The 71,502-nt window shown below is 37.7% G+C and overlaps 5 protein-coding genes across 7 annotated transcripts; 3 read left to right on the top strand and 2 right to left on the bottom strand.

Annotated features, from left to right (window-relative positions):
* Window positions 1-26,236: 26,236 nt before the first annotated feature.
* On the top strand, window positions 26,237-32,485 carry LOC104213436 (protein RETICULATA-RELATED 1, chloroplastic-like). The gene is made up of 8 exons (XM_009762936.2): window positions 26,237-26,869; window positions 27,938-28,102; window positions 28,209-28,301; window positions 28,379-28,494; window positions 29,707-29,805; window positions 30,027-30,332; window positions 30,444-30,608; window positions 31,706-32,485. The coding sequence occupies exons 1-8, from the start codon at window positions 26,483-26,485 to the stop codon at window positions 31,992-31,994; spliced, it is 1,620 nt and encodes a 539-aa protein (XP_009761238.1). The 5' UTR covers window positions 26,237-26,482; the 3' UTR covers window positions 31,995-32,485.
* A 6,964-nt stretch (window positions 32,486-39,449) lies between these two features.
* Window positions 39,450-40,560, top strand: LOC104213435 (uncharacterized). Its single transcript, XM_009762935.2, has one exon. The coding sequence runs from the start codon at window positions 39,573-39,575 to the stop codon at window positions 40,398-40,400; it is 828 nt and encodes a 275-aa protein (XP_009761237.1). The 5' UTR covers window positions 39,450-39,572; the 3' UTR covers window positions 40,401-40,560.
* Window positions 40,561-42,894: 2,334 nt separating this feature from the next.
* On the top strand, window positions 42,895-44,830 carry LOC104213434 (pathogenesis-related thaumatin-like protein 3.5). The gene is made up of 3 exons (XM_009762934.2): window positions 42,895-43,071; window positions 43,438-44,098; window positions 44,522-44,830. The coding sequence occupies exons 1-3, from the start codon at window positions 43,005-43,007 to the stop codon at window positions 44,658-44,660; spliced, it is 867 nt and encodes a 288-aa protein (XP_009761236.1). The 5' UTR covers window positions 42,895-43,004; the 3' UTR covers window positions 44,661-44,830.
* Window positions 44,831-44,902: 72 nt separating this feature from the next.
* On the bottom strand, window positions 44,903-61,543 carry LOC104213433 (uncharacterized). Of its 3 annotated transcripts, XM_009762931.2 has the most exons (11): window positions 61,256-61,543; window positions 60,399-60,621; window positions 56,853-57,000; window positions 55,110-55,217; window positions 53,533-53,696; window positions 52,658-52,823; window positions 52,277-52,413; window positions 48,621-49,308; window positions 47,798-47,910; window positions 46,781-47,036; window positions 44,903-45,439 (listed from the first exon to the last, which is right to left on the bottom strand). In XM_009762931.2, the coding sequence occupies exons 1-11, from the start codon at window positions 61,443-61,445 to the stop codon at window positions 45,149-45,151; spliced, it is 2,484 nt and encodes an 827-aa protein (XP_009761233.1). In that variant the 5' UTR covers window positions 61,446-61,543; the 3' UTR covers window positions 44,903-45,148. The 3 variants fall into 3 exon arrangements, with proteins under 3 accessions (XP_009761233.1, XP_009761234.1, XP_009761235.1); XM_009762932.2 differs by lacking the exon at window positions 61,256-61,543 and having other exon boundaries at window positions 56,853-57,008; window positions 60,399-60,525; XM_009762933.2 differs by lacking the exons at window positions 44,903-45,439; window positions 46,781-47,036 and adding an exon at window positions 47,232-47,402.
* Window positions 61,544-63,306: 1,763 nt separating this feature from the next.
* Window positions 63,307-69,278, bottom strand: LOC104213432 (uncharacterized). Its single transcript, XM_009762930.2, has 7 exons — window positions 68,350-69,278; window positions 66,219-66,362; window positions 65,463-65,535; window positions 65,252-65,357; window positions 65,062-65,158; window positions 63,966-64,061; window positions 63,307-63,875 (listed from the first exon to the last, which is right to left on the bottom strand). The coding sequence occupies exons 1-7, from the start codon at window positions 69,016-69,018 to the stop codon at window positions 63,720-63,722; spliced, it is 1,341 nt and encodes a 446-aa protein (XP_009761232.1). The 5' UTR covers window positions 69,019-69,278; the 3' UTR covers window positions 63,307-63,719.
* Window positions 69,279-71,502: the final 2,224 nt, after the last annotated feature.

Genomic DNA, 71,502 nt, shown 5'->3' with positions numbered 1-71,502 from the left:
TACACCATTAGCTGTGAGTATTGCTCCGGTACCAGGCCATGATACGGAGAAATGCTGGCATTTGAAAAATGCAATACAAGAACTGATTGATACTAATAAAATCGAGGTTCAAACCCTCGAAGCTCCCAATATCAATAGAAATCCAATGCCAGCCCATCAAGAGGCCAATATGATAGAAATCATACAAGCTGATGGGGAGACAAAGAAGCCGTCACAAACTGTCATAATGATCAAGTCTCATGAAGCCAAGCCAGATAAACAGTTAACAGAGGAGAAGCCGGTACCTAAAGAGAGTAGAAATGGTGACGAACCATCTGTGGTAGACGAGAAGGGGTCTTCAAGCAAGGTTGCCACAAAGCAAGAAAGGTTGAAAGTGATAGTATTAGGGGTTGCCAGTAAACCCATTATAGTCGTGAAGGGAGCCCATATAGATCGGGTTATTATCACACCTGTAACCCAGCTGCCAGTGATCAACAACAAAGCCATCCCATGGAACTATGAACGGGTGACTGTAATGTACAAGGGAAAAGAAGTCAAGGAAGAAGTGTGTGAGGTGCAAGGCTTGACTCGTTCGGGAAGATGTTTTACGCCCGAAGAGTTAAGAAAAACTAAAAATAATCCAACACCAATAAAGAGAGCTGTGACGGAAGAAGAGGCGGAAGAGTTTTTAAGAAAAATGAAACTCCATGATTATTCTGTTGTGGATCAATTGAAGAAGACGCCCGCTCAAATTTCATTGTTGTCATTACTGATCCATTCAGAGGAGCACCGTCTGGCTTTGATGAAAATCCTGAATGAGGCTCATGTTCCTGAAAAAATCTCTGTAAATCATTTGGGAAGAATAGCCAACAGAATCTTTGAGGCAAACAGAATTACATTTTCTGATGATGAATTGCCTATGGAAGGTACCGAGCACAACAGAGCTCTTTACCTCATCGTGAAATGTGAAAACTCCGTAGTAACCCAGGTATTGGTTGACAATGGGTCAAGTGCAAACATCTGCCCTCTCTCCACTTTAAGCAAATTGAAAATCAAAGAAGAGAGGATCCAGAAAAATAGTATTTGCATACGGGGGTTTGACGGTGGAAGCAGAGATTCATGTGGCGACATAGTGTTGGAACTGACAATAGGGCCAGTTGAATTCACAATGGAGTTTCAAGTACTGGACATAACTGTTTCTTATAATTTGTTGTTGGGTCGACCATGGATCCATGCTGCTAAAGCAGTCCCGTCAACACTACACCAGGCGGTCAAGTTTGAATGGGATCATCAAGAAATAGTTGTGCATGGAGAAGAAAGTTTAAATGCTCACAGCAGTGCCATTGTACCGGTCGAGGGAACAGAAAATGACCAGGGACCATGGGTATACCAAGTGGCCGACACTGTGTCGGTAGAGAAAATTCCAGAGGGAAAGTACCTTCCGAATCCAAAAATATCCTCTGCATCAGTCATGGTAGCCTATAAAATGTTAAAAAATGGTTTTATACCCGGCAAAGGTCTAGGCTCATCGTTGCAAGGAATTACACAACCAGTATCTCTCCCCGAGAACTGGGGAACATTTGGTTTAGGGTTCATACCCACTGTCAATGACGTGATAAAGTCTAGAAAGTTGAAACACAAGGCATGGGTTCTTCCAAAACCAGTCCCACATCTATCAAAGTCTTTTGTCAAGACCGGTGCTAAAAATCGCCCGATAACAACAATTCCTAAATCCCTGGTCAATCCTGAGGAGGAATTAATTGAAAGATTCGAGAAATTGTTTGACGATGTGAATATGGTGGAAAGCGGGGAAGGTTGTAGCAACGCAGAAGTTCAATTCGTTGGGCCAGAAACAAAGCTTAATAATTGGAAAGCCACTCCTCTCCCCATTCGAAAGGAGTCTTGGTAGTTTATTTTGATTTTCTTTCAGTTTGTTTGGGTTACTTCAGGGTTGTAATCCCAAAGCTTATCTTACAGTTTGTTTGAAGTGTGCAAAACCTTGTTATCTTTCATCATCCAATAAAAAGCAGTTTCCTTTTTATTATCATTCCTGATAGTTTTCTTTTCTTTTTCTTCTTTCCTGTACAGTTCTTTTTACGCTGGCTCTAGTGATATGGCATGCATGAGGAATCCTCAGCCCAGTCTTAAAAATTAATCTGGTTCCGAAGTAATAATTCAAGAAATATATTGTGATTATGAATCAGAATATGATGAAGATGAGGTTTTTGAAGAGATTAGTAAAGAGTTAATTCACTTTGAGGAAAAAATTAAACCTAACTTGAGTGATACCGAGGACATCAATATAGGGGACACAAGTAATGTTAGGGAAACTAAAATAAGTGTCCATCTCGAACCAAAGATCCGAGAAGAGTTAATTAAAGCACTCATAGAATTCAAAGATGTTTTTGCATGGTCATATGACGACATGTCGGGCCTGAGCACCGATTTAGTGGTTCACAAATTGCCCACCGATCCAACGGTGCCTCCTGTCAAGCAGAGACTGAGAAAATTCAAGCCTGATATGAGTGTGAGAATTAAAGAAGAAATCACCAAACAGTTGGAAGCAAAGGTCATTCGAGTCACTCGATATCCTGTTTGGTTAGCTAATATCGTTCCTGTACCAAAGAAAGACGGCAAAATTAGAGTATGCGTCGACTACCGCAATCTCAACAAAGCAAGTCCGAAGGATAATTTCCCATTACCCAATATCCATATTTTGATCGATAATTGTGCCAAGCATGATATAGGATCTTTCGTGGATTGTTATGCCGGGTATCATCAAATTCTGATGGATGAGGAAGATGCAGAAAAGACAACATTCATCACACCATGTGGAACTTATTGCTACCGGGTAATGCCATTTGGTTTGAAGAACGCCGGAGCAACCTACATGAGAGCGATGACCACAGTGTTTCATGATATGATACACAAGGAGATTGAGGTATACGTGGACAATGTGATCATAAAATCAAAACATCAAGCCGACCACGTTGGGGATTTGAGGAAATTCTTCTTAAGACTTCGCAGGTACAACCTCAAGCTTAACCCTGCCAAATGCGCATTTGGAGTTCCATCTGGAAAGTTGCTGGGATTCATAGTCAGTCGGCGAGGCATCGAGCTAGACCCATCAAAAATCAAAGCCATCCAAGAATTGCCACCTCCAAGGAACAAAACTGAAGTAATGAGTTTGCTGGGAAGGTTAAATTACATCAGCAGGTTTATTGCTCAGCTCACAACAACCTGTGAGCCAATTTTCAAATTGTTGAAAAAGGATGCTGCGGTCAAATGGACCGATGAGTGTCAAGAAGCGTTCGATAAGATAAAAGGGTACTTGTCGAACCCACCCGTGTTGGTCCCGCCAGAGCCAGGAAGACCTTTGATTCTTTACTTGACGGTCTTGGAAAATTCATTTGGTTGTGTATTGGGACAACATGACCTCACTGGCAGAAAAGAACAGGCCATCTACTACCTTAGCAAGAAGTTCACAGCTTATGAGGTTAAGTATACTCATCTGGAAAAGACATGTGGCGCCCTAACATGGGTAGCTCAGAAGTTGAAACACTATTTGTCGTCCTACACTACTTACCTCATTTCTCGGCTGGATCCGTTGAAATATATTTTTCAAAAGCCTATGCCAATGGGAAGACTTGCAAAGTGGCAGATATTGCTCACAGAATTTGACATCATCTATGTGACTCGAACTGCAATGAAAGCCCAAGCATTGGCTGATCATTTAGCCGAAAACCCGGTCGATGAGGAATACGAGCCGTTGAAAACCTATTTTCCCGATGAAAAAATAATGCATATCGATGAGATGGAGCAAATTGAAAAACCTGGCTGGAAACTTTTCTTTGATGGGGCCGCTAACATGAAAGGAATCGGGATAGGAGCTGTAATCATTTCTGAAACAGGGCATCACTATCCTGTTACGGCTCAACTGCGATTTTATTGCACCAATAATATGGCTGAATATGAAGCTTGTATTATGGGTTTAAGGCTAGCCGCAGACATGGGTATCCAAGAAATCTTAGTCATGGGAGATTCGGATCTTCTGGTACATCAAATTCAAGGAGAATGGGAAACCCGAGACTTAAAGCTCATACCATACCGACAATGTCTACATGATCTTTGTCAGCGGTTTCAATCAGTGGAATTCCGGCATATCCCAAGGATCCATAATGAGGTCGCCGATGCATTGGCTACTTTAGCATCAATGTTGCACCATCCAGACAAAGCTTATGTGGATCCACTACATATTCGAGTCCACGATCAGCACGCTTATTGCAATGTGGTTGAAGAAGAATTTGATGGTGAACCATGGTTCCACGACATCAAAGAGTATATCAGGATGGGGATATATCCCGCACAAGCCACAGGAGATCAAAAGAGGACCATTAGGCGATTGGCAAATGGATTCTTCTTAAGCGGAGGAGTTTTGTATAAAAGAACACCAGATCTTGGATTATTAAGATGCATAGATGCCAGACAAGCTACAGCTGTCATGTCTGAAGTACATTCTGGAGTTTGCGGACCCCACATGAGTGGATATGTGTTGGCAAAGAAAATCCTCCGAGCTGGTTACTATTGGCTTACCATGGAGCGAGATTGTATCAGTTTTGTGCGCAAGTGTCATCAATGCCAGATACACGGAGATTTGATTCATTCTCCACCATCCGAGTTGCACACAATGTCGGCACCATGGCCCTTCGTTGCCTGGGGCATGGATGTGATTGGACCAATTGAGCCGGCAGCATCCAATGGGCACAGGTTCATTCTGGTAGCTATTGATTATTTTACCAAATGGGTTGAGGCCAAGACATTCAAATCAGTGACCAAGAAAGCTGTGGTCGATTTTGTCCACTCAAATATCATATGTCGATTCGGAATCCCAAAGGTGATCATCACAGATAACGGTGCTAATCTTAACAGCAACTTAATGAAGGAAGTATGTCAACAGTTTAAGATTACACATCGCAACTCTACCCCATATCGGCCCAAGGCGAATGGAGCAGTCGAGGCAGCCAACAAAAACATAAAGAAGATACTTCGGAAAATGGTAGAAGGTTCAAGACAATGGCACGAAAAACTACCATTTGCGTTATTGGGATATCGCACTACTGTTCGCACTTCAGTAGGAGCAACTCCTTATTTGTTGGTATATGGCACTGAAGCAGTAATTCCTGCAGAAGTTGAGATTCCTTCCCTTCGGATCATCGCCGAAGCAAAGATTGATGATGATGAATGGGTCAAAACCCGTCTGGAACAGTTAAACTTGATTGATGAAAAACGATTGGCCGCAGTATGTCATGGTCAATTATATCAAAGAAGAATAGAAAGAGCATACAACAAAAAGGTGCGTCCACGGAAGTTTGAAGTGGGTCAGCATGTGCTGAAACGTATTCTTCCACATCAGGTTGAGGCAAAAGGCAAATTTGCCCCGAATTGGCAAGGACCATTCATTGTGACCAGAGTATTATCGAATGGTGCACTATGCTTAACAGATATTGAAGGCAAATGCATAGATATGGCGATCAATTCTGACGCGGTAAAAAGATATTATGCATAACTTTTGAATGTTTGTATTTAGCATTATTTCGAAGATTGGAATGACAAAGGCAATTTGTTCTGCTATCCAAACACTATACCCTTTGCTTCCCCTTTTAAGCCATATTTGTTTCTTTCCTACCCTCTCTTGGAATCAATGAAAATCAAATATGAAATAACAATAATAAAAAAATAAATAAGTGTATATAAAAAAAATCACTATCATTTAGTAAACTACGTTTGACCTGATTCCTCAAAGAAGGATACGTAGGCGCCTCACGGCTCGGTCATAGGGTGCACAATATGCATAATGTGCACAAAAGAAGCATCAATAGACCCCAATCAAGAAAACTGGGGCAGGAGTTGTATTGGAAATAAGAAAAAGATTCCAAGAGTTGTAATTTTAAACCCATACCAAAACTGTTTAGTTTTTTATACTTTTCCATTTCCCACCACATACCAAAAAGACCTTTCGACCAATCTTAGAAAAATGCTTAGTCAAGCAAATGAAGATGGTTCATAACACTCTGGTACAAACAAGAAAAGAAAGTAAAAATGAGAGAGTCTTATAGGTGAAAACCCACACGGGCACCATAAGGCGACGGAAGTTAAGAGCAAGTAAAATGAGAGAGTCTTATTGGTGAAAACCTTCGTAGGCACCATAAGGCGAAAAGGAAGTAAGAAATGAACAAATGAGGAAGGTTTATCGGTAAAAACTGTTTGAGATATTGCAAGTCCAACGGGTCTGTAAAATGAAAAATGAAGTTGGATTACGGAAATTTTGGGGAAAACAAAAATGAGACAATTGAAAGGAGATTGATTAAAAGACTGGGTTGATTAATCCAAATTGCATATCATGATCAATGGCGCCAGTGACTCCAATCAGTTAAGTCCTTTATTCCTTCGTCAATGATCATCCAAATTTGGATTTTTTTTCTTTTCATTCTATAATTGTCGAAATCAACGTGTTTCGTCACTAATAATCTTACTTTTCTAAAGCTTTGAGATAAGTTTTATTCCAAACAAATAAGAAGGAATGTCAAGGTATACTACCAAGATTCAAGATTACATGATGCAAAAAACGGCCATGAAAGGCGGGAGATAAAAATAATAAGATATTGGTGTAAGAAAAGTGAAATCAAAAGTGGATCAGCAATGTCAGGAGGGACATATGATTACAGTTAAAAGGGTTTGAAGGAAAACATACAGAGGGGAATCCTATAGTCAAGGATCAATTACAAAGACAAAATAGTCTTTTTCAACCATTCAAAGGCAATAAAAGGAGACGAAGAGAAGCCCCACCATCGGCAAGAATACCCCAGTTAACCACCCTGCTTTAAACTAACGAAGTTTTCTTTGATTTAAAACAGGGGCAAAAAAAAACATTTGTGTCAGGCGTCCACCTGGAGAATGAGGACAAAAAATTGAAGAAGTCAGGCGTCCACCTGGAGAATAAGGATGAAGAAGTTAAGAAGAAATCAGGCGTCCACCTGGAGAATGAGGATGAGAATTGAAGAAGTCAGGCGTCCACCTGGAGAATGAGGATGAGAATTAAAGAAGTCAGGCGTCCACCTGGAGAATGAGGATAAGAATTGAAGAAATCAGGCGTCCACCTGGAGAATGAGGATGAGAAAAGAAGAAGTCAGGCGTCCACCTGGAGAACGAGGATGAAGAATTAAAAGAAGTCAGGCGTCCACCTGGAGAATGAGGATGAGAATTAAAGAAATCAGGCGTCCACCTGGAGAATGAGGATGAAGAATTAAAGAAGAAATCAGGCGTCCACCTGGAGAATAAGGATGAGAAGTGAAGAAATCAGGCGTCCACCTGGAGAATGAGGATGAAGAATTAAAGAAGAAATCAGGCGTCCACCTGGAGAATAAGGATGAGAAGTGAAGAAATCAGGCGTCCACCTGGAGAATGAGGATGAGAATTAAAGAAAATCAGGCGTCCACCTGGAGAACGAGGATAAAGAATTAAAGAAGTCAGGCGTCCACCTGGAGAATGAGGATGAGAATTGAAGAAATCAGGCGTCCACCTGGAAAATGAGGATGAGAATTAAAGAAATCAGGCGTCCACCTGGAGAATGAGGATGAGAATTGAAGAAATCAGGCGTCCACATGGAGAACGAGGATGAAGAATTAAAGAAGTCAGGCGTCCACCTGGAGAATGAGGATGAAGAATTGAAGAAGTTAGTCGTCCACCTGGAGAATGGGGATGAGAATTGAAGAAATCAGGCGTCCACCTGGAAAATGAGGATGAGAATTAAAGAAATCAGGCGTCCACCTGGAGAATGAGGATGAGAATTGAAGAAATCAGGCGTCCACCTTGAGAACGAGGATGAAGAATTAAAGAAGTAAGGCGTCCACCTGGAGAATGAGGATGAAGAATTAAAGAAATCAGGCGTCCACCTGGAGAATGAGGATAAGAATTAAAGAAATCAGGCGTCCACATGGAGAATGAGGATGAGAAAAGAAGAAGTCAGGCGTCCACCTGGAGAATGAGGACAAAGAGTTGAAGAAGTCAGGCGTCCACTTGGAGAATGAGGATGAGAATTAAAGAAATCAGGCGTCCACCTGGAGAAAGAGGATGAAGAATTAAAGAAGAAATCAGGCGTCCACCTGGAGAATAAGGATGAGAAGTGAAGAAATCAGGCGTCCACCTGGAAAATGAGGATGAAGAATTAAAGAAGAAATCAGGCGTCCACCTGGAGAATAAGGATGAGAAGTGAAGAAATCAGGCGTCCACCTGGAGAATGAGGATGAGAATTAAAGAAAATCAGGCGTCCACCTGGAGAACGAGGATGAAGAATTAAAGAATTCAGGCGTCCACCTCGAGAATGAGGATGAGAATTGAAGAAATCAGGCGTTCATTTGGAGAATGAGGATGAGAATTAAAGAAATCAGGCGTCCACCTGGAGAATGAGGATGAGAATTGAAGAAATCAGGCGTCCACCTGGAGAACGAGGATGAAGAATTAAAGAAGTCAGGCGTCCACCTGGAGAATGAGGATGAAGAATTGAAGAAGTCAGGCGTCCACCTGGAGAATGAGGATGAGAATTGAAGAAATCAGGCGTCCACTTGGAAAATGAGGATGAGAATTAAAGAAATCAGACGTCCACCTGGAGAATGAAGATGAGAATTGAAGAAATCAGGCGTCCACCTGGAGAACGAGGATGAAGAATTAAAGAAGTCAGGCGTCCACCTAGAGAATGAGGATGAAGAATTGAAGAAGTCAGGCGTCCACCTGGAGAATGAGGACAAAGAATTGAGGAAATCAGGCGTCCACCTGGAGAATGAGGACAAAGAATTGAAGAAGTCAGGCGTCCACCTGGAGAATGAGGACAAAGAAAAGAAGCAGTCAGGCGCCCACCTGGAGAACAAGGGAATACAATTAAAGCAGACAGAAGTCAGGCACCCACCTGGAGAACAAGGGAATACAATTGAAGTATTGAAGTCAAAAGCCCGCTCATATGAAAAAGGAGCACACTTAGAATCAATAAAGCAGAGTGATCCAACAAAGTCCCCAGCAGGAAACGACAAGAGTCCCAAACAGATGAAGAAAATACGGGACACAATGAAAAGGAATACGGAATAAGCCAAATGCCCAAGAGTCACCAAGATATCAAGACAACAAGAAACGCAAGGGCATGATCTAGATAAGATTTTATAATTCATGTACCATAGTCTAGTTTAGCTTTTTGTATTACCTTTGAAGTAAGGTGTAATAAGGAGGTCAGCAAGCAGTAAAAACAGCACGAAGCAGCAGTAACATCACAGTCCCACGGTAGTCCTAGCTACCCAAAACTTCCCGAACTACATTGACCTGATTCCTTTATAGCCAAGGATATGTAGGAAACCTTTGAAGCAGAGGTTCGGTCAAATCTTTCAAAAATGCTTCCCACGGAGTATTTGAACGGGCAAAAAAGCGCTCGTATCCGCTCACTTTATCTTTGCATGAAAACTCTTCGAGTTTCCACGCAAAGAGGGGCAGCTGTGAGCACGTGATTTTTTGCCTCACGAAAATTACTCCAAAATAAATCAAAAATAAAATAAATTTCTTTTAGTGTGCAATTTTTGAATTTGCGTGGTGTTAAATATTTGTGTTATGTCCGTAAATATTTACGTTGTCATAATAAAATGAAAATAAAAATAAAAATATATGTTTCATGTATATCTAGGATTTAATTATGCATTTAATAATTGATTCAAAACAAAATCACAAAAAATATGCATTTTTATTTTTATTTTTCGTCATATTAATTGTGTCATTGTTTGATTAATGTTTTATCTACGTGTTAATGGTTATTAAAAGGTAATTAGTATTATTGTAATGATAATTTTGTTTTTATAATTTTGATTAGGATTTTATTAATTAAGAATAAAATTTAGGAAATGAAAAATAGGTTGAAAACATAAAATATATCGGACCTGGATTAAAATCCAGGCCCAAACCAAGTTACCCCCCCCCCCTTAGCCCAAACCAAACGACCCCAGGTCCAGTCCGTCTCAAAGATACCCCAAACGACGCCGTTTTGGGAAACTTTGATGAAGGCCGTTGATTTCAAATTGATCAACTGTCCGAAAGCATTACTTTCCACCCGACCCGTTTCCCGTCATAGACCGATCCAGTCTTAAAGGAAATGAAACGATGTCGTTTCATTTCAATAAGCAATCCCAGCCGTAAATTTCATTTGATCTAACGGCCAAGATCCACTGATTACCCTAGTATATAAACTCAAAAAATGCCACCCCACACCCCAGGCAAGACCCCCCCTCTCCTTTATTCTTCCCTGAGTCTCCAAAGATCGGAACTCAAGCCATCGCCCTCACGGCGGCGAACGGTGACCATACCTCCCCATTTTCACACCCCGAACTCACCTCAACTTCCCGATCCTAGATCCTTGAACCTTATCCTCCAAATATCAGCCAACGTCTTCGAATCTCCGATCGAAGATGCAGTCCAAAACCTAGTTCATCTAATAGCCACCAAACACACACCTTTCAACCTCCAGACCTCTCTCACCACTAGAGCCTTATGAGTTTCCTTCGAATCAGCCTGGAACCCCTCAAATATCGAATCAAAATCAAGAACCCTAGCGCCGCCATGAAATGCCCTGGTGGTGGCGCCATTCTAATCAGTACCAAACTAACGCCAAATGACCTCTAAGCCTCCCTCACCTTTGAGTCATCCTTAGTTTCCATCGAATCTACCCAAATCTGAGAAAAGTGAAACACTGAAATACCAACTCGTGGGATTTTTCCGAGTTAATTGAAGGTTTGAGGTCTAAGAGAATTTAATCGAGGTATTCTCAATTGAGAATACCTCGAATAAAGTCTGTTCAACCTCAAAAAGATCCGAATTCAAAGTTAAGCTTTTGTCCGTATAGATTTGAAGATTCAAAGGTATTCTTCTGATTTCTTTTGTATCCTATGTATAAATTATTGCCTGTTTCAGTAGCTTGTTTAATTTTTCACATCTGTTTAGTTAATTCTGTGATTCTGCCTTGTACTCGATTAGTTGATCAAAATTATATCATTGTTTCTGTTGATTATGAGTGTTTATAATATGTGTAATCGACTAGATTAAATTCGTCGATTAGTTGTTTTGTGAATTCTTATTGCCACTAATATTGATTGACACAGCATGTTCATCTACTTGAAGACTGATTGTTTGTCAATTATGGTAATTAGTCGGTCGATTAATGAGTGGTGTCAATTAATCAGTTTCTGTAAAATCCTTGAGTCTGGCAATAATCCTAAAGTTATTTGATTTGCTTGCTTTCATTATTTGCTGATCAATGTCAACTACAATCATCTGATTAAGTTTCATTGATTAGTCTGTCTGTATAAACTGAATCATTTTCAACATTCTATCTGGTTTTAATTTTTGATTGTTAATTACCCTATTAAACTTTGTAAAAACAATTCTGACATAGTATCCAATGTTTTTCTTTTATCTGTGTTAATCCTAGGATTGGTTATAGCTGCTTAAACAGATTTTAAAATCTGTATAGTTAGATTCTGAATTTAAGGCAGTAATAACAGTAGAAAACAGTAGGTCAGGGACATTTCTGGGGTAAAACAGTGAAGGTAATCTGATAATAATAGTGAGCTGAAAGTGGAATGTTAGTGGCTATAGTTTAAGATAATAATGGGGAACAAAGGGTAATGGGGCTGCTTAAAATCAGGATAAGATCACTTAAAGTATTAAAAGCAGTTTTTAATGGAACTTTCTGATTTTTTAAAAAGAGAAAAGGGTCCAGGCAACACTTAAAAAAGATGGGGCAGACCTGTATAAAAGAGGGGGATTGGGACTGACTTGGAAAGAGCTTTCAGACAGAAAGAAAGAAAAAAATCTGATATGGAGGACAGATTTTAAAACTGAAGAAAGGAAAAATCATAAGAAAAAATAAGGAGAGATTAGGAGAAAGGTCAGATTTTGAATACAGAGATTTTAAGAAAAAATACACCTAGAGTGAGATAAAAAGAAAGAGAGTCAAGCAGAAAATCAGAAATGATTTTCTGAAGAGGAAGAAGAAACAGAAAAGAAGCCAAAAGAGAACATTCACACACACACACACAATCTGACACAGATACAACAGCAGAAACAGAAAAAAATCAGAAACAGGAATTTGAAACAGAAAAGAAACTGAAATCTGAAATATTGTCCTTTCATTGAATCTGTTCGGATTTTTTTGATTCCATAGTTCAGTTAAAATCTGAAGTTTCTTTAAAAATACTGTTACTGTGCATCTGGGTTCCTCGGGTCTTATTATTGCTCAAATCTGTGGAAGTACTGATATTCTACCGGTATTTTGTTACTGCTGCAACTGCTGAAATTTACTTCTTCTACCTTCATTTCCAGGTACTTATCTCTTAAATTTTTTGTTGGAAAGAGATTCAGCATGACAAATCAATGAAGCTTGAATTGCAATTCTATTTTTATTTTGTCTAAGTTCATTATTTTAAAGTTCAGTCTTGTTTCGTGTTTGGTTAATATAGTAGTATGTTTGACATGATAATTAGTAGTTGATCATTCTCTTTTAAAACTCATATAAGTGTTGTAATAGTATTATCTATACCAGAATTTCTCATTAGTATAGTTATATTTGAGTCGTCAAAACAGGAAATATGGCATAAAAATGGGCCATTGATTACATCCTGTAATACCTTTAGCTAAATGTAAAGTAGAATGGAAGTATTAAGAAGTTACATTATTAGTATATCTTGTAAAAAATATGATTTTGTTTAGATTGATATAAGTTATTATATGACATGATGACAGGTATATTTATAATTATATGAGTAAGGTAAGTTGGTATAGCTCGTTATGATGTTAAGAATATTATGAATGTTTAGGCGCACAACTATGTTGCATGTAATACAATCTTATTGAATCAATTCGAATAATAACTCCTTTCTCAGCAATTTGATTATTTATCGTTATAAATAAATTAACTAAGCAATTATAATTTTGGATTAAAAACAAGCATGTGATAATGAGATGATATGTATAAGCACAAATTGCAACACTTTATATCAATGGTAAGTAGAAATAAAACTTGCACTAAATAAAAAATAATGAAAATTCGGTAAAAATATTTCTTCCCTTTATAAATCATTTTTAATTTCATATGCAATTCATTCTTTGGTAAATACATATGTTGTATTTGCTAAAAATAGCGTTAATCATATTTTATTCTTTTCTTTGAACTTGAATAGTCTGGATGAATATAATTTATATGCGAAAATTATAATCGACGGTCAACATTTAATAAATTGTGAATTCTTTTAAAAGAATTTAAAGGCATCCCTTAAATGTGAATTTCTCAGGAATTTCATATAAAATGTGTAGATATAATAAACAATTCGTGGAAAACCCATAATACCATTAAGAACATTTGGTGTAATTAGGGATACGTTCGCGTAACCTGATTATATGGATAAAAGCAATTCAAATTATGCGTTCGCGCAACTTCGAGTGAACATTTTAATAAAAGGGATTTCTTCGAGGATGTAAAATAATTTCATATAACCCGGGATGCGCAGTTCACTGTTTAAATATAAGGGTGGTGACGTTCTTAATTCTATTTTAAATCATGAACATATGAATTTGTAATAAAGGATATAATATGATCAATTATATTGTGTACACGTACGCGTGACATGATCCCCGTAATTATGAAAGGTATATAATACGAATATACGTACGCGTAATTCGTTTATATAATTGTAAACAATAAGTAAAAGCGGTAGTAAAATCATGTAACAAAAACGTATTTAATAAAATCAAGATAATTAAGCCAATAATAAAAACAGTTGAGCGACCGTGCTAGAACCATGGAATTCGGAAATGCCTAACACCTTCTTCCGGATTAACAAAATTCCTTACTCAGGATTTCTGGTTCGCAGAATAATAAACAGAGTCATATTATCCTCGATTCAGGGATTAAAACCGGTGACTTGGGATGCCTTAAAATTCCCAGGTGGCGACTCTGAAATAATTAAATAAATCCCGTTTCGACTGTCCTTCAATTGGAGAAAACTCCCCACGCGTCCCGCGGGCGCGGTAAAAAGGAGGTGCGACAGTTTAAACTACATCAGCAGGTTTATTGCTCAACTCACAACAACTTGTGAGCCCATCTTTAAGTTGCTAAAGAAGGATGTTGTGGTCAAAACGACTGATGAGTGCTAGGAGACATTTGATAAGATCAAGGGGTACTTGTCAAACCCACCTGTGTTGGTCCCACCGGAACCCGGGAGACCATTAATTCTCTATTTGATAGTCCTGGATAATTCATTTGGTTGTGTGTTGGGTCAACATGACATCACTGGCAGGAAGGAGCAAGCCATCTATTATCTCAACAAGAAGTTCACATCCTATGAGGTTAAGTATACTCCCCTTGAAAGGACATGTTGCGCCCTAACTTGGGTGGCACAAAAGTTAAAGCATTATCTGTCGTCCTACACTACGTACCTCATTTCTTGCCTAGATCCTATAAAGTATATCTTTTATAAGACTATGCCCACATGAAGACTTGCCAAGTGGCAGATTTTTCTCACAGAGTTTGACATTATCTATGTGACTCCAACCGCGATGAAGGACCAAACATTGGCCGATCATTTGGCCGAGAACCCGGTGGATGAAGAGTATGATCCATTGAGGACTTATTTTCCTGATGAAGAGGTGATGCATATTGATGAGGTGGAGCGGGATGAAAAGCCATGTTGGAAACTTTTCTTTGATGGAGCCGCTAATATGAAAGGTGTCGGAATAGGGGTTGTGCTCATTTCTGAAACAGGGTATCACTACCTTGTTACGGGCCAACTTCATTTCTATTGTACTAACAACATGGCTGAGTACGAGGCATGCATTCTAGGTTTGAGGTTAGCTGTAGATATGGGAGTCCATGAAGTCTTGGTCTTGGGAGATTCGGATCTGTTGGTGCACCAGATTCAGGGAGAATGAGAGACTCGGGATTTAAAGATCATACCGTATCGACAATGTTTGCATGATCTTTTTCAACGATTCAGATCAGTAGAATTCAAGCATATTCCTAGGATCCATAATGAGGTTGTTGATGTCTTGACTACCTTGGCGTCAATGTTACACCATCCAGATAAGGCTTATGTTGACCCTCTGCATATTAAAGTTCGTGATCAACATGCTTACTGTAATGTGGTTGAGGAGGAACTTAATGGTAAACTGTGGTTCCATGATATTTGGGAATACATCAAGATGGGGGTGTATCTGGTACAGGCCATAGGTGATCAAAAGAGAACAGTTCGACGTTTGGCTAGTGGATTTTTCTTTGGGGGGGGGAATTTTGTATAAGAGAACTCTAGATCTTGGACTGCTAAGGTGCATAGATGCTAAACAAGCCACGACTATCATGACCGAAGTGCATTCTGGAGTTTGCGGACCGCATATGAGTGGGTATGTTTTGGCAAAGAAAATTCTTCGAGTAGGGTATTATTGCCTCACTATGGAACGAGATTGTATCAGCTTTGTGCGCAAGTGTCATCAATGTCAGGTACACGGTGATTTGATTCATTCTCCACTGTCTGAGTTACATACAATGTCTACACCTTGGCCTTTTGTTGTTTTGGGCATGGATATCATTGAACCAATTGAACCAACGGCGTCAAATGGACACAGATTTATTCTGGTGGCTATCGACTATTTCACTAAGTGGGTTGAAGTTATGACTTTCAAATCAGTTACCAAGAAGGCAGTGGCCGATTTTGTTCATTCAAACATATTTGCCGGTTCGGAATCCTCAAGGTAATCATCACGGACAATGGTGCTAATCTTAACAAGCATTTGATGAAAGAAGTATGCCAACAGTTCAAGATTATACATCGATATTCCACTCTGTATCTCCCTAAGGCAAATGGAGTTGTTGAGGCAGCCAACAAAAACATAAAAAAGATACTTCGAAAGATGGGGCAAGGTTCTAGGCAGTGGCATGAAAAATTGCCTTTTGCTTTGCTGGGTTACCGCACTACTATTCGCACTTCAGTAGGTGCAACTCCTTATTTGTTGGTATACGGGACTGAAGCAGTTATACCCACGGAAGTTGAGATTACATCCCTTCGGATTGTTGCTGAAGCTGAAATTGATGACGATGAGTGGGTCAAAACCCATTTGGAGCAGTTAAGTCTGATTGACGAGAAAAGACTGGCGTCAGTGTGTCATGGCCAATTATACCAAAAGAGAATGTCAAGAGCATAAAACAAGAAGGTGCATCCTCGGAAATTTAAAGTGGGTCAGAAAGTATTGAAATGCATCCTTCCACATCAAGTTGAAGCTAAAGGCAAGTTTGCCCCAAATTGGCATGGGTCGTTCATTGTAACAAGAGTGTTGTCCAATGGTGCTTTGTATTTAACGGATATAGAAGGCAAATATGTAGCTATGGCTATCAATTCTGATGCGGTCAAAAGATATTATGTATGATTTCTTTGGTTTGTCTAAATTATGTTATTTGTACTTGGCATGTTTTGAAGATTGGAATGATGGAGGCATTTTATTCTGTTATCTAAATACCTTATCCTTTGTTACCCCTTTTGAGTCTTATTTATTTTCTTTCATACCCCTCTTTTAGAATCAGAGGCAGAGTTTAGAAATACAGATACAGAAAATACAAATAAAAGAGAAAAGAGGAAAAAGAGAAGAGAAAACGAGAAAGAGAAAAATGAAAAGGAAGAAAAGAAAAAAAGAGAGAAAAAGCAAAGTAACAAAAACAAAGCAACTCATGTCTTACGTTCGACCTGATTCCTTTTAAGGATATGTAGGCAACCTCACGGTTCGGTCCCATCAAAATAAAAATTCAAAATTCCCCAAGCAAAGAAATTGGGGCAGAGTTGTGGTATTTCAAAAGATCTGATTCCAAAAGTTGTAATTCTGAACCCTTTTAAGCTGTTTTGAGACTTTATGATATCTTTCTTTCTAACTCTATCCAAAAGCCTACATTTGCCGGTCCAAAGAAAGACCTTCCGATCAATCGTTGAGAATGTCAAGTCAAGCAAGATAGAGGTACGATTCATATCAAGGGAAACACTCTGTTCTACACAAGGGAAAATGAATAAATGGGAGAGTCTTATGGGTGAAAAACCCTCACGGGTACCGTAGGGCGATGAAAATCTAAGAGAAAACTAAAATGAGAAAGTCTTATTGGTGAAAACCCTTACGGGCACCGTAAGGCGACCGTGAGTTGAGAGATGAACAAATGAGAAAGGTTTGTTGGTGAAAACCCGTCAGGGCACTACAAGCCGAATGAGGCTCGTGACTTTGGAGAGATTGGATTATGGAAAAATCCCGGTTTCGAAGTATGAAGACGGGGCGCAAAATAAAATTTGATTAGGTGAACGGTTTGGGCTGATTAGTCCGAAGTACATATCATGATCATTGGAGCCAGTTTCTTCACCCAAATAAGTCTCTTTTTCACTCTTCCTCAAATAGTTATCTTGTTTCAAATTTTTTTCTTTATTCCTAATTCTCAAATTCACTTCGTTTCATTTTCTTTTGGGTCTACTTCTCTAAATTTTTCTCAATGTTAGCCTTGTCAAGCAAGCAAGCAAGGATTTCAAAGCTTATTATCAACTTTCAATTGCACAAAGCAAAGTGCGGCCAAAGCAAAACAAAATAGCATGATTCAAAATGAAAAATAAGGTGCTAGTGGGAGTTTCAAGTAGTCAATTGGTTTCGTGAATTTTGAGGAAATATAGAGTTTCAAATTGGGAGGACAGAAATGTAAAACAGCAAGATGAGTGTGAGGCACTCGGGTCATTCAGGGTTCTATGGTTGAGGTTCAACCAGAAGTTCAAACAATTCTTTGCTAGCCCAAGGCGGCCGATCAGAACAAAAACATGGCAGTGGAAAGGCCACCTTCAGCAAGAATGTCGCAAACTAACCACCACATTTTCAAACTGATAAGATTTTCTTTGATTGAAACAAGGCCAGAAAATATCGTTTGTTCCAGAGGAACCCTCAGTGAGGAAAGTAGGTACCAGACAGGTTCGACCGTAAATTCTCAGGACCCTCATGGATAATGGGATTTAATTTAAAGTTCTCAGGACCCTCCTAGAGAATGAGATTTAATTTAAAGTTTTCAGGACCCTCCTAGATAATGGGATGTAGTTTTAAGTTGTCAGGACCCTCCTGGATAATGAGATTTAAAATCAAAGTTTTTAGGACCCTCCTGGATAATAGGATATAGTTTTAAGTTGTCAGGACCCTCCTGGATAATGAGATTTAATTTCGATGTTTTCAGGACCCTCATGAATAATGGGATATAGTTTTAAGTTGTCAGGACCCTCCTAGATAATGGGATTTAATTTCGAGTTCTCGGGACCCTCCTGAATAATGGGATTTAATTTAAAGTTTCAAGACCCTCCTGGATAATGGGATTTAATTTAAAGTTCTTAGGACCCTCATGGAGAATGGGATTTAATTTAAAGTTTTCAGGACTCTCCTGGATAATGGGATGTAGTTTTAAGTTGTTAGGACTCTCCTGGATAATAGTATTTAATTTCGATATTTTCAGAACACTCCTGAATAATGGGATGTAGTTTTAAGTTGTCAGGACCCTCCTGGACAATGAGATTTAATTTCGAGTTCTCAGGGCCCTCCTGGATAATGGGATTTAATTTCAAGTTTTCAGGACCCTCCTGGATATTGGAATTTAATTTCAAGTTTTCAGGACCCTCCTGGAAATGGGCTGTAGTTTTAAGTTGTCAGGACCCTCCTGGATAATGTAATTTAATGTAAAGTTTTCAGGATCATCCTAGATAATGGAATTTAATTTCAAGTTCTCAGGACACTCCTGGATAATGAGATTTAAGTTCAAGTTGCCAGGGCCCTCCTGGATAATGTGATTTAATTTCAAGTCCTCGGGACCCTTCTGGATAATGAGGTTTAGTTTTAAGTATTTAAGACATTCATAGATAATGAGATTTAATCTTCAGGGCCCTCATGGATAATGGGATTTAGCTTTTAAATTCTTGTAGATCTTTCTGATAACATGATTCGGTTAACACTCACAAATGTTCCTAATATCAAACTGGGGCACAAAAGTTTCTTTTGTTTTGGTTGTTTTATTGCAATGTCAGGCGCCCACCTAGATAACAAAGGAATACATTTCAAGTTTTTGTGTCTGGCGCCCACCTGGATAACAAGGGAAACATTTCAAGTTTTGGCATCAGGCGCCCACCTGGATAACAAGGGAATACATTTCAAGTTTTTGTATCAGCCGCCCACCTGGATAACAAGGGAATACATTTCAGGTTTTAGCATCAGGCGTCCACCTGGATAACAAGGGAATACATTTCAAGTTTTAGCATCAGGCGCCCACCTGGATAACAATGGAATACATTTCAAGTTTTTGCATCAGGAGCCCACCTGGATAACAATGGAATACATTTCAAGTTTTAGCATCAAGCACCAACCTGGATAACAAGGGAATACATTTCAAGTTTTTGCATCAGGCGCCCACCTAGATAATAAGGGAATTCATTTTCAATTTTGGCATCAGGCACCCACCTGGAAAACAAGGGAATACATTTCAAGTTTTCGCATCAGGCGCCCACCTGGATAACAAGGGAATACATTTCAAGTTTTTGCATCAGACGCCCACCGGGAAAACAAGGGAATACATTTCAGGTTTTGGCATCACGCGCCCACCTGGATAATAAGGGAATACATTTCAAATTTTGCATCAGGCGCCCACCTGGAAAACAAGGGAATACATTTCGAGTTTTGGCATCAGGCGCCCACTTGGATAACAAGGGAGTACATTTCAAGTTTTTGCATCAGGCGCCCACCTGGATAACAAGGGAATACATTTCAAGTTTTTGCATCATGCGCCCACCTAGATAACAAGGGAATACATTTCAAGTTTTAGCATCAGACGCCCACCTGTTGTGATACGTTATTTCCAAATCCGGGGGTACATTTATGTGATCCGGCCATAACAACTAATAATGTTAATAATTATAACATGTTGTAAACCGTGGGTGTAGTTCCCGTGACACTATTCGCAATGTGTACTAAACAAATAAGTGTACGACAATCGTAACTTATTTCATAATAATTCCATAATTAATTAAAAGCGGTCAAAGGTTAAAAATGCACAATATGTATAAAATATGTAATTAACTAGATAATTAAGCCACTAATAATAGTTGAGCGACCATGCTAAAATCACAGAACCCGAGAATGCCTAACACCTTCTCCCGGATTAACAGAATTCCTTACCCGAATTTTTGTGTTTCGCGGACTATAAAACAGAGTCAAACTTCTTCGATTTGGGATTTTAAATCGATGACTTGGGACACCATAAATTATCCCAAGTGGAGACTGAATTTGAAATAAATAATCCTGTTTCGGTTATTGTCACTTTAATTGGAAAAATTCCCCTATACCGCTTGGGAGAAAAAGGAGGTGTGACAGCCACTTCAGCGTCGGCTCGATACGAAGATATAATTGCCTCAACATCAGATTTGGCCTTGGCTAGCTCAATAGTGGACTCAATTTTGAGCTCCTCAATTTTGCGGCCTCGAGCCACCAGGCTCTCCTCCTTCGCACTTCGAAGCTGGCGGTTGAGTGAAGCCAGCTGCTCCCAAAGACTTTCTTTCTCGGAGGCAAGAATGTCCATGCATTGCCTCCATCCCAGGGTCTCAGCCTCCTTCATCTTGAGCTCTTCTCGAAGCTGCAACACCAGCTCCCCCTTTCGTTGAAACAGCAAAGCAGAAGTGTTAGAAGACCGATAGAGCAAGTCCATAATAAAATTTAAGATGAAATATTACCTATTCGGTAAGCTCGGTTCGTTGTTGGCATGCCTTTGCCAATTCGGCTCGAAGATCGCTGATTTCCTCCTTTTTCTTGGCATAAAGGGTTTTAAGACTGTCCATCTCTACCGAGATCTTCTTAAGCTCAACCATACATCGAGCAAGATCATCTCGAGATTTAGAAAATGCCCTTTTATGAAGCACCACAACCTTCATAAAAAGGGGAAAAAGTTAGACTAAGAACGGCAAAGCGCATGTGTAATTCTAAAGGGCAGAAAACTCACTTGTTTGGAGAGTCGACAAGCCTCATCAAAGATGAAAGAAACATCTGGGTCGGGGACATCTTCAATCTCTGCGAGGCATTCTCAAAAAATATCATGCCCTTCGTGGCTTGCCCCCATTTCAGAAGATCTCATGTTCTGAGCATCTCGGATTTGCCCCTCGGAGAACTCGATACCAGGCGGTGAGTCATCCACATTAATTACCCCAAGTGATTCACTCGGGTCATTCTTTTCTGTTTGAAGGTGCTCGGGGTCGGGCCCCTCGGCCTTGCCCTCCAAATAGCTTCCTAGGCAAGGTGCCTTTTTGTTGCCCGATGGCTCGAGGAATTTGTTTGAACACCCCTCGGAGATCTCTTCGGCTCTAGAATAAACCACATCAACCGTCACCGGTTCGACAAACTTCGAAGCACCGGTGTTTCCTCTTTTACGAACAACCAACAAGCAGTCATCATCATCTTCTTCCTCCTGATCCTGAAGGCGTTGGGCCATTTCCGGAGATAAGGCCACCGTATCAGCCTTGGATTTCTGAGCTGCGCCTTTCTTGGGCTTCGAGGGATTTACAGGTGACCCCCTTTTTCTTTTCTTTTCTTTAGGAGGCTTCGGGATCTCTTCTTCACCAGCCGGGGTCGGCCGCATAACAATTGCGTCTCCGAGACCTGCATAAAAATGAATTAAGTATTCCACTAAAGAAGTACAAGTGAGCAAACAAGAAAACTCACTATGATTTTTAGCCTCCTATTGGCCCTTGGCCAAATCTCGCCAGCAACGCTCCGAATACGAGTAAGCGGAAGCCAGTTTTCGGACACAACCTTCAAGGTCCGGGACTGCACCAGGGAACCAAGCAGTAGTTGCGCCATCAGAAAGGGGATAGACCAAGGAAAAGGATAAAGCCGAGAAAAATAAGAGAAAGCAGGGTATAAACCTACTATGTACTTACGTTTCATGTTCTACTCCTCAGGGAACGACATCCAATCAGCATGAATCAGGTCAGAGGTCCTGAATTGGACAAACCGGCTCATCTACCCTCGGTCTTTTTCCTTATCAATATTGGAGAAGAGAGACTTCAAGGATCGGCATTGCAGTTTTATCAAGCCACCACGATAAAGTCGAGGATTGTACAATCTGATTAGATGGTCGAGGGTGAAAGGCATCCCCTCGACCTAACTCGAAAAGAACTTGATCAAGTAAATGATTCACCAGAATAAAGGGTAGATCTTGCCAAGCGTCACTCGGTATTGTTGGCAAAAGTCAAGAATAACTGGATCTATGGGACCCTGAGCTGGAATTGCAGGGCCCAGCGTGAATAGGTAGGTATACACACTTAAGTACCCCACTTTATATGTAGTGATATCCTCATCGGGGGAAGGGATCACTACTTCTTTGTTCTCCCACTTGCAGTCCTCATTTACTTGCACGAGCTCGTCCTTGGTTATCAAACAAACATATCGAGACATGGGCTCGCATCGGCTTGGTGTCGATACAGGTTTCTCGATCTTGAAATTGGATGTTATTTCACACGGCGGGGGAATGCACTCCTCAATACGAGAGGACACTACCAGTTTATTCTTGGTCGGTTGAGAAGATAAAAAAGCATTTTCTTTTTAGGGAACCAATTTAGAGGTCTTAGCAATTATAATGTGGAAATTCAAGAAAATGGAGAATGTTGATAATGAAGTAAGAGCTAATAGAAGAGAAGGGAGAATTCAGAGAAATTGAAAGAGCTAATGAGACTTTGAGAACAATATGAGAATAAAGTTTGCAAGATTGCGAAGTTTATCTATTTATAGAGGTCATTTAAGCATATTGAGGAAGCCAAAAGACTGTCAGTCCCCTCCAATTAATGACTTTGGGAACCGCACGAAAAGCAACCTTTCAGTCACTTCAGCTGCTGACGTCACAAGATTAGCATCAGGATCGAGGCGTCGAAGATTAATTCATTTTTTATCGATCTATTTCGAGTTTGAGCAAAGTGTCCACTCAACTACTAAGACAAAGGCTACCCGAGTTTGAGAAAATTCTCACCCGGGGACTATAAAAAAGTCTAAGGGCTAACTTTATTTCGAGTTCGATCAAGTGCTTGCTCGACTACTAAGCTCAAGGGATACCCGAGTTTGAGAAAATTCTCACTCGGTGATTATCTACGAAGCCTAGGGGCTAACTTTATTTCAAAGCCGAGACCTTGCTCTCGCTCAAATCGGACTCAGGAGTCTCAATGTCCCGAGCTCACATCAAATCAATTTAAGCTTAGCTCGAGGATTAATAAGAACCTTAAGGGGTATTATATTGATTAATTAAAAATCTAAGGGTTTATTATGTCCTGAGTCCGGTATTTGGACTAGTCACTGAAAGTTATACAATCAGATTTTCCACAAGTAAAGACGAAGTGGAAATCAACACGAGCGAAAAAGGAGAAAAAAAGATCCTTTTATATTTACAAGAGTTGGTTACAAAATATAACTACAACATCTACGAAGGGTACTTACACAGGAACAAAGAAGCAAAAAAAAGAAAGGCCAAGAACCTAATCTACTTTTAAGGCCACGTCCTCGAGAGCGTCATCTTCGAGAACCTCCTTCCCGGGGACCCCATTTTGATCTTTGGGAATGTTTGTGTGCCTGAAGAAATTTAGGACAGAAGACCCTCGATAAATGTAACTATATTTCTAGCAGCATGGATTGAGCGTTTTGTTGAAATTTTGGGCCATAATCTGTTAAAAAGAGCGGCAAGAGAAAAAGATCAGAAGGGAAGACAAGAAGATGTAGCTTTACCTTCTATCACAAGAAAAAACAAAAAAGGTTGCAAGATGCACGAGCAACAATCTAAGAATATTCATCATTGAGACGTTGTACCGGTGTAGGATGCAAAAGTTAGTAGATGATAGTGCCACTTCACTCCATGAAAGGAAAAGGGAATGAAGTACCACACCAGGTTGAAGTTAAGAGAGATGAGCGGCAGGGTGAATTTCGCATATTTTCTGATGCGGGAAGGATTCTGCGCTCTTCTCTTGTGGTTTCGAAGCGAAGCTTTGAAAAGGGGAGCCTTGGCGTAACTGGTAAAGTTGCTGCCATGTGACCAGGAGGTCGCAGGTTCAAACCATGGAAATAGATGATTAAAGAAGAAAGTAAAGAAGGGAAAAGATCAAAGTGGATGAAGATGAAATAAGTATAGTTCTTTGTTCAACAGAGTAGCCTCCTATTGATAGAAAGGCGACGACATATCGGCAGTGCAAGTGGCCGACCAGTGCTGGGGCACATGTGATATTTTGGGGAAGCGTGCTAACATGACATTTTCGATCACTTCAAGCGCTTACGTCACGAACATGATGTCATCATAAGAAGTTCAGGAAAATCGAGGTCCAAATCGTTTCTTATCATCTTATTCTAAGAAACGCGGGGACTATCTGTATACGGTCAAAATTATATGCCTCCAATTTATAGGCTCGGGGGGGTCCATCCTAGGCCCGAGTCTGGGCGAGGTCGAGTTTGAAACTGACGGACCAGACTCGAGCTCGAAGACAGAGTGCAATGCCCGGAGATAGGAGTTCGAGGAATACCGAGGCTAAGTGTGCCTGATCCCGAAATAATATCGTTATGGGTTTGTAATAGAATGAACTAGATTCCTGCTACGTCCCCAAGATCATGACGCGAATCCCGGAATAAGATTGTACGATTCTATACTAGGCGGTTAGACAGTTGTACCAAGAATATTCCATACTGTAAATAGAAATATACCTTATTTAGGGATTCCCTATTATATAAAGGGGACCTCAATCATTTGTAACATCATCTTATTGCTGAGCAAACAATATACTCTCTACTTTTTCGCCGATTGTTCATCAACATTGTCCTTTAGCTCTACTGTTCTTACTTTATTCTTATTACTTAATTGTTCTTATTATTCCAAGCCTACCTCGAGGTAGGGCTGTTTATCGAGCATATTGGGCGGTTATTTACTCTCAATGGTTTGACTTATCGGTTATCGGCTTTAAAATATATTAATCCGCTAGCCATCCGATAAGATATCGAGCGGATTGGTATCAGTTTAGCTCTTATCAGGCGGTTATCGGACGGTTTACCGACCTAATTCAAACTATATTCAATGAATTACTAGAAAATATGCACCTAATATCTAAATGTTCTCTTGACCAAACCCATTTCATTTCTTTAATTCTCTACCAAGACTCATCATGTAATTAGTAAAAATAATAACTGTATAGGGCATTATTATTATTTCTTCCCTCTAGTAATTGATTAAGTTGCCAATAAAAAAAACAATTTAAGTTGTTTACCTGATATTGACCAAGAAGGGCTTTCGGATGGTTGTGTTGGATCAGATACTGACGAAAACAATTCCAATTTGAATACAGTGCCTATATAATCTGTGACTGGACTTAATTCTCCACAAAATAGGAAAAAGACAATAAAAAAAATAAAAGAATTGAAAAAAAAGTCCGTTCTTTTTTGTTTCAAATAATACCAACTCAAAATTAAGAAAAAAGATAGAAGAATTAAGGATACGTGGTTCGGTTTATCCGTAATATGGGTAAAAATAAATTATATATATAAACGGATTAACGGATTATCCGTTAAAAAAATTGAATAATCCGCCCCCAAACCGATAAGCCGTTAATGAAAAAATTTCAATCTGTTCCCTGTCCGTTAAACCGTTAACCCGATACCAATAAGCCATTAAGTTTTGATTTCGGTTCGGTTTTGAACACCCTTACCTCGAGGTCATGGAGCTCGAGGTCATTGCTGCTGAGTAATGTTGGTTTTCGAGTAATTAAGCCGTTAATGTTGCTTAGAAGTCAATCTATTTTTTTTTTTTAGCTTATCGCTCGCCAATTTTGCTTTTCTCTATTTTTTTTTTTTACAGTGTGCCATATTTTAGTAAAATTTTACAAATAACATCTATATCAAAATTCAAGAAATGATGGAATCATTGTTCATCATATACATCAATTTAATATATAAATCATGTTAAATTAGGACTTATTTATTATTTTTATAGTACTTTTATTGAATAAAGAAAATCCTGGCCATCCATCCCCTTAGCCTACCTCCCCTTAGCACACCAACCACATAAAAAAAAGAAAAAGGCAAGTAACTTTAAATAAGTTGATTTAGCATTTGGGGTTTAAGAGGAAAAGCAAAGGGTGAAGGCGGAGGAGTTAATCATACGCAGTGGATTGGGTTTGTCGCGTAGTCGGCTAATTTTCTCCCCTTCATCTTCAAAACCTCACCCTTTCGTTTCTCTCTGCCCCTTAACGACTGCAGTCTGCCTCTGCTCTGCTCTGCTCTGCTCAGAGAGTTCCATTCCTCTATGAAGAAAAATTTTCCATAAATTTTCTTCCTATCCAAACAAGAAAAAGTTTGAAAAAAAGAGAAGAAAATGTCTCATTCAGTATTCCAAACAGCACAAATCATGCCTATCAATACCCAAATCATCCCTTCCTCTAAACCCCACTTATCTTCAAAACCCTTATTGCCCCCTTTACTCTGCCGCCCTTCTGTTTTTGCCGGCAAAGTTCGTAAAACCAACGGTGTTATCGTCAAGGCTACGGCGTCCCCGGCGGTCGATGGCGACCCTATTGCCGCCTTGGAACGCTGCTTTCAAGCTTCTCCTTCTATCGATTCTCCTGCGTCTTCGTCGTCGTCTTCTTCGGTTATGTACGCTCCGGTAATGAAGGGAGGAAAATACGGTGCGTTTGGTGCGACTACGTTGGAAAAATCGAAGCTTGATTTGACCCAGCAGAAGCAGACCAGGTCTAGCCCTGAGGTTTGTTGCGTTTTTACCCTTAATTTTCCGTTTTTTTCTTCCAAATTTGTAGCTCCAGCTGATTGGTAAAGTGGGAGGTAGAAATAATATAGTGATAGTTGAAAAGGCTCTGCCTAAAATAAGATTTTTAATGTTAGAGTCAGTGAGGTTCTTTTTAAGCTGAAATTAATGTCAAAAGCTTAAATGCTTGGAATTTAGCAAGTTCTAGTGTTTTGGACATTTCCCAACTAGCTTGGATTTTGAGGCTTTGTTGATTGATAAATCGATCAATTGATTGATATAGCTTTGTCTTAGGCTCGTCATTTGTCATTTTATATTATTCTCATAACAACAGAAGGCTCTTTCTATCATTAAGGCATGTTTACCCAAATTAAGTTGATATTCAAGATTTGACTGGCTGACACTCAGCCATAGAAATGGAGCGTGAAATTCTCTTGTATTACCACTGTTATTTTCATACTTAAGTCGTAATTTAGTATATTGCTAACAAAGGTTGAAGGAGGTGTAGAGACACTGCTATGTGTATAGAATGAATAGTGTATAGATGTTTCTGTTCTCCCCACGTGTTATGCTGGAGACTGGGAATGAAGAGTTTTTCTTGGTGCGATTTCGATTGCCATTCGCAATTGATTGACAAAGGTCTGGCCAACTCTGACAAATAGCAAAATAAAATGCAAAGTTTGTTAAAATTGACTGCCTAAAATGGTAATGTGTCCAAGAATAAATAATTCTGAATTTGCTTACTAGATTCGAGATGTGTCGTATGCCTTTACCAAAGGCATCTTGCTGCTATTATTTTCTGTTTTAAGCATCTTTTCTTTTCAATGAAATGGAAAAGTGAAAAAAACAAGAGAAGATATAGCATTCTTCTTGAATGCACTTCTTAGCTGGGTGTAGATGGTGTGGAGTGTCGCTTCTGCTGCTATATAACATATAGCATTCTAATCCAACTATGTTGAGAACGATGCAGTCTCTCTCTCATGATCTTAAGCTTCATTGTTAGCCTTGTGCTACTATTTAATAAACACTTGATTGAGCAAATTTGCTAATAACTTGGCCACATCACAGCTTTCAACTGGCGGAGGAGGTGGAAATATGGGAAAGAATCTAAATCATGGTGGGGGTGATGGCGGTGACGATGGTGGTGATGATGATGATTACTTCGATGATTTTGATGATGGTGATGAGGGAGATGATGGTGGACTCTTTAGGAGGCGAATGATACTGCAGGAGGTAAGAGGCCTCTGCAAGTGGAAACTGTTTCTACTTAATTCTGGGTTTATTCTACAGGGTTTATTCTACAGTATCATGTCACTCATAATTTTTCCATGTTGCCCAGTTGTTTGATCGTAAATTTGTTGATGCCGTGCTGAACGAGTGGCAGAAGACAATGATGGATTTACCAGCTGGACTTCGGCAAGCCTACGAAATGGTAAATTACTCTACTGAGTTGTTTTATTTGGTTGTGTTATTTCTATGTCTAACTTTAGTTTCTGCTTGTTCATCCAGGGATTAGTCAGCTCTGCCCAAATGGTGAAATTTCTTGCTATCAATGCTAGGCCCACCATCGAGAGATCTATTTCTCGGTTACTTCCTCCAGGATTATCCAGGGCATTCATTGGCAGGTAATATATCATTATTACAGTACTCAAAACACCCCAGGGCAATTACTTGGACAAAAGCCTGTCTGCTAGATACATAGTATGTAATGACATGTCAGTAATATCATTGCTGATCAGAGTAGTTATTTTGTCTGTTTAAATTAAGATCATCTCAAATATCTTGCATCTTCAAGTACGTTTCTTAAGTGGGGATCTTAGATTCTTAGTAGCTCAGTTGGTTAGTTATCCGAAATTTCACCTTGTTGGTAAGGGTTCGATTCCCCACTTTGTAATCCCCTCCCCTACCCCTACCCCCTATGTATAATAATAACTTTTTTAAAAGTACGTTTCTTACCATTGCTGCCATTACTTCAAAGCCTTATGATGTTGTTAGCTTCACAAGCTGTTTCATGAAGGTCAATTCCTTTTCACTAACTGGCCGCTAAATGAACGAGATATGAAGACTCTCTGAATGTACTTAGAAGAATTAATGAAATGAATCAAATGGAGGGGTGAAAAAGATATCAACCCAATACCATTTCCTGGGCACTCAGCTGCCAGGGTTTGCCAGGCTTGTTCGAGATCGTGAAAGATCTTTGAATGAAGCAGAACTTTTTTTATGTCCGAGAAATCCGTCTGTGGCCGGCCTTTAGAACCATCTGCAGCCTACGAAACTCGGGCATAATGGGCCCGCCTCTCTACCCAGCTCCACTTAAATACCAGGCTTAGTTTGCATGGCGCAGAACTCGAACCTGTGACCTAAATCACAAGTTCCTCACCCTTTTCCACGCATTCAATGAAAGAGCTGCTACTGCAGTAGTGAACCAAAATGTGGTTTTATTATGGGATTTCTATTATGACATGTGATGAGCTGGCAGGATTGTGTTTGATCTGCTGATGAAGGAGCAGCAGTCTTGTTTTTTCTTTCAAAAACTTGAAAGGAAATTGATAGCACCAATTTTGGACGAAGATCAAATCAAACCAGCAAAACCTATAAGATATAAAACTCTGCAGGATGGAAGTTGCTCTGCCTATATCAGTCCCCAAACTTTAATGCTTTCTAAATCCATGGAGCAGTTTGACACCTTAGGCTATGTCATCTAAGTTTTTCAGATTTTAAATGTTGCCTAATATTTTGCGGTCTAAACCATGTCTTGAGTATTCAAGTTTTTACCACATATTGAAGCCGGTATTTCCAGTTTCCTTATTTTTTTCTGGATTGTCTTTCTGTGACAGGAAGATCGCAGATCCGGCATTTGTATACAAGCTGCTTCTGGAGCAGGCAACTACAATTGGTTGCTCAGTGTGGTGGGAGATCAAAAACCGTAAGGAAAGGTACTTTGTTTTTTTACCTTTTCTTTTAATATTCTATTGGTTAAATTTTTTTATTTGGGGGCCGGGGTGGGTTTTGGGGGAGGGGGGGGGGGGTCTTTGACAGCTTTCTTCAAGCCACCCCACCTTGGGCAATCTTACCTGGTTCAGAAATGTTAAAAGCTAATAAAACTCACTACAAGAGGATTGACTTAGTGCACATGTTTTGTTTTACTCTGATCTAGGATTAAACAGGAGTGGGATCTTGCACTTCTTAACGTTCTAACTGTAACGGCTTGCAATGCTGCTGTTGTTTGGACACTTGCTCCTTGTCATTCCTATGGGAATACATTCCGCTTCGATTTGCAGAACACATTACAGAAGCTTCCGAACAATATCTTTGAAAAAAGTTATCCTTTAAGAGAATTTGACTTGCAGAAGAGAATTCATTCTTTTTTCTATAAGGCAGCAGAGTTGTGTATGGTTGGACTCAGTGCAGGAGCAGTGCAAGGGGGTCTATCAAATCTTCTTGCCAGTAAAAAAGAGGGAAGGTAAGCATTTTTTGGCATATGGGTCATTTAATTTCTCCATTTAAGTTTCATTCATGTAAGGGAAATGTATAAGTATGTCATTGCTGATGGCTTCTTTCTTCCATTCACCAGGTTATCAGTTAGTATCCCATCTGTGAGCAGTAATGCACTTGGTTATGGGGCCTTCCTTGGTGTTTATGCAAACCTGCGTTACCAGCTGTTGAATGGATTTGACAGAGCTGTAATTAGTTACTTTGATGTTATTGGGGTGGCTCTCTTCTTCAGCACTGCCATGAGGTATTTAGCTGGGAAAATAGATGATATCATTACATTTTGCAAACCGCAGTTTTATCACAGTCAATTTCATGTTTTGGTAGTTTACTCGGAAAATTAGTTTTTCCCTTTTCTATTTCCTTCCTTTTCTAATATTGATACAAAAGATGATTGCCCCCAGTGTTTTGGAGAGCGTTAAGCGCAAAAAAGAGACGAGGCCTCTCTTCACAGAAGCGCAAAGCGAAGCGCGCTTTTTTTTGTTGTGAAGCGCAATTTAACACATAAAAAAAAAAAAAATAGGCATAGATAAATGGCATAAAGAGCACTTTTAATAACAGAAAACAGAGCATAACAGAAGAAAAAGAAGTCGTATCATGATAACATAAGAAACTTTTAATAACAGAAGAAAAAGAAGTCGTTTAGGGCAAAAAATGAGCGCTTAAAAAGTGAAAAAATTGAAAGAAGACCAGAAGAGAAGAAGAATAACAGAAGAAGAAGAAGAAACTTACCGAGATCTGGAGATGAAGTCGTCGCTGGAGTTCGCTGGGCTGGAGAAGAAGACCTTCGTATGTTTTGGTAACAGATGCCTTCTGCTCGTATGTTTATTTGCCCAAAATTTTTAAAAAAGCCCTAGCTGATGCCTTCTGCTCGCTTAAGCGAGCTTTTTCTCGCTTTTTCTAACTCGTCGCTTCTCGCTTAAGCGAGAAAAGCGCTCGCTTTTCTAATGTGAGTCGCCTTTTTACCAGAAAAGCGCTACCACTGTGCCTCGCCTCGCTTCATCGCTTAAAGCGAGAAGCAAGCGCTTTTAATAACACTGATTGCCCCTGTGAGTAAAAAGTTGGTTGTGGTCCTTTTCGGCTATAATTTGCCCTTCTGTCAGGTCTATAGTATTTTCTGAGTTCTTCAGATGCAGTACTTGATGACTGCAGTTTTAAGAGCAATTTCTGTTTCTGTAAAAGAAAGATTACCATCTGTATCCCAAGACTAGATGAAATTATATGCAATATCTTGGATTAGAGGTCATGATATATTTGTGTGTATATCGTTGATCTTGTAATAGTATTGGTGTTTACTTGATTTGATCTTTTCCAGCACTATAATATTTTTGTATTGTTATGCAGAGCCTTGAATGTTCAAGTAGGAGAGACATCAAGGCTAGCTTGGCTTGGTGTGGAGGTGGATCCATTGGCTCATTCAGATGATGTATTGAAGGCGTACAGTCGGCCTACTGAAGGTCTCGAGCAGTCATCATCAAAGTGGTTCATATCCAAGAATGCCATTGTTTCCGGGCTCGGGCTTCTTGGTATCAAACAGGGTCAGAGTAACTCAACGACTGAGGGTGAAACACCAGCAGCTCCCAAGGCTCGGAGAAAAAGAGTAGTCAAGAAAAAGGTAGCAAGCCGAGCCTAGGTGGTTGATATAGTAGGCCATCAGCTGCTCACTTTTTGCAAACCTGAGTCTTGGATGAGGATTTTTGGTCTAAAGAAGCTGAGATGCAAGTTCAGTTATGACCGTTACAGCTGGAAGTGATTCAACTGTTCCAGGATACTGGGAAAGCTGCATCTCAGTTGTTTCCTCATTCCTTTCTAGATTTTTATAACAAGATTTAAGATTGAAGTTTGCAAATCTTTTCAATGGCTAGGTTGTAGGTATATTGCTGATCAATCATTTTTTTCAGATGCTTATAGTTTCATGGCTACACCTTATCTACTTTCTTTTTCTCGCTGGTAGTGTCATGCACTAGAGCTCTATTATGAGTACGTTTACTTGCTAGGCAGGGATTGAGAAAACTTAGGCCTTTTTCATTTCTTTTTTGTTATGTTTTTCCTATTCGAATCCAACCAAGATGTACAAACTTCCACAGAAGGATTGACAGCTTATAATCTTTTCTGCCGTAGTTATTCTGTTCTGTTTGATATTTCTATTAATGTAAGCCTACTTGTGTCGTCCCTTTTAAGTGTAATATCTAAATCAAACTACGATTTAGAGTGCTAGTGAAACATCAAATTTAAGTTAGTTTGAATATCTCCAAAAAATAAAGATGCGTGATAATTATTGTTGCTTCCAAACGAACATGCAAGTATACGTGGTCGACAATGATTATAAGTCCAGATATCGTACATACATGGACTTGTGATTAACTATCAACTAAATCAAACCAAACAATTAATCTATTCAAGCGATGGATTTGTGATTAACTATCAACTAAATCAAGCCAAACAATTAATCTATTCAAGTGAATCTTAATGTATGAATATTTAACTAAAATTAATCTAGAGTAATAAATTAAGAAATTAAAGAAAATAAGTTGGCGAATTATAGAGATAAATTCAATGCGAGTGAATATTCTGGAGCTATGGGTTAGCTAACAATCCCGTTGAGTTTTCCACTTAAATTGTCTAATTAATTTATCTCGTTTATTGGTTGACAGGGTTAATATTGCTCGTAGCCTTCTCCCGAAGTACAACTCGCCTATTCAAGCTAACATAATGCCTATATTCCTATGGAATTAGGATTAACAAGAACACATTTATAATTTCCGTATAATAACCAAGCAAGGCGATTAGGTATATTCCTATCCTAACCGCAGATCTGCCACCTCTCAGAGTTAAGATCGTGCTCTACTCAATCTTATATGCAATCTAGAATTCTCTCTCCCGAGTTCAATCCTAGATTCGTAGATAGTATTTAATTGGTGATCAAACAATCAAATAATGAAGCACAAGATTGAATAAATAAACCAATATGATAAAATAACAAGAACAATTCAAGCTTCAAACTACAACGTTCATGTAGCACCCAAAACTCTAGAACTAATAAACTATGAGATTAAAGGAAGAGAAGAGAAGAAAAACTAGTTAGAAGCCTCCTCCAAGCGTTGTGTGTATTCCTCCACGTGAATTCTCCTTCAAAGTATGTTAGATCTCTCCAAAGTGGCGTCTCCCCCTTCAAAAATATGTTTAGTCTTGCTTTTATACGTGTTAGGTAGGTCTAGGGCCGAAATAACCTTGTCCCGAGCAAAGTTGGACAAATTTCACATCACTGGCGCCCTGGCTAGAGCCAGGCACCCTCCACGGTGCTGCCTCTTTTTTGGTTACTGTTTTTGGCGCCACATGTAGGGCTAGGCGCCACCTGTGGCGCTGAAATGTCCCATTTTTCCTGTTTTTGTCCGTTTTGGCTCTAATTTCGCACATTCTGCCCCCCATTGCTCTTGGATCATCCCTACACATAAAAACACATCAAATTAACATAAATTAACACATTTCACATCCTAAATCCACGAAACAAAAGTAAGATATGAGAAGATATACATACAAATATATATACTTTAAGCGAAACATCAACACCCCACACTTAGACTCTTGCTCGTCCTCGAGCAATGGGACTATCAAATAACCCCCCAACTATGTACAAATCTCAATTATAGAGGAGTACTTTAACTTTTAACCACACACTATACCCTTGACTATGATCAATACCGGCACACGAGCATGAACATACAAAATTTCACATTCTTCCCGTTTAAGCATGCCTAAGTATAATATTTCAATTCAATCAGTTCCAACAACCTATTTGTCACCACCCAACCTCAAAAGCCGACTTGTAACCACTAAGCACCCTCAACTCATGCACTCACCCAACAAGAACGTTTACAACATCACCAATTATTCATGAGATCATGTGCCCTTACCAACAAACGAAAGAGTGAATATATACTAGTCCACACATTCAAATGTGCTTTTGAATATAAATTAAGGACATCACACAGTTGAACAAAATTCGCTCACTCTCACAAAGAATTCATATGCATCCCGTGGTCGTACCATAAGCTTGCTCGTAGTATATATCTCTATTAATTTAAGCTAGCCAAATCTAAGATCAATTAAGACTTTAAGGTTGTAATTTAGGCTAAGGGACATGTATGATACATTTAGAAATAGTGATTAAACCTCCTAAGCACTTTAATACACTACATTCACAATCCAAGCATATATTATTCTCAACCAATTCACTTGCCACAAACCATATGCACATAGCCCTTACTTTCATTAAGCATTTCTATACTCCGACTAGCACAAATTATTAAGAATTGGAGGTGTGTACTTTTTTACATACCTTAACTATCATTTTTTCTTTTTTTTTCTTCTCTTTTTTTCCTCACACACTCCATACATTAAAGTTCATCGGCTAGTGACTTCTGATTTCAACTTTTAGTGCACCAACGAGCCTTCCCATGATTCCACTCAGAAACTACTCCCCAATCTCTAACCTTACTTCTTTTAGCGACTACGTGCCTTAGGAGGTAAAGGTTCATTCAATATCAAATTAAGAATAAAATAAGGGTATGACTTGTAATGTGGTTGCCAAAGAAAATGTCTATAGGCTCAAAGGGGCTGGCAACAAAAAAATTTTGTTTTCTTATGTGACAAGCACATCTATGATCAAGTAAGAAAATGCCTACGTCATCTCCTAGATTAGCACAACTTACAATTTCGCTTCGATTAACACACGGGGCAAGTTCTAGACTACACAGGATAGCACAGAAAATCACAAATCCTCACACACACGTTGCACATGACTCAATCAAGATGCTTTTGTTCAACTCTCAAGTCAAGCAAGCACACATAATTGAGGAATTTAAGCAATATTGCACTATGTGGCATACGAGTCAAACAACTAAGAAAAATGCGTCACAAAATAGGCTATTTACTTTACTTAGGCTTCACAATTCAAACCAAATATACGGGAAAATAGAATGTATATCATAGCCTAATGTGCCCACATCAACCATGTCAATGAGTATCTCAGAGCAACTCAGTTTCTTCCTAAACTACTCCTAAAAAAAGTAAAGTACCCGGTTCGAGCTACACCCTTGAAAAAGAACTGTCGCCCAAAGAAAAACCAATGGATACTACCTAACTATCCTAAAAAAATCTTTTTGATGTTTTTAATCGAACTTTATCCCTCAAAAAAATTGTCCAAAAGATCCATTATCGGAAAAAGTCCAAATTTTCTGATTTTTCATTTTTTTAAAACAAAAACTACTACACTAAAAATGAGTACTACAACTAAGCTAAGATAGCACAGAAAATCACACAGACAATCCCCTCACCCCACATTAAAATTGTGCAATGTCCTCAATGCACACTGAAAAATAACAAGAGGGTAAAAAAGATTCCCTGGTAGGCCAAAGGCTGAAGAATTAGCAGCTCATGGGATACTCAGACTTCTCCCAGGTATGATCTCTTGTGCGGGTACCTCACACTTAGTTTCAACCACCTGCTCGCTTTTGCACATACCTATTGGCTCTGACTCCATGCTCGTACTCCTACAAAATACAAAAGCAACACTACAAATAATAACACAATAAAAAAATAAGCAAGAGTAAAAAAGAAAAAGAAATTTGGGTTGTCTCCCAACAAGCGCTTGATTTAACGTCGCGGCACGACACCATCACTTTCACCGCTTTTCCTTCTACTTTGAAGATATGAATTGCGTCCTCAATTTTGCATCAATTTTTCTATCACGTTCCTGGGGCGATGGTGTAAAAATGAAGGAACCAAGCAATAAATATCGTTTCTTGCACTTCTTGGCCTTTAAGTGAGGAATGTCGTTTTGCCTTCTTGGTATGACAAATTTCAGAATATAAACGCTTTGTTCCTCATCCATTAACTCCTCTATATGATCGACTGAATCAATTCCCATGTCACCAACCAAACACAATGTTGAAAAGTGTGTAGAATGAGGTCCAATACGCTTCAACTCCAAAATTGCATTATTTTTGACATCCTCAATTTTGCAGTCTTAGTCAACCTTAGCATCATTAGTAATATTTTGGTCGAATAGTTGAAGTTCCTCTTTCCGCTCCTCAAGCTTGCCAATATCCACAAAAATTAATTGTAGAGCATCAGACGCCTCAACCTTTTTATTCAATTGATCATACATGTCATGGATATCTAAGCCAAATTAATCTATCTCTTGCCTGAGCTCAGTTTTTTCGTCTATCAGTTGTTCTGTCATATTTGAAAGACCATCACGGAGAAACTTGTGATATTTTATCAGTTGAGCTTGTTCCTCTAGCCAAAATTGACTCACTATATCTGTTTCTTCTAAATTATCTTCTGGTGGGAACTCGCTCTCTTCAGCCACTTCCTCCGCCTCGACCTTCATTCTCATGATTGCTGCACTAATTCTTTGTATAGCCTTTCGATTTTCATCTTGTTGTTCGGCTACTTGCCTCATCATCATGTCCCGTTGCTCAGCTACTTGCATCATCATGTCCATAATACGAGTCATGCTTTCCATAGCCTCCATTTCATTGCTCCTATCAAACTCATAAACATTATAAGAAACATTATAATAAGAACTCTGAGAAGGATAAGCAGAATTAGGACAACCATCCCAATGTCCACCTTGACAACCACACACATTACAAAAATTTCACACATTAGATTGAGATGCACAATTTTGCCACAAGTGTGGTCCTCCACAATATGGACAAGGATCACCATAATAAGAATAACCAATATTCGACCAATTATCATTCCAAGATGCCATGTCAACAAAGATAATAAAATATTAAACTAAGTTTAAAATAAAAATTAAAAACTTGAATAGGCAAAAAGTAAAAATCCAATCTAGTTGAATAGTTAATTTCTAAATCCCCGGCAACGACGCCAAAAACTTGTTGCTTCTAAACAGATATGCAAGTATACGTGATCGACAAGTAATATAGGATTGTAAGTCCTGATATCGTACCCACATGGACTTATGATTAACTATAAACTAAATCAAACCAAATAATTAATCTATTCAAGCGAATCTTAACGTATGAATATTTAACTAAAATTTATATAGAGTAATAAATTAAGAGATTAAAGAAAACAAGTTGGCGAATTATAGAGACGAATTCAATGCGAGTGAATATTCTAGAGCTATGGGTTAGCTAATAATCCCGTTGAGTTTTTAACTTAAATTGTCTAATTAATTTATCTCGTTTATTGGTTGACAAGGTTAATATTGCTCGTAGCCTTCTCCCGAAGTACAACTCGCCTATTCAAGCTAACCTAACGCCTATATTCCTATGGAATTAGGATTAACAAGAACACATTTATAATTCCCGTATAATAACCAAGCAAGGCGATTAGGTATATTCCTATCCTAACCGCAAATCTCCCCCCCAAAGTTAAGATCTTGCTCTACTCAATCTTATATGCAATCTAGAATTCTCTCTCCCGAGTTCAATCCTAGATTCGTAGATAGTATTCAATTGGTGATCAAGCAATCAAATAATTAAACACAAGATTGAATAAATAAATCAATATGATAAAATAACAAGAACAACTCAAGCTTCAAACTACAACGTTCATGTAGCACCCAAAACTCTAGAACTAATAAACTATGAGATTAAAGGAAGAGAAGAGAAGAAAAACTAGTTAGAAGACTCTTCCAAGCGTGGTGTGTGTTCCTCCACGTGAATTCTCCTTCAAAGTATGTTAGATCTCTCCAAAGTGGCGTCTTCCCCTTCAAAAATATGTTTAGTCTTGCTTTTATACGTGTTGGGTAGGTCTAGGGCCGAAATAACCTTGTCCCGGGCAAAGTTGGACAAATTTCACGTCATTGGCGCCCTGGCTAGCGCCAGGCGCCCTCCGCGGCGCTGCCCCTTTTTTGGTTACTGTTTTTGGCGCCACAGGTAGGGCTAGGTGCCACCTGTGGCGCTGAAATGTCCCATTTTTCTTGTTTTTGTCCGTTTTGGCTCTAATTTCGCACATTCTGCCTCCGATTGCTCCCGGATCATTCCTACACATAAAAACACATCAAATTAACGTAAATTAACACATTTCACATCCTAATCCATGAAACAAAAATAAAATATGAGAAGATATACATACAAATATATATACTTTAAGCGAAAAATCAACTATGAAGAGTGCAATACATAATTGGCTTGCAAAAAGTTTACCATTCTTCCCAACATTACCCCTTTCTCCTTAAGCAGATGAGAAAAAAGTAAGACAGGGATGAGCAAAAATGAAACGAACTAAACTAATATATTTAAGTTTGAAAAAAAAAAAACTAATACATTGAAGACGAACACACTGACGAGCTACAGTAAGTAAATGCTAGTAATTATTTATTTATTGTTCATTGCTTTGTTATAAACGTGTACTTCACCTATCTCATTTTATGTGGGAAATTTTCGTTTTTAGTTTGTTCAAAAAAGAGTTACTATCTTTTTTATATTTAACTATCTTTTCCTATATTTAATTTTAAAATTAAAATTTTAATGCTATTCTTAAAAAAAAGTATAGCTCTACAAATATTTATAATTTATATGAAATTACAAGTTTCAAAAATATTTTTTCTAGAAAACTTGATCTTCACTGAAAAACCACCACATAAATGGGATAGAGGTAGTAATAAGTGGGCGTTTGGACATAAGAATTGTAAAATTTCAAAATAGGGTGAATTTTTTTAAGTGAAAATAGTATTTGAAATTTAGAGTTGTGTTTGGATATGAATATAATTTTGGGTTGTTTTTGAAGTTTTGTGAGTAAAAATTTTAAAAAACAGCTTTTTGGAGTTTTTTAAAATGCATCTTTAAGTGAAAATTGAAAAGTGTACGAAGAAATGCTGATTTCGAAAAAGAATGAAAATTTTTTGGGAAAAAAGATAAAACTTTTTATGTCCAATCTGGCTCTAAGTTTCTCCCTAGTAAAAAAGTGAGTGGTGGGATGGTTCAATTGTTTTAAATTTTAGGTACCATTATTGGCAAAAATAGAAAAAAGAAAAAAGAAACCATGTCCATTTGTTTGAAGAGATGACGTGTCGATTTAGATGCCTCACAATCCCCTATCGAAAAGAACACAAGTTGCTGACTTGCCGGATATGGGGATCAATTCTGTAGTATTATCATCTCAGCTTGGAAATAAATAACGTAACCTCATAGCTTCACCGCCTCCATTTTCACCGGCGATCGGCGGCGAAATGGAAGCTCTCTACTCCACTATTCACTATTGGCTAGTTACTCATCCGATTATCACCAACTTCCAATGGAAACAAGGTTCCACATTCGGTGCATCGCCACTTTTCCTCACACTCGCAGTCCTCGCTTACCTCACTCTCACTTTCTCTTTCGACCATTTCCCTCTTCTCCCTCCACTCTCCCCCACCGCCCTCCGCCTCATCTCCGCCGTCCACAACCTTATCCTCTGCCTTCTCTCCCTTATCATGGCCGTTGGATGCTCCCTCTCAGCCGTCCACCAAATGCCAAAAAATGACTGGACTTGGGTCATCTGCTTCCCAGCCAATCACACTCTTCCACGTGGACCTGTCTTTTTCTGGGCTTACATTTTTTACTTCTCCAAGATTCTTGAATTTGTGGACACCCTTTTGATCATTCTAAGTGGGTCTCGAACTAGACGGCTGTCGTTCCTCCACGTGTACCATCATGCGGTGGTGGTTGTCATGTGTTATTTGTGGCTTTCTTCTTCGCAGACTCTGTTTCCTGTGGCGCTTGTTACAAATACTTCAGTTCATGTGCTAATGTACGCTTATTATTTTCTGTGTACCTTAGGAGTACGGCCATGGTGGAAGAGATTGGTCACTGACTTTCAAATTATCCAGTTTGTGTTCAGCTTCTTGATTTCGGGTTTGATGTTGTTCTATCACTTTACCGGGTCGGGTTGTTCCGGGATCCAAGGATGGTGCTTCAATGCAGTTTTCAATGCTTCCTTGTTGGCACTCTTCCTTGATTTTCATTCTAAGAATTATGCCAAGAAGAGGAAAGCTCTCGACAAGAATAAGCTGTCATGATTTTTGGTGGAGGGAGTTGTTCTAGAAGATAGTTTCAAAGCGTACATGAACTTATTTTTTTTGGTGTGTTCCGAAAAAAATGTCTCATTTCTAAATTTGTAAACAATTTAGCTTAAATTTTCAATTTTATCTCTAATGAAAACTTTTATAACAATACAAATACTATGACTCTTTTTTGACTTGTTTAGTACCACAAATTCAAAAAGTTTCATTTTTTCTTAAATTTCGCGTCCAGTTAAACATGTTCACGTAAATTAGAACGAAAGTAGTAGTTATTAGCCGTAGAATTAATTGAGTTAAAGTGCAAGTTGATCACGGACACCGCAATTACTAAAGAAAAAAAAGAATAATAATTAAGCTGTCATGATTCGATGGGAACTTAACTTTCATCTTAATTAATTTTGACATGAGCTCGACTTTAGCTCTGCCCTATTTGTAAAAGGTTATTACTCATTTCAGAATAGCTGAATTTGCATTTTGCATGTTACGTTTTCCATTTAAGAATGAATGGGAAGAATTGTCATTGCTATAGTTGCAGTACTGCTCGTTCCCTGTTTCGCTAAATTAAAGAACGAATAATTGGCTGTGCATAATTCATTTCTTATAATCTCTTTGTTTGCTGAACATGTAAAATTCTTTTGTAGACATCTTTTCTACTATATATTGCTTATCTAGATGCAATGTTTCAGTATTCAAAAATAAAGAAAACAACAACAACAAACTCAGTGTAATTTTACAAGTGGGGGGTCTGAGGAAGGTAGAATGTACGCACACTTTACCCCTGCCTTTAAAAGACATAGAGGTTGTTTCTGGTAGATCATCAGCTCAAAAATAAAGAAAAAGACACGAATATAAATAACTGGAGAGCGACATTATCCTTCTCTACGTGGGATTGGGGTTAATGAAAACGAAATAATTAAAAGCTAAGTATTATCTAGCTACCGAGCCGTGCGGGCAATAACGGAGACATTTTTCAGCAAAGGATGTCACCTAATCGCAAAATGTAAAAGAACATCATTTAGTATGTGTAAATAATATTTTATTAAAAAAATCAAATATATATACCACACCAGCACCGCTTGGAAATAATACAAAGTAAATATTAATTTGATATAAAAAAAGTCCTAATTAAAACCACAATAGTACTTAAAGTTAAATTGAAACAATAGGCGAGTTATGTTCTAAATCCCATATGAATTTAGTACTGACACGAGGAGAAGATAAATGAAGTATACATAGTAGCTTAATCGGAAGCATTCATTCCGTGATCCTAAAAAATCCCATGAACTCCTAAGTCTCAATAAGTTGGGAGGCCAAATGTTTGGAGTAGGGGTGACAACTAGACGGGTTGGGTCGGATATGAGACGGATAAAAAATAGCCAGATTTACAACTGGTCGTTTAAAAATAGTCCAGTTTCAAAAGTAATCGAAATTTAGCCACTTTTCATGTAAAGAAAAATCTGAGCGAAAACAATGTTCAAAACCCGAAAAATACGTCAGTATATTATACTGGAGTTCCAGCATAAGTATGCTTGAACTCCAGCATATTATACTGGAGTTCCAGGATAAGTATGCTGGAACTCCCGCATAATATGATGGAGTTCCAGCATAAGTACACTAGAACTCCAGCATAATATACTGGAGTTCCAGCAAGTATAATATACTGGAGTTTGGAGCACCGGTGCTCTAGTCTCCAGTATATTATACTGGAGTCAGCAAAGTATACCGGTCCAGTATAATATGTTGAAGTTCATACACAGGTGCACCGAACTCCAGTATATTATGCTGGACCGGTCTCTGTTGCAGCAAGATAGTGGCTATTTTTCATTGACTTCGTAAACGCTGGCTATTTTTGAATGACCAGTCCGAAAACTGGTTATACCGTGCTATTTTTACAATAAAAACGGATAAATTATCCGATCCGACCCATATTTAATACAAATAAAAAACGGGTTAACCGACGGATAGTATGTGTAACTATATTATCCATGGCTTCTTGAATATGATCACTTTGGGAGAATTCCTAGCCTCCCAAACTTGAGGAACCCCTAATTCGAGGCTTTACAAATGTAAAGTTAAACCCATTAATTATCCATTTTCAAAATGGATAATATGGTTCTTATCTATATTTGACCCGTTTTTAAAAAGTTCATTATCCAACCCATTTTTAGTGAATAATATGGGTAATTAATTGTTTGTTTTAACCATTTTGTCACCGCTAGTTTGGAGTAACAAAATTAAACAGGCAATTAGTGTGACTCCTAAAAGATATCCCACAGTACATGTATTTAATAAAGGAAAATTAGATATCACGATTCTTGCACCTTTATGTTAATCTTGAATATTAAAAAAAAAAAAGCTCACTAGTAATAGAGGGGGAGAGACAATTGTAACGAACACATGAGTGTAAAAAATGGTCGGAGGTAAGGAATAATCAAGGAAGAAGAAAGGAAGCCTTCTCTTGGCTGGCCACAGTTTCTAATGTTCACTCTCCATTGCACGTATTCTTCTCTTAACTTTTGACATCTTTTCTTCTTCATATAAACTCACTTGTCCTACACTTCTTTCACTATCAAGGCTCAACTACACTAGTTAGAGTACATAATGCTCATGGCTTCCCACTTCACTTCATCTTCCCAAGTTTGGTTTCTCTTCCTTGCTATTGCCTTAGGTAACACATTATCTCTCCTTCCTACATTTTTCTAATAAGAGACCAAAAAGGTTAGCAAGATAGCTCTCTTTCCTTTCTTTATACGTGAATAATATTTCTTATCGTCAAGATTGAGAGTAAGAAAATCTTTCAACTTATTTCATTTTAGAATTAGTATAGTGATGACGCATTCTGTTTCTTAGTGCTCCGTCCTCCCTTGTATAGTAAGTGCTACTTTGGTTGCACGACTTTCTCTTATAGGGTGACTTGAATTGCACTTAGATTATTATTGAGTTTCATGCTCAAGGGAGGATTAGTGTTTCCCCTTTTCTTTACACTTGTTGATCATTTTATATTTGTGAGTTTTGACACATTTTTGTGTGACAGGGGTAAAATTGTCCGAGTGTGCAAATATTACCATTATAAACTATTGTAAAGAGACAGTATGGCCTGGAATTACACCTAAAAACAATTTCAGCGGAGATGGTTTTGAACTAAAACAAGGCCAATCTGCCGTTTTTACTGCCCCGACCGGGTGGAGTGGCCGTATATGGGGTCGAACCGGCTGCGACTTTGACAAGAACAATAACGGTACGTGCCAAACCGGTAGATGCGGAACCGGTCTAAAATGTAACGAACCGGGTCAGCCTCCAGCTTCAATTGCCGAATTTACCCTTGGAGAAACAGATTTTTACGACGTTAGCCTTGTTGATGGGTTCAACTTGCCTATAGTAGTAAAACCTGTAAATGGTAAAGGAAATTGCAGCTCTGCTGGTTGTGACAGTGATCTTAGGCCAAATTGCCCTTCTGAGCTAGCTCTTAAGCTGAACAACAAGACGATCGCTTGCCGGAGCGCGTGTAACGTCTTCGACACCGATGAATATTGCTGCCGGGGTGCATATAGTAGCCCAGTGTCATGTTTGCCTACAAACTATTCAAGGATTTTCAAAACAGCATGTCCTGTGGCTTATAGCTTTGCCTTTGATGATCCAACTAGTGTCATCACTTGCTCTTCTACTGACTATGTTGTGTCATTTTGTTCTTCAAGGTAAGCAATTCTAAATCTTCTTAATTATAAGTCCTTTTTTTTAGTAACAATGGTGTCAGATCAGCTTGTGACCAGAAGGTCGCGGGTTCGAGCCGTGAAAATAATTTTTTACAAAAATGCAGGGTAAAACTGCGTACAATAGACCTTTGTGGTAAGTCCCCAGGCCTCGCACATAGCGGGAACTTACTGCACCGGACTATCCTTTTTGGTGTCAAATCAGCTTGTGCACACCTTGACTATTTCACTAGCACTAAGTTTGGATAACTCCTCCACTAAGGTTTAAGCAGATCGAGAGAAATCGCTTTGCGCTTTCTGTCATTGTTGGAATTTGAACCATAGTCTTTTGTAGTTTTTATCCCACTTCATTGACAGGTCGACCAACAAAGTTGGATGAAGAAATCTTTTATTTTGTTGAAATTGCAGGAACCAGACCCAGTGTACTTATCAAGGCAAAAACGTAACATGTAATGGAGCATATGGATTGAAGTCACTCTTTCAAACAATGCATATATTGCTGGTTGGATTAACAGCAGTGATTAGTCTTGGAGGGGTGATGTTTTGACAGAATCTTGTAAAGATTCAAAACTTTTTTGAATACCTGTAGGCAACAATATTTACTTTTCTCATTCATATTAAGGATTTTGATTGCTTTTCCTTGTATTTTGAAATTTTGTTCACAATCTCGAGAGTAGAGTCTTCAAAACTGGGAAAACATCAATATTTGGCCATTTACCCAAAGTGCATAAGCTTAAACTTCACAGTAAAACTGCATGTCTGGGATATTATCTTTTTATGCTCTGAAGATGATAAATTTCCACCCCATTATAATGCTTTTTCCTTTTCAGAAGACATTCATACAAAATCAATTACCATTTCATCTAGGTTCCAACAGGCTAAACTATAAAATCCCACCCAAATGATACTGTTATTAAGAGCAAAAATGTTTTTCTGCTTCATCTTCAACCTGTCACTCCTACTGCTACCGCCAACTAACCGGATAAAGAACCAAAGACGAGAAAAGAAAATACTTAGAAGAAGATATACAATAACCTACTGCTTTAGCTGTTTTTCTGGTTTTACTACAACATCATTACTGGACTCCTTTCTTTGGCTTGGTGCATCGGACTCATCATCCTCAAATGGTAGCACGACAACTGGAGTGGCAGGCACCATGTCCCACCGCTCCTTCAGAAGGCTCATGAATCTCAAAACCATTTGCCTTCGGAAAGTGAGTTCTCGGGTGAATGCATCAAAAATCAGGAAAGCAGCTATGTACTTGAATGGAACAATTAAGAGAATAGTTGCACCAAACAGTAGTGCCAGAGCAACTTCCATCGTAATCTGACAGATTTTGAAAATAAACTCAATTTAAGTGAAGACAAAATCGAGTATTAGATAAATAACATTATTACCCGAAGTTCAAGCATATATAGTAGTAGACTCAGCATTAAGCCTTTATTGACCCCTAAAATTATTACTCAAAAGTGGACCAAGATAAATAATTAGGACAATAATCTCTGTAAATCCAGAACATGCAGAATCGATCCCCTAAAGCAATTAAAAGAGATCCAGCATAGCCAATTTTTTTTAAAGAGCTACAACTAATTGTTAGAGCGGTGGTGAGGGGCTGCAGGATAGGAGGATGCGGATTGTTGATATATTATCACCCATTGTGGATTTAAGTTTAAAACCAGGTTGGGGTGGGGGGTGGAGGGGTGGAGTAGGGTTGGGGAAGGAGCAGGAGGTCATCCGAACAAGTTTCTAAAAGGAGTTAAGCTCTAAATTAAGTGCTATAAAGAAGCCAACATATCATATTAGCTCTCCCCAGAAAGTGCAACTTTTGGTCCCTCAAGAAAAATGATTCAATTTAGGTGATCGGATTTCTGAATGGTATTGGCATTAGGGATAGAGCTGCAAGTGATTGGGGATGAGAAGGTTCGTGTGATGATGAGTGGACAAGGGGACTACTGTATGTTCACTAACTTTAGCCATCGAGAAGGAAATGATTTAAAGAAAAAGGAAAGGAAATGATTTAAAAAAAAAGGAATCTTCTGACTTTAGGTATATTCACTAGCTAGTATGTTTAAAAAACAGGAGAAAAGTTAAATGATTTAGCAAACAGATTGGCTTAGACAGGTGAGAAGCATTCACCTACTGTTGCTTCTGCGGGGATTAAGATCGATTTAACAAATAGATTGGCTAGAATAATATTTACTTCATTACAGAGTTAGAACACTAAGAGCAATTTGCCCTTTTGTTCAGAACGAGAACGAAAAGATATATCACCTAAGCAACCAGACACCTAGGACATAATAATACAGTAGAAGTAATTCCAGTTGCCCGCCAATTTTTTGAAGAAAACAAATGATGTCTCTGCTACAATGTTAGGGAATTTGAGAGGGCTTACATAATCTATCTACTTCATGTGATCTAGTATCCTTCCAAAACAGCTATAATGATTCAAATAATTGAAGGGATTTACCCTTGCAGAGGATATTTAAAAGTTCCACTCCTAAGCTATTGTTATCTGTCCTTAGCAGGCATATTTTGGATAGCACACATTTTAAGCATAGCGTAAAGAAAAACAATATTTTTTCTGGCCACAGAAAGACAGACCTGATTCCGTAGCAAGTCATGTTAAATGGGAAATAACAAGCAGTTACGAAATTTCTCCGGAGATACCTGAGGTTGGCCAGCAAGAATGATTGCTCGAATCTTGAGCAGCGATACATTGAGGCTCTGCAGATATCTTTCCACCTCACGCAAGGCCTCTTTAACTGCAATAATTTTCTGTAGTGTGTTTGACGGTGGTTGATCACGTATTGTTACCTTTCCAAAATATCTTCCAAGCCGACCTTGTTCCTTGAGCCCCTTAAGTAATAACATGCCACCAGCCAAGACAATCAAGATTGCTGGGAAAACATAAGACAGCATATTCCTGGTCCCAAAAAACTGAGTGCTAAGTCACTGATTTTTTATTTTTTTTTTATTTTGGAAGTGATTGAAATTAAGGTAGATAACTTAGCAAAAAAGTCAGGAGCATGCTCACAAAATAAAGTAACTAAGTTAACACAAGTCAGCAACAAATTACTGTGATCCATCCAAAATATGTATATTCATGGGCCACATTCATTGCACATTGTGTCCTTTAAATAAAAGTGACCAAATTAACACCAGTCAGCAACAAATCACTGTGATCCTTCCTGAATATGTATAAATATTCGTGGGCCATATTCACTGCACATGTACTGGCAAAAATTTGAGAGTACAACAGAGTGTAGCACTTCCCATGAATATCCACAACCTGCAACAAGAACTCTCCAGAATGGAATGAATATGGTTTTCAGAAACTGACTAATTTTTGGATGATAAATGCTTTAAAGACCATATGGGAGTTTTAGAATGGTAACTAGAATGGTTTCTCTAATTAGCATGAATCTAATGTAAAAATTGGACGCAAGCTGGAAACAATCCCAGAAAATTGCAACTTCATACGATTCAAGAAAGATAAAAATCATTAAGACCAGTAATGAAATTATTTATCCACAAGAAATTTTCCGTGCCAAGAAAATTATGCATTCAGACTTTGTGATATTGTACGTATTCTACGCTTCCACATGTCTCATTAAACATTAAGGTATACAGGCAAACAAGATATCAATGTGAGTAGACTTCTTGACATGTGGCAATGCACTTTACCTGAATATAAGCGTATATGCAAGTGCAAGAGAAGAGGCAGTCAATAGGGGATCCTCCCAACGCCTAAGTTTCTCAAAGTTGTTTACCAAAACTGTTAAAGGAAACACAAGTTCCTGTCAAGAAAGGGGGAGAAATAATAATCAATATTACTGATAAAAGAACTAACTTGTGTTAGAATAAGAAAACACAGACAAAATACAACAAGGCTGAACTTGTAAAACCACAGATTTAACAAGATATTGCAGCCAATTTTCTTACAACAAAAACAGAAATCAATATTAGTGCCTGTCAAAAAGGGGAAAAATTTATAGCCAACTGCTGATGAAAGAACTTATCTGTGGTTAGAAAAACAAAGACAACATACATGATACAACAAGGCTGCACTTGTAAAACCACAGAACCCAACAACATATTCTTGCCAATTTCTTTGAAGAAAGAAAGAGAAAACTATCATTAGCAGTACAAACCGAGTACATTGCCATGTCTCTATCACATTAAGCTCCGCATGCAGTATTCTTCCACATGGTACTATGAAAAATGCCAGATTACAGTAATAATGGCAATTACTACTATGTTAAGAGGATAAGGGCCAACGGAACTCTTTGAATAACAAAAAAAAGAAACAGTGTATTTCCACAAGTGGGGTCCGGGGAAAATTTTAAACCTATGAATAATTTCAAAAAGGTCCTTAATTTTTTTTTCCTAAAGAAAAAGGTTGTTAATTGTTCTGGAGATATGAGATGTATATATGCAGACTAATCAATCAGAAAGTCAGAAACATTTGCAGATAGAAAGAAACAGGAAAGGAAAGAGGCAAGACAACCTTAAAAAGGTCAATGTTACTAGGTATCCCTTCAATCATAGCGGCATCAATTGTGGCTTGTGTTTTCTCTGCTACTTGATATTTATCTCTACAGGTCACTGCTGCCTTTTCAATCAAATTCATATCAGCGACAACAAGATTTTTACTGAAAACTATCCCCCGTTTCGATAGGGAGTTCTTCCAAAAAGCAAGTGAAGCACTAGAATCCCATGATGGAGACTTCATCCACTTTCGCAAGTACACACTTCCATCTATGTCAAACACATGGCTACTACTTTCTGTTGCCTCGTTTGTGGATTTAGGTGATCCCCGTGATTGATACTCTTGATCAGTCACTTTTGTAACCAATGGTCCAGCCCAACAATTAACTGCTAGAGTTTGTAATACAATGTCACCATAAGGTGCATTTTGCAAATATGAGAACTGAACCAATTTAGTTGGCTCCTCCAAGAGCTTTTGAGCATATTGAAGAGCCTGAAGTCTCCTAACAGCATTGGTAGCATAAGAAATTGCTCTTGCCTTCCCTTTCTGGGCACCATAGACATTGTACACTGATTGATCACCTTCCTCCGGTCCAAATTCTCGTATGAACTTGTATAAAGCAATTACTTCGCTGATGCATGCATACCAAACATCCCGTCTCATTTCTCCTCCCCAGTCCACAAATTCTAATACCCATGTGTCCAACCTGATACGAGTACAATAAATTTAAAACAGAATATATCTATAAGCATTTTTGTATCTGCTAAAGAAAAAATCCACTGCAAGATGCTAAACCACCTTAGAAACTGAACAAGTCAAAGAGTCAGTAAAATTAACCATTATTTTTTGTAAAGATAAAAGTAGTCATTATTACAAGTATGAATGCAGGTTACAGCTTCGGGTAGTAGGGGTTGGATATTTCATACAGCAACTTCCCATTCTTAATGGAAAAATGAAACACAAGGAAAAAAAAGAGCACATAAATGAAACGATAACTAGTTGTCCAGAAGGATGTTGCAGGGAGAACTTGACATCAAAACACAAGGAAAATAAACGAACAAAAAAGACATCATATGAAACTATAATTCCAGTCGGAGAACTTGTATAGTCAACTAACATGGGGAAGGACAAATGATTTTAGGATCGTCTAACATGCAAATCTAGGCTTGAATCAAAGCATGAAATTTGTCTGCAGTAATTGGGAGAAAGAAGAAACAAGGGAACATCTCTGTCCCAAGGCCGAAATGACTTTGACAAAGTGCCTAATAAAATAAATCGCGTGGTTAAGGATTCAGATCAGGTGCAAATTACTAGTTACATTCAGAGGCGGATCTAGGATTTCTAGAACATGAGTGCACCGCTAAAGGAAGGAGAGAAAAACTAGTAATAAGTGGGAATTGATCCTTGTTCCTTTGGGTAAATAGTTCAGTATTCAACCAAGTGCACCATTCAACTTTTTGGAGCATGGGCCAACAGATAATATTAGAATAGTTCTAGAAAATACATACACAAAATACCTTGTGTGGTAGAGAGACCATGGGTTCACGTGCCCTGTAATCTGGGCTATAAATCCGCCAGTGTTAGTCATATGACAATTTTGGTGATTAGTTAATGTACTTCCTTTTAAGATTGGCATGAATATGTGAAACTTGAAGTTAGGATGTAACTAAAAGCATTTCCAGGCCTACTTCCTTCTGTCCTAAATGGGATTGTCTCAATTATGGCTCCTGGTTTCTTTTAACGAAATGGAATGGTTAAGGAAGTCAAAATAATACATCTATTACCAGTAAAGTACAATAAGGAATACTATAATATCTAAAAATACATTCGAAAAAAAGAAAAGAAAAAGACAGCCCCAATCACAATCTGACCATTCCCATCAACACATACTAGAATGTCTTTCTTATATGCAACACTCGTCCACACACATTAAATAGTATGATGACTTCAGTAGCATAGTATTGAGCAATGCCTAAAGTTGAAGCAGTAATCAAGTTTCGGAAGACCGAGGAAAGCTAGTTTGTTTGCCAAAATAGGTGGAAGTTCTTTCATTGATAGGTTAGTCAAGAATGCATAACTGTGTGCGTGTTGCACTCCCCAATTCCTGCAGGGTACATTTAAGTTCAAGCAAGCTTTGAAAAGAATTAAGAGAATCTGAACTATGAAATTTTCTTCATGGATTTATTCTTAAATCTAAAGGTTTGAACTCCTAGATTAGTCTCTTCCATTCAAGTAAAATGTATACAACAACAACAACAACAACATCCCAGTATAATCCCACAAGTGGGGTCTGGGGAGGTTAATATGTACGCAGGCCTTACCCCTACCCCGAGGGGCAGAGAGACTGTTTCCAGGAGACCCTCGGCTCAAGAGAGCAACAAGAGACGATATATTAGTACTATCAATAGACTCATAATAAAATAACATAAAATACATAACATAAAATAACAAAATAACAGCAATATAAGAAATATAGGAAATACGAAAAGGATGGAAAGTATACTAATATCCAACAGATAAAGCCCTGCATCAGTAGTTGATCAATAGCATCCTAAGACTAACTCCTAACTGGCTATTCTCACTCTAGTGTGCTGTAGAAATATTCACAACTTCCCCCTAACCTACAACCTTAATGCTCGACCTCCACAATTCTCTGTCAAGGGCTATGTCCTCAGTAATCCTAAGTCATGCCATGTCCTGTTTGATCACCTCTCCCCTATATTTCTTAGGTCTCCCTTTACCTCTCCTCGTGCCCACCACAGCCAGTCGCTCACACCTCCTCACTGGTGCACCAGTGCTCCTCCTCTGAATGTGCCCGAACCATCTGAGTCTTACTTCCCGCATCTTGTCCTCTATGGAGGCCACGCCCACCTTCTCTCGAATATCTTCATACCTAATCTTATCCATCCTTGTATGCCCGCACATCCATCTCAGCATCCTCGTCTCTGCTACTTTCATCTTCTGGATGTGTGAGTTCTTAACCGGCCAACACTCGGTCCCATACAACATAGCAGGCCTAACCACTGCTCTATAAAACGTACCTTTCAAGTAAAATGTATAACAGAATGAATTTACTCAGGGGTTTAAAAGAAGAATTATGCAAGGTGTGGGGTCAAGATGCATTGTGATAAACTTAAGGCAAGAAAACTTGAAAACCCACGCAGAGTTTAGTCTTGTTCTCTTGTTCAAGTGAAGTGTCCTAAATAATATATTTTTTCATATATTTATCAGTCATATAGTCAGATTCTTACTTAATACTTATCAAAAGAAAGAAAAAAGTTAGATTCTGTTATGGTTCAAGATAAGATTAGATGAACCGGTTCCTCCTCTTATCTGGATCTTCTTACAGAAAATAATGGTTGACATAATCTCCCTTCTTTTGTCTCTATGAGATGTGACAGTGGTCTCTCCTAGACGTGATAAAACAGGTAGAAGTGTAAAGTGAGCATAACTTTTTGGAAAGCTATAGGTTCTGAGGAGAGATCTTTCTATATAGAATGTGATCTTAAGAAGCTGAAACAATTGACAGGTGGCCATTAAATGTATGTGCTGTCATGAAGGCTTAATTTGAGGCTCTACTTGAAGCTTGAAAGATGCCAAGATAAGTTCCATCCGAAGGGAAAAAAAAGGAAATGATACAGCCCAAATGGGATTGGTTGGAGAAGCTTACTCACTGAGGACCTGAAGTGACAGATACAGCAGAATCTAGAAGGTCAAATCCCAGAGGCCCAACTCTTGTTCTCTTTACGAGTGAACCTTCTACTGTAAGATCCAATCTTGATGCATTTCTTTTTCCCATCAAACCAACTGCCTGAAAGACATCAGAATTGATTATATAACAAGTGTGCATAATGTTCAACTAGCCAAATTAAACGAATTTCATCAGCCATTTGGCTCAATTATTAGGAGTATAAAGGAAAAATAGAAACTAAACTTTACACTCAAGGATGAAGTACTTTCATTACCAGAAAGAGACTTCCATTGACAGCGATGGGTTAGGACACCTCACGAGACCTTTACACTTTCTTTGGAAGTATATAATTATTAATGAGTACCTCAAAGTAAAGGGCTCTATCAGTCAAAATTAGTTTTCCAGGCCATGCCATATTATTCTCCCATTTAAGAACAGGGTGTTTTCCGCCAGAAGCAATGCACAAGATTCTCTCATTGTGGAGCTGGGCGGAATCTTTAAACTGGTATGACTTCCTTCCTTCATGCACTCTAAAATAAGAAAATAAGCATCAGAAAAATTATACTGGTGAATTCCAAATTTCAAGCTTAGTCAAGAGTTTTCTTCATAAGTACCTTCTAATAAATGCGAATAAGAATCAATAACAAAATTTCCCCCATTACCGAAAAGGATAGGACTACTCAAAATATTAATAAAACCAAACAACTAGAATGTTAAGAAAATGAAAGAAATTGCAGGAGATTTCACAAATGAATATTCTGAAGCTTTCGTATTCATCTGAAAATACTTGCCCTATTCAGTTTTATGTGATACGTTAACTTCTCATACTCAAGTGGACTAGTTTTCTGGCATATTTTTTTACGTGGATTTAACATTAGTTGGTTGGGGGTCTACGATGTGATACTAAAGTATGACCGGGGGAGATACATGCTAACTATGGGTAGGAAGCAGGAACCATTATGTAAAAAAAAGTTATTAAAAAAGAAACAGTTACTCAGTGGTATGTCAAACTCTTATTGAATTTTAACACTTAACAGTATGGCAAATTGTCGAGAAATCCTGCTTCAGCTTTTGATTTGTCAAATTAATAAACTAGATATTCTCTAAGAATTACGACTTTCTGAGTATGTGAGCTGATAATCTACCATAAATTTGACTTGTGCAATCACATGCACTTAACATAATAACACTTTGGAGAAGAAGCTTTTGTAAAGGAAACTAAAAAGAGAGGGTTCTCACTTGAGAAGTTCACCGATATATGTGGACCATGAGGTAAATGAGATGCCCTGATCGTTACCAGCAAGAGCTTTGAAAAGGTTGTGTGCTGTTGTCCAATCAGCTATACCAGCAACAGCAGGAGCAATACGAACAAAAGCCTCTTCTCCAACTAGTCTTCTCTTTAGCTTCAGCAGGAACAGAATATTTAGGTTACAGCAACAGAAGTATATGCAAGAAAGCCTAGAAAAATAAATTAGTCTTTTTCAAACACAAGAAGCTTGACGTCATATATTTGTGTTCATAGTAAAAGTACAATCACGAAATACTCAGTTGAATATAATAATAATGGAGAAGCCATCTTTCCAAGATTGCAAATATAAAATACCCTAGCACATTAAGGAGAACTTTTTATTTTTGATCGTCAAGGAAGCAATTAGGATACATGGAAAGCAAAAGTGAGGTCTGCACTAAATATGACCGAGAACCAAAAGATTTTGCTCCTCATTGCATTCACCTCCAGCCTCTCCTGTCCTAAACCTTCTTCATTCTCAGCAATTTCTTCTGTAAATTTTAATAGATAAATATATAATAGTCATTGATATTGCCACCGAGGGGTGTCCACCTATATACTCTTCAGAGATACAAAATGGTTTAGAAAAAAGAAAACCAACTGTTCTGTACACAATGCAAGGTTCTCCAAGAGATTCTACAAAACGAAATGGTAGTAATAAGCCCAAGTCTCCTACTCTCCTTACACCAGCCCGGAAAAAGTGACCCCGAGATAGAATTGAATCTAGTAACTACATCTTCACTTCCGTTCATATTTAAAACTATGTCAAGCATTTCCAGTTTATTCACCCCAAAAATGCACTATAATGACTGCAAAGGATTTTATCATCCACCATTTTACAGCACATTTACGCATAAACTATTCACTGTTTCAGTTATATTAAATGTTTGAGGTCGTCTTTGGAAAAAATCAAGCAGCCTCCAAAATTATACTCAGTTAAGTGGGACAGTCAAGCTTGATCTGACTGCACAAAGGAGAACAAAACTTTTTTCCCATCTCTCCTGCTCAAAAGAAGATATTGTTAGCAGTATTCCAAATCTATCAAATCCAAGTTAGAAATCTAGGGAGCACCACCAGCAAACCTCAGCTTACTTGATTAAACAGGCATCCTCACTGAAATAAACGAACAATCGAAAAGAAAAGAGAACGTTGGCATACAAAGAATATCCTACCATCCACACCACAAGAACAAACTGAGGAAAGAAAAGGAAGGCAAAAAACAGAAAGAAAAGACAGAATAAAGTGGATTCTTGGCAGAGAGGTCAAAAAGATGGTATCACCTAACCATATCAGTTCTAGAGCATACACATCACCAGAAGTTTATCTTCTTTGGCAGATCATCAGAAGAGTAATACAAGGTGCTATACAATTGTAGCTGATGCTAACTTATTTATCCAGCAGCTCACTTTTAAAATGCATCTTTAGTTAGATTAACAGCTTAACACAAACAGCCTAAAGCCAACAATCTAGGCCTAAAGACCCACGTTACATACAACCTATCATCAAATCTGAAGATCAGAGAAAGAACCTGGAGAGAGTGCTTCTCTGAAACTTTAGCTTGGGAGTCTCCTCTGCTCCTATATGGTCGCTCCCAGGCAAGCATAGTTACGAAAATCAGTCTCTGGAATGCAGGTTCCTGCAATCACATCTTAAAATATTAATAATGAGTAGATATAAATCTTAAGTTTTATCACTCATTCCTATCTGAAAATATCGAGTTTGTATTTTGTTTAAGCAAAATTCTAGAGACACTTCAGGCATGGAAAAGAAAACTAACTAACTGGAAACGTTCCTATTCCTAGAGGGCCAAGGAGAGATCTCAAGGTTTCTATCTTTGTTTTTCTTCTTCTCTTCCTTGATCTGAATGGTTCAAACCAACATTTAACTGATCCTATACTACCGCTTTCAGAGCATGCTGAATCAACACAGCAGCAAAATTTAGTTCTTCATCATCAAAGACAAAATATCCAGCAAGATATTGAAACTTCTTTTAGAAACAAAAACAAAAAGTAGAATTAAAAACATTATAACATCCATATATAAAGAGATGATGACTAACAGGATCACAAAGATACTCCAAGCCAACTAAGAGTTACATGTTCTCTTCTTCAGTTTTGGTTTGTCTTTTGTTAACTCATCAAGAAGCAGAGATCACTCTAAGGAATAGGGCTTAACCGGACAAGAAACTTTTCACCATATTTTAAAGCTAATAAATGGAAAACTGGGCTCTAGGCTCTAGCTTAATTTGATTGGAGGTAGGGGTGTCAATGGTTCGGTTCGACCGGTTATTTTATAAAATTTGTACCATACTAATTTTTCGGTTATTCTATTATATATAACCAAAATTAGACTTTTCGAAACCGTCCCAATCATGCCGGTTTCTCTTCGGTATCGGTACGGTTCGGTTAATTTTCGGTATTTTTTTATATCATGTAAAATTCACCAGTAGAAGTAGAATGCAATAACATGCGTTCTTTTATAGGACTTAGAAAAGCTCTCTAGACATTTTTACTGTTTAAAGAGTGATGAATTAAAAAAAAAAAAAGAGATGGCTAGAGAGTAGATCCATCAACTATTCTACAACATCGTAAAAGAAATCAAACAAAGGCAAAGAAAATATAAATCAGACGAGCTGAAAGATATACCAAGCTGGGACTCAAGAATAAAGTCTATAGAAGATTAAATATTCAAAAAGATAAATCCAAATTATATGAAAGGAAACATATTTAGTATATTGTAGTTTGCTACTCATAATCGCTAGATACTTTGTGTCTTGCTAATAAAGATATTTGAAATAACTTAGTTTAAGTAGAAGTAGCATAATAGGTTTTAGGAATTAGTATTTTGAGTTTAATTACTTGTTGGCTTGTAATAGTTTTCATAATTTCAAGGCCCAAAGAAAATTTAATACATTATTACTTTTAAACTTACTAAATAAATATATTTTCTACATGTAAAATTTATTCGGTACGGTTCGGTATTTTTTCGGTCTACCCTAATTATCGGTGCGGTTATAGATTTATATAAAAACCTACGGTTTCTTAAAAAGAAACCTAAAAATCGACTCGGTACGGTACGGTTCGGTCGGTTTAGTCGGTTTTCAAATATCCATTGACACCCCTAATTGGAGGGTGGGATTCAGGAGCAAACTGAACATAAGACTTCTAGCTCCAAAAAGTTTTTCAGTCTCACAAAGGCAAAGAATAGATGTTATGCTCATCAAAAAGCTAATGGAAGACTAGAAAGGAAACATGAAGTTAAGCCAACAAACCTTCAGGCAAGGATGAAGAAGAGAAGAATCCTTTGACAGAAACCTAAAGCAGCAGTATTCAACCAAACTGCGAGCATCACTATGAACAGATTCAGGACCAATTGCTTTGAATATCTTCTGCATTTTCTTCCCAGTCAATCCGTTCATCCTGCACATCTATCATATGTCGTATACAAGTCCAGAGTTTAATTAAAAAAACACATATAGTACTCATCATTGGTTTGTCCAGCATTGAAGCTAACCACAGATATCAAAAATGGTAAGCTCAACTCCACAAGTTTTAACACTCAATCGCAAGAATGACTTCCTAAAAGGAGTGAAGGTTGCAAGGACAAGGATTTAGAAAAATGTCAAAAACTTCTGCATCACCTAACTCCAAGAGGATTAAGAAATATGTTTCACCATATCATGATAGTTTTTACTTTAATTTTTGTTGGATTTTTTCCTTAAACCAATTAAACTCCCTCACTCCATTTCCCCCTCTCTACAATAACAATAACAACTACCTTCAATCCCAATCTAGCTAGTTGGCTACATGACTCCTCCATATCCATTGTGCTTTTTCTAATGCCAATAACTTATCTTTTAAGACAAATTATGGTTTTCTAAAACTAAAGTTTCTCTAAACACCACCCTTATCCCTAAACTGACATATAAATCTCTAACCAAACTAAACAAACTCCTGACAAGCACCAAAGCAAATATTACTGTCCAACACCAACCAAATCTATATCTCAACTAGTCAGCGTAGCCTATATGAATCCTCTGCTTCCACTGTGTTCTTAAGTAACTTTGCATGGATTTCAAGGATAATGACCAAACCAAAAATTGTGATTAGAATAGACTTCGAGAATTTCTTCATCTAGAAGTTTTGAAATCCTAACCTAGTATGTCCCAACGACGCCCAAGATTTGGATGTGCTCAAATGTGACACATAATGAGAGGCTAAATTTTTTTACCCCCCTCTGTGGCATTTTATTCAACAGAAACTGATTGTGCACAAAGCTTAACAAATTAAATCAACCGATGTATGCCTTTTACGTTATATTTTTTAGTGAAGATATTACCATTCAAATTATATTGGAAATGCATTAATGTACAAGTTAAAATTTTGTGTAACTTGATGAAAACATGACATCATGTATTCATGTTAGAACTTGAACTATTAATTAAATTTCAACTCTTTCAAAGATATGAAATTGCATCAAATACTACTCCTTCTATTTCGATTTATATGAGTCTTTTATTTTGGTTGTTCCATCAATATATCATATTACACAAACTTTCACAAATTTCAAAATTTACATTAACTAACCAATCAAACTTTAATGTGATGTTTTCTCTGTCAAACAAACATTGTATGTATCGCCTAAATAGCAACTACCACTTATACTATATACAAGTCAAATGAACATCTTGAATTTCATGCCCAATCAAATGGTGCCAACTAAATGATATGAGGGAGAATTAATGAAAGTGACTTATATAAAAAGATAGTGAGTCAAATATTATAGATGTTTCAAAATGGAAAGTGTGATGGAGGGAATACAATTTTTTTCTTTCTTAAGGCCTAGTTCACGTCAGCCCATGCCAGCATGTCTACAACAGACATACCATTTCTTTCATGTTATTCAAACATCAAGAAGCGCACTTCTTATAAGAAAAAAGAGGCTGCTATTTTATTCATTGTAGCAATTTGTTCCCAGTAAGGGTGTGTTTGGTAAGAAGGAAAACATTTTCCGGAAAATATTTCCTAATTTTCCCATGTTTGGTTGGCTTTTTCCCTATCAAAAGAAGGGAAAACATTTTCCAAAACTCTTCTTCAACCTTTCCCACCCTATTCCCCATCCCCACCAACCCACCCTACCCCAACCCTACCCCCTACCCTACCCCCATCCTAAATAGAAATATTATTAAGAGTATTTTCTTTTCATGACGTAGACAGAGTACTTTCTTTTTAATTTCAACAAAATGAAAAAAAAATTTCATAATGTAAAAAAGTATTTTCATTCATTTCAACAAAAAAAAGTACTTTCTTTTCATGACGTAGAAAAAGTATTTTCTTTCATTTCAACAAAAAAAGTACTTTCTTTTTATGGTGTAGAAAAAGTATTTTCTTTTATTTCAACAAAATATAGTAAAAAGTATTTTCTTTCATTTCAACAAAATGAGTACTTTTTCATGTTGTAGAAAGAGTACTTTCTTTTTCAAAAAAAAAATTGTATTTTCTTTTTGTTATGTAGCACAAATTTCAATGTTATTTTTACGTGAAAAAGTAAAGCAGTACATTAGTCCCTTTGGGTTTGTGTGAATTTTTAAAAGAATAATTAAACTCTTGAAGAAAATAGTGTCCTCAAAACGTTGGGTATTTGGGGGAGAGGGGTAAGAAAAGTGCACAAAAAAATTATTTTCCTAAAAAATATTTTCTACTCTCTAAACAAACACTAGAAAATATTTTCCAGCAAAAGTTTTTCACTCACCAATCAAACAAGGGAAAATAAGTGATAAAATCACTCATTTTCCAGGAAAATATTTTCTAGGAAAAACATTTTCCTTCGTACCAAACACACCCTAAGTAAGCTATGTAATCAGATTGCTCATATATCCAGTCACATATACGAATATACTCCCCATCCAGAATACCTAACGGTTTAGCTTTAATACTGCATGGGTCGATACATACAACGCCTAGTATCCATCATTTAAAGTTAGGACTACTAGAGTATCTAATCCCATTCGCTCCACTAACTTGTGTCTCTCAGTGTTGGCCCAACAAAGTGTTTTGCCATTGGTGTTCTTTCTCATCTTTACGCATTTCAACACTCAACCAAAAATTCTCTCTGCCTCTACCATACTCCAGTTTTTCTTCTGTATTCACCCATTCAGAACATTTCGTTAATCAGCTTAAGTACATTCTTGAAGGACTTTATCTGAATGAATTGTCTCCTAAAAGAACTCTTTGTCAACAGAGATAGGACCGCTAAAGTGTCCAGAGAGGACTTTCTGAAGAGTCCATGACCCTGAAGAAAACCTAGGAGAAAGAGAGTTTCTCTAGAACCAATCAAGAAAGAAAAACAGGGGGGGGGGGGAGAGAGAGAGAGAAGGAGACTTCTCTTGAAACCAATTTAGTCTTAATAACATGTTCAGTGGCAAACTTTTCACACTGAACTATTATAGGAGTATGATTCCTGTCACTGACTTGTCTAATAAAGTGCCTAAAATGACCTTTTAAGGGTCCATCAACTCAGGAAATTTTTTGACAAAATAACTATGCAGAATATCTTTTAAGAAAATATTTCTCTTCTGTACAAATAAGGTTCTAGCACATGCTCAACAAACATAAAGAGGAGGACTCCTTGGCATGAGGAGATGTCCCAAATTAACTTAGATCTAACGGGGGGCCTGCCTTTTTGGAAGGATATTCACCACGAACTCAAAAAATCACAATTAAAGCAGGCACTTCCAAGATATATACAGTACATAAAATCAAGCAGTTTGTGCAGAAATAAGTGGTTCCAATTAATGTGACCACAAAATGTGTCTTACCTGCTAAATTGCTCAATGGAAAGAATAGCAGCAACAGAAAGATCACCATTCGGTGTTTGGCTATCAACAGTCTGCTCAGCCATGAATGTGTCCTCCATATCTTGAGTATCATTATTCACACTGATTCTTTTATCATTTACAGTTTTTACCAGCGGTGAAGTAACTTCATTGAAAAAGTTTTGTGTCTTTGACAGCCAGTGATTTACAGATTCTTGCACTCTACCTGTAACAGGAGGTGACTATATCTGAGCAAGACTTAATAAGCTCAGAGAGCTACTTGTTGGAAAACTGAAATAACCAATCTAATAACTGTTTAGTTGCTAACCTAACAGGAAAGGTGAACCTAAACTATCAGCATTTTTTGTTTTTTTGGGATATAGTTTCTCATGTAACATGTCAAGAAGAACAAAAGGTTACCTTTGATTATTACTTCAACTCGTCTGCATAATCACATAGCACAAAACATGACATCTTAAAGTAGCTCATTACATCTGTGAAGCTTAATTACAAACATAATAAAGCACTAGAACTACCACCCCCAAGCCATAGAAGGGGAAAAAATCAATATTGGTGAAAACATACTGTCAATAACCTCAACAGATTCAATCTTCAATCAATTTCCACTTTTGCGGAGGGTGCATCAAGGTCATTTACAGTGGAAAACCAGTCCCGGTGGAAACTTCTGCTTCAATTAACAAGGGGAGAAGTTTGTCCCAAGGCCAATTCAACTATTCTTACTGACATACGCTAACTAAAAAGACACTGGACCTAATTAAATGAATCCTGAAATCATAAATAAATAAAAAAGACCAAGAAGAAATAAATAGAAGTAGGGAAAATGAAATTGGTGAACTCACTGGTACCAATATCATTGAACTTCCACTTCCTATCACCCACAAAATTGAACTTGAACTTATGGTCCGAAGAAGAATTGTTGGTGCAGCACAGAATCTTGGGCGAAAATGGATGATTATGGTGGTAAGGGAGAGCATAAAAAGCTGGTGATGGGCTAAGTAGTTCTACTCCTGCAAGTAATTTGCTGTGCATCTTTTTTGTCCTTTTGGCTCTCAACTTTCAACAACTATTTAGTTTTGTTCTCATTATTCTGAGAAGGAAGATTATTTGTGGAGTGTTTTTGTAGAGAACTGAACACAGTTATGTTCTAAAATTTTATTTTGTCACGTTTCCGTGTATGAACAAATTTGTAAGGCAAAAATAACCTCATAAACATTTGTATAAACACAAAATAAAACAACATTTGTATAAACACAAAATAAAACTTGTCGTAATCTTTCTTAGTTTTTCCTCTCTTTTTTTTTGTTTTCTATTTATTTTTTGGATCTGACATCGAAATAATGCATCGTACGGTCTGCTTGCTTTATGGATGAAGTTGGCGGGTCAAAGCTCGTTAGTTTTTCATCCGGTTATTCAAATATAGCGAGCGTTTACAAAGTTATTAAAAAATAACTATTACTATTTTACTGCAATAGAAATGGGTCCAGCATAATATATTTAAGATTGGTGTACCTGTATATGAACTTCCAGCATATTATGCTGGAATTCCAACACGCGAAAAATTACAACATAATATACTGGAAATTGGAGCACATGTGTATAACTTTAGCATATTATACTAGACCGGTATATTATACTGGAACTCCAATATATTATGCTGGAACTCCATTATAATATGCTGGAGTTCTAGTATACTTATGATGTAACTCCAAGCTGGAAAGTATTTTTCGGATTTTGAATAGTATTTTCGTTCAGATTTATATTTACATAAAAAAATGACTAAATTTCGATTACTTTTGAAATTGTGGTTATTTTTGAATGACCACTTGTAAATCTGGTTATTTTTTAATTTGTACCGCTTTTCATATTTGGGAACGTGTAAATAATTCTTATGGGCCTCTTTGAAGACTTGAAGTTCTGGAAACTAACATTTGGTCCCCTAATTTCCAACCTTGGCTATAATCTCATAATATGGAGTATCTTTTTTTCATAAATTGAAGTCATCTTTAAAAAGCTTGCCTAAATGGACGACAATCCACTGGTAATTTGAGATTTTGGAAAGTTGAAGTTGGATTTTTCAGATGACTTGAACCAGAGAATATTTAGATTAAAAAAATATTAATTTCATAAGTAAATAAGCAATCTAGGGCGAGAGATATTTCTCCATTATTATGGCATTGCTCTTTCGTTTATGGAGCAATAAAGTTTGATAGATTGAGCTATTTATAAGATTTGACAGTAAATTTGAAAATGCAGCTTCCATGCCAAGCTTGTGATTTTAATATAATTCACATGGGGTCTTATTTTAAGTGTAAATAAAATTTTCTGGTTGAATTTCTTCTACTGAATTTGAAAATACAGATTCCAGGTGACTCACATGTAGTTTATTTTGTCTCAAATTATCTTCTTCTCCCTTGGTGTGCTCATTTTCCACGTTGCTATATCTCTGGCATATGTTATTATCAAGGGCACTTTAGTCGGTCATAGCACTTATCATTGTACTTGTAATAGTATCACTTTTAATAGAATTCCCAAGGAAAGCATTTTGATTCATTTTTATATATTACAATACGAACTAATCACTAGAAAAAGTAAATAGTGAATATGATCGTTATTTATGTAAAAATTCCTTTTTCAAAGCACTCAAAGCGGTAACAAGGATATTTATTCCTTTCATATAGAATTCGACATCACATATTGGTAATAATTAAAGAATTTTACTTATACTAGTAGCAACGTTACAAACCGAAACATTAGAGATTTAAATCTTACTAATATGCTATAGCAACAACATAGCCATTATTACACTGTGGGGGTCTAGTGTGTACGCAGACCCTATCCCTACCTTGGGAGGATAGAGGCAGTTTACAATAGACCCTCGGCTCAGGAAAGATGATATTAAAAATATGTATTTAACAACTTTTTCTCCCTACAGCAATTTGCAGTGGGAAATGTAAACTGTGATTAGAGTTATACAAGAAGAGAAAATAATGCTTTATACCAAGCTGCTATTCATTTTTCATCAGTAAATGTTACAGGAATATCGAGCCCCAGTTGAACTCATATATCCTAAATCCTATGCTCTTTTTGTTTTTCTGTTAATTCCTTTCTTCCCTGGTTTAAAATTTACATCCTAGCAATGCTGTATATACAAAACATAACGTCGCTATTAACCAACCACCAGTTTCCGACCCTCTTCAATCTTCCTCAGTATCAGCTTCTTGTTAAGGCAAGGAGCGCTCCATCATTGTTGAAGCGTCATTGTATCATCTCGTACACTCTTGAACAAAATCAATCTGTAGAAAGTTATTGTGCTAGACTGCTGCCTATCGAAGAACTATCATCTCGAACTAACTCCCCGACCGGATTCTCCTGAGCCCACATAGCTGCATCCGTGTAACCTTGTTCAAATAGCCTATCAAGAATATCATCTTCTGCTGGCTCAAGCGCCCAACTGAAAAGCTGCAAATGTGGCCAAATTAGATGAGAGAAAACTTGGTATTGGTCTATCACTAGAAGAACCAGGCGATTGACCGTAAGATGTTCAAGTACCTGGCGGGGAGTCGCCCTATTTTCAGGGTTGCAGTCAGGACTTATCCCAATTCCTTGCAATCCCAACCGGCTGGCTGGAAAAGCACAAACGCGCACCTGGATACAACCAATCAGTTGTTAACTGCCTCCAGCAATCAGATGAAAAGAAATCAATATCCTGATAAGTCACTGCTGTTTCTATTGTGGAACTGACAGGTAAAAAGCATAAACTGTTAGCACTAATGGGTGTGGCCTAGTGGTCAATCGGGGAAAACCTTGGAGACCAGGGTTCAAAAGGTTCAAATCCTAACAGAGACAAAAAAAATTAGGTGATCACTTTCCATCTACCTAAACCTCTATGTGGTGGGAGGTAGCAGGTAACAAACTAACAATCGAGGTGCGCGTAAGCTAGCCCGGACACCACCATTATAAAAAAAATGTTGCTAATAAATACTGGAAGATGTAACATGAGAGGAAAAGACAAGTAGATTACTAATCAAACATACAGATAAAACCTTAAGAATTATAGGTAATCAACAACCCAGGGAGAATTGCTGAATTTACAGCTATTTGTTTTAGGCTATATAAGAGAAGATAAGGACAGGGAAAATGCATTCTGATTTCAGATAACTTATTAAACAGGAGAGAGTAATAATTTACAGTTGAGAATAATGTGTATATTAGCAACTCCAAACTAATTCTAGAGCCACAACAGACAGGGCTTCAGTTGACAACTACTTATCGGATGACTTGATTTAAATATTTGTCTACAGATGTCTGAAGTCAATTAAATAAATGTACAGAAGGTAACAGAAATATCTCTTAATGGGTTGGATTGATTTACCATCACCCTCTACAATATAAAGTGAAGTGAAGTCGGGTGAATAGACCAGGTCTTTAGCCTTTTTTTATGAACTTCATCAAAGTCACAGCATTTTCCTTAGAACTGCAAGTTGGTTATTTGAAACGTGCTTCCTCTCCAAAGATTATTTCAATGCACAGGACATACAATGGCAAAATCAATCCGCAACTGGCATACATAAATGACAACGCAAGGTAGTCATGACTAGACATCTGCAGTATAGCGGACTACTTAATTAATTTCTTCAGAAGTTACCGTCTGAGCAGCAGATGTAGGTGGCATAAACAGTGTTAGTCCCCCATCAATACAAAGTTTATTCCTGAAAAGTGTGGCTGGCCTTGGAGCAAGATATCTGTGATTCGCGATACTTTGAAGTTTTAGATTAAAGGTTTAGATTAGAGTGTGAGCTAAAAGAGAAGCTAATAAAGCCAGAAAGAATGTGTACCCTGGGATAAAAGAAGAAGTAAAGACAGCATTGATAAGATCCTCCTTAGAATCAAACTGATCAACCAATAAGCCTCTGGGCCTCCAAAGTATCTGTGTTACAGCAACTGGGATGAAATGACTACATCATTCTCAACCCAGATAAACCATATTGTATTGCATAAGAGCTTCAAAATATCAGCTTGCACGAACAAAAGTTAATCTACACTTACCACGAACTCTTCCATTGCACCTAATATGAGCATCATCTGGAAGAAATTTCTCAAGAATTTCTCTAAGAACAGCCTGGTACGGAATGACATTTTTTAGATGCTTTAACATTTAAATACCAAAAAGCTAAATACTTGTCATCAAGAACAGTACTCTAGATCTCGATGACACGAGATAGGCCAATTTTAAACATGTCAAGTTATTTTCCAGTGACATAGAAATTACAATTTTATGTGGACAAATCAAGTCATGATCAAAATTTTTATACGCGTGCCATTTAAATTTTTTACTCTTAGATACCCAATTCATACGCATTGATTGAGGCAAACACATTAAAATTATCAATTAATCTATTTCATTTTCACGACAACAACAATAACAATAACATACCCAGTAAAATCCCACCAGTGGGGTCTGGGGAGGGTAGGATGTACGCAGACCTTATCCCTACCCCGGAAGGGTAGAGAGGCCGTTTCCGGGAGACCCTCGGCTCAATAGAAGAGATAACCATTTCAGAAAAGAAACGAAAGAAGAGATCTCTAACAACAAAAGAAGCAAGAGAAGTAATAATAATATCTTAAAATACACCAAATAAGTGAAAGGGAGTGCAATAATACAATCATATGCAAAACAACAAAATAGTGTGAACAATTCTGTTTCATAGACTTTGACTGAGATCAAACCTATCAATTATCTTAAAAGATTACAATTATGAATTTATAGCCTGCACAATTAAGAAATTTTGCCATGACACTTACACCAAGGCGAAATGCTGTCCCGCTGAGCCGACAATCTTGAGCTAATATTTTGGTAGCATCTAGAGCCTCTTGCATACTCGCACCAGAAGCAACCACTGCACATACAATTGCACCAGCAGAAGAACCAGCCAGTGGCGTTGTCTCCTGGGCAAGAAGAAATATGTCGGACTGAGAAAAGTCATCTTTGTAGTCCTAATTTTGTAACCAAAATGAACATCCAACCAAGACCCTCCACCATTGTTTAATGTCCGGTATAATGTTTCTTAACCTCTTAACCTTAATCCTCTATCTCTTAATAAGCTTATTAGCAAATCAAGCTGCTTGATTATTCATGGCAAAAGCTCAATAAAATACTTATAAAGAAGGCAAACGAAAAGGTCCGTAGCAACTTAAATTCTCAAAGTATTATCCCCATTAATAGTTTATTCTCTTCTTTCCGTAAAATTCCCTTTCTTACACATCATGAAGTACCATCATAGCAACAAACATTAGGCTCAAACTCCAGATCTCAAGGGTCATACGGTCAACAACAATATCCAACAGCAGATGTAAAAAGTACTTGTCCAATTTCTTCATCTATCCTAATTCCTATGTGATGTACGGGGTTAATATACATGTCCCCGAATCCTCAAGTTCCTCCAAAGAGCAATGCACTATGAAGTGAGCTATACAAACTCAGTTTGGCTCGGACATCTGGCACTCGATTAACGTCACTCACCCATCAATAGTTAAATCCAATAAATGTGTATCAATATACTACTACTAAGTTCTTAGAGAAGTCTATAGAAGATCTTTCAACTACATTTTAATCCCAATTAGTTAGTGTCCCCTATAAGAATCCTCTCATGCATTTTGTTATATTCAAACTATCAATTCACTAACTGAAAAATAGAATGGATAAAGATATTCTTAGAGCCCGTTTGGACATACAAAATTTTTCCTTTTTTCCAATTTTTTTTTTGAAAACAATATTTGGTTATCAAAATCTTCCCAATTTTTCCAATTTCACTTGAAAATGAGAATTTGCTAGTTTTTAGTTTTACAAATTTACCCTATACTTTTAAAATTTATAAAATGACCCCATCAATTATTAACCTACGTGTTCGATAACAGTGGTAATAGCAGTGGAAAGCGGACTATGTTAGAAAATGTGATATTGATTTTGCATCTTCTGTGTATTGCACTAAAGCAGAATATGATAACAGTTAAACAATAGTAGCATGTTTGATTGTTTATTTCAAGTAGGATAATCAAATTGGGGTGGTTTTGATATTTTTTACAAGTTGTGGGGTATAAATCATGTTTCAAGATTTTGAAAAAAAGACATCCAAATATTTTGCAAAAATTATAACCAAACACAACTTCATCTTTGATTCAAATTTTAGTGAAATTCCAAATTTGAATTTTTTTTTTTTTGGAATTCATGTCCAAATGCCTACTTAGTTCTTTACATTCTCTATAAAGTTCTCCCTTTGAATGTATTTACCGGCATTTTGCTGGTATAAAACAATTATACCTCAATGAAGGAGAGTGTTGGATCAATGGTAAAGTTATTTTCGTGTAACCTATAGGTCATGGGTTCGAGGTGTGGAAGCAGCCGCTAATTCTTGCATTATGGTAACCTGTTTACATCAATACCCTTGGGGTGCGGCACTTCTCCAAACCTTGTGTGAAGGTGGGATGCTTTATGCACCAAGGTGCCCCTTTTAAAACAATTATGCCTCAACCCCAAGCTGCATTTTCGTACAATAGACCCTTGTGGTCCGGCCCTTCCCCGACCCCGCATAGGGGGAGCTTAGTGCACCGGGCTGCCCTGCCCAGCTGCATTTTGCTGGCATACATCAATAAAATACTTACATGACCTCTCAAAAGAAATATAACTGGTAAGGAGCTCAAGCAACATTCTTTTATATCCAAACGAGCTCAATAGCCTATTACTATGCTCATCGTGGTTCATCCATCTAGATTCCCACTTCCTCCACTCCCTTCTCCAAAGTCAAATAAAACTTGTTATGGATAAGCAAAAAGATTTTCTTTGGATATTATCTTACTTGATCAACTACAGAACCAAGAAAACAACAAGCAAAATTATTCAACAACCAAATACTAAATAAAGTAGAATATACCAAACCTTGATATAGCCCTTCTCAATGAGAAGCTTAGCAACCCCAAGATGATAAGGAAACAAAAGCCCAGCAGCAGAGAAGCTAAACCCAGGGCTAGTCACCGTTTTCATGCTCTTCTCAGCTTCCACATCTTTTTCCCTCTGCTCCCACACAACCTCCGGCTGAACCGGGTCCTCAACCACCGTCGCTATCCCTTCCTTTCTCCGTTCCCAAAAGTACGATTCACTCTCTTCTGCACCATTAACTATACTATTCCCACGCCTCAAAACTCGTGATGCAATGCCAAGGAAAAGCTCGCCGGTCGCCACCGCGAATGACTTCTTCTCCTCCGATGCCGCCTCCAGCGGAGGAGGGGGAAAGGGAGGTTCTTTGATGGTGGGTGGTTTTGTATTGGGGTTCGGAGGAGGAGGAGGGGGTGGGGTAGAATTGGCGGAGAAATTGAGGGTACGAAGTGGGAAAACGACATGGGGATTGGATTTAGGGTTTAGAGGAGGGCGAAAAGGACGAGGGTTTGAGAGGAAAAGGGAAGACATTGATTTGTGATTACGTTGTGAGGAAGATGAAGAATTGGAAGAAGATGTTTGGTAGGTAAAACGTTTCATATGTTTCGTCCAAACGTATACATTGTTCTTGTATACTGCTTCTTGGAACAAATTATATGTACGACATGACATGTACGACAACGTAATGCAACAGTTTATTCTGTGCTCTGCAAATATGTGAGTTTTGAGACATGAAACTCTGTTGGTTTTGCCGGGGAGATCAATTGAAATACGAAAAGAAATACTATTTCTGCAGTTCTTTTGGATTTGTTTCTTTTTCCGTCTACTCCGGCTATTTTTATTTTTTTCTGCCAGATATTTGGAGTCACTTTCAACAGAGATTCTTTTTCTTGTTTAAAAAAAGATAGTGTATATTATATGTATACACACTGATAATGGTGTCAGGTAGCTAAATATTCCAACCACAGAACCTGATCACTCCCACAACTTGATGTTTTATATTACTGGTATATTTTGAGGAAATTATTGGTTAATTGTTGTAGTTTCTCTCTCTTTTTTTTAACCAGCATGATTGCTTAGTTGAACTTGGAACACTTATTTTAGTGGCCTGTTGGATACTGAAAACTAGTGTTTAGAAAAGCTATTGAAAACATTTTTAAGATACAACAACAACACAATAAAATCCCACTAATGAAGTCGGGGAGGATAGTGTGTACGCATATGTTACCCCTACCTCAAAAGAATAGAAATATTGTTTTCGAAAAATCATCGGCTCAAAACATTTTTAAGATAGTTATCACAACAACGATTATATAATCCAAGAGGATGAACCAAAGTAGTCATACATACAACTCCAAAAAGACATCTAGAGCCACTTTCTTAGCTCATAAATGTTGACTTCAGGTCCACCGTAAACTTAATTACTCCTGTCACACCCTCCTTTTTCCGCCCCGCGTGGGGACAAAGGAGTTTTTCCAATTAAAGGACAATCGAAACGGGATTTGTTTATTTATTTCAGAGTCGTCACTTGGGAGATTTAGGGTGTCCCAAGTCACCAATTTAATCCCGAATCGAGGAAAAGAATGACTCTGTATTACAGTCCGCGAACAAGAAATCCGGATAAGGAATTTTGTTAACCCGGGAGAAGGTGTTAGGCATTCCCGAGTTCCGTGGTTCTAGCACGGTTGCTCAACTGTCATATTCGGCTTGTTTATCTGATTTTATACAATTATGAGCTAATGTGCAAGTTTTAACTTTTAACCGCTTTCGTCATTATTATTATATATTTTTTCAAGAATTGCAACATCATGGAAATACATCTCCAACCACGTCACATCAATGCACCCGTGGTTGTTGGCACATTTCAACTCTGTTGAGATTTGGATTTGGGTCACATAAATGTGCACCCGAGTTTTAAGAAAATTAAATTATTAAAAGGCGTGCCTAAAGCGACTAGCGTATCATTTACTTTGGGTAGGGCCGTGAAATTTTGCTAAACGGTCCATCCCGAAGTCTAAGCAATTTTAAAGCAAATATTTACCGAGGGCCCCACAATTTTGTATTTTTATTCGGTGAGGCTCATCTCATTCTTATTTTTTAAAGGAATTTGCAACGTCATGGACATGCATCTCGGATCACGTCACAATCAATGTACCCGTGATTAGAGACACATTTCGACTCCGTTGAGATTTGGATTTGGGTCACATAAATGTGCACACCCGTATTTAAGAAAATAACATTATTAAATACGCGCCTAGAACGACTAGCGTATCATTATTTTGGGTAGGGCCGTGAAATTTGCTAAAACGGCTCCTCCATAATTCTAAGCGATTAAATGTACATTTATTGAGGGCCCCGCAATCTATACATTTCATTAAGCGAGGCTCATCTCATTTATTTTAAATGGACAAATCTTAAAATGACTACATTTTTCTATAAAAATTAGTCTCTAAAATAAAGAAAGAAAATTCTAATTAATTACTAGCTTTTTATTATTTTAAGAAGACATGACATGCTAATTGCTTGATTAATACAAATATTGATGAAAAAAGAATTTTACTCTTAATTTCGAAATTATAAATAAAATAAAAATTCAACAACTAATATTCAAAATAAACAAAATATAGCTAGATTAAAATTCAGCATTGTATTTTTTTAAAAAAAAATTATTGAGATTAATTATTCACAATCATTTGAAACTAGATTTAACCATAATTACTAAAGCTTATTAGAAAGTTTATTAGACTTAAACGTTCTCTTAATCTTGCTTAAGCTCAAGTCATGCCTTAATGCCTAATTTACGATGTTTAATTTAAATTCGTGTCTTAGCTAAATTTAGCTACTTGTTCATGATCAACCTATAATCTTGAAGCCTTCATAACTAGTGAATTAACCTATTTTGCCGAACTGATTTATTACAGACTAACTTATGATATTATTTTCTTATTCCAGTTATTATTTAGTAATTCATGAAATAGCTTAAATACAATCAACAAAAGGAACAAAGAAAAAAACGAAATTAAAACTTCAAATTTTCATTCTTCATATGTATTCACGCTTCATATTTCGGATTACAATAAACAGCTTTTCAGTTGTGTACCTGATATTGGAAGCAAAAGAAAATGAATATGAGAATCAGCAGCAGCAGTAAAATCA

The sequence above is a fragment of the Nicotiana sylvestris genome, chromosome 1 (assembly GCF_000393655.2).
Source record: "Nicotiana sylvestris chromosome 1, ASM39365v2, whole genome shotgun sequence".
Lineage (NCBI taxonomy): Eukaryota > Viridiplantae > Streptophyta > Magnoliopsida > Solanales > Solanaceae > Nicotiana > Nicotiana sylvestris.
This window is presented reverse-complemented; position numbering and strand designations above follow the sequence as displayed.

Excerpts from the sequence above, each read along its gene's own strand:
- LOC104213436 (XM_009762936.2), top strand. The coding sequence starts at position 26,483 with ATGTCTCATTCAGTATTCCAAACAGCACAAATCATGCCTATCAATACC. Across the intron at positions 28,103-28,208 it reads GGCGAATGATACTGCAGGAG|TTGTTTGATCGTAAATTTGT; the intron begins GTAAGAGGCCTC and ends CATGTTGCCCAG. Across the intron at positions 30,609-31,705 it reads TTCTTCAGCACTGCCATGAG|AGCCTTGAATGTTCAAGTAG; the intron begins GTATTTAGCTGG and ends ATTGTTATGCAG.
- LOC104213435 (XM_009762935.2), top strand. The coding sequence starts at position 39,573 with ATGGAAGCTCTCTACTCCACTATTCACTATTGGCTAGTTACTCATCCG.
- LOC104213434 (XM_009762934.2), top strand. The coding sequence starts at position 43,005 with ATGCTCATGGCTTCCCACTTCACTTCATCTTCCCAAGTTTGGTTTCTC. Across the intron at positions 43,072-43,437 it reads CTTCCTTGCTATTGCCTTAG|GGGTAAAATTGTCCGAGTGT; the intron begins GTAACACATTAT and ends TTTGTGTGACAG. Across the intron at positions 44,099-44,521 it reads GTGTCATTTTGTTCTTCAAG|GAACCAGACCCAGTGTACTT; the intron begins GTAAGCAATTCT and ends TTGAAATTGCAG.
- LOC104213433 (XM_009762931.2), bottom strand. The coding sequence starts at position 61,445 with ATGCACAGCAAATTACTTGCAGGAGTAGAACTACTTAGCCCATCACCA. Across the intron at positions 52,414-52,657 it reads ATAGAGCCCTTTACTTTGAG|GCAGTTGGTTTGATGGGAAA; the intron begins GTACTCATTAAT and ends GATGTCTTTCAG. Across the intron at positions 47,037-47,797 it reads GCATATACGCTTATATTCAG|GAATATGCTGTCTTATGTTT; the intron begins GTAAAGTGCATT and ends TTTTGGGACCAG.
- LOC104213432 (XM_009762930.2), bottom strand. The coding sequence starts at position 69,018 with ATGTCATGTCGTACATATAATTTGTTCCAAGAAGCAGTATACAAGAAC. Across the intron at positions 65,358-65,462 it reads GTGCAATGGAAGAGTTCGTG|TTGCTGTAACACAGATACTT; the intron begins GTAAGTGTAGAT and ends ATTTCATCCCAG. Across the intron at positions 63,876-63,965 it reads ATAGGGCGACTCCCCGCCAG|CTTTTCAGTTGGGCGCTTGA; the intron begins GTACTTGAACAT and ends CCACATTTGCAG.